The sequence below is a fragment of the Salvia splendens genome, chromosome 4 (assembly GCF_004379255.2).
Source record: "Salvia splendens isolate huo1 chromosome 4, SspV2, whole genome shotgun sequence".
NCBI classification, from domain to species: domain Eukaryota; kingdom Viridiplantae; phylum Streptophyta; class Magnoliopsida; order Lamiales; family Lamiaceae; genus Salvia; species Salvia splendens.
Genome location: NC_056035.1, coordinates 7,854,216 through 7,926,304, shown reverse-complemented (window position 1 = coordinate 7,926,304; position 72,089 = coordinate 7,854,216). Strand labels below are relative to the sequence as shown.

Below are 72,089 nucleotides of genomic sequence, written 5' to 3'. Positions count from 1 at the left end.
GGTTATATATTTTTGGCGCGGAGGAAAAACTCCAGCATTAGTTGGGATTCGCATGCGAAGACGAACACGGAACACCGCCCTTGTTTATATTATTATTATTATTATCAAGTTGTAAAAATATAAGTATTGTAGGAGTAGTATAAAATTTTAAAAATAATATAGTATATTATTTTAAATTTTTGATACTATATATATTTCAAGTATTATGTGCTACCGAATTTGAACGAACAATGAGTGGTCCGATTTGGGTCGACTTCCACTTATTTTAATTTTTTTTGTTTTACTCATATAAAGCTCGAGGTATAAACGAACTTTTTTTTATATGTAACACTATATGCTTTTTTAGTTTGTATTTCGTCAACCTAATTTACTTTATTGAGCATGCAGAATTAAATTATATGATTACATTCGATTATTCAATTTATACCGTGTGACACACATTAAGTTTCTGATGATAAGATATGACATACAGAATCAGTACACATCTATAGAGTTCTGAATTTTCCATGAGTTAATTTCTAAGACCAATATAGTATTGGACTATTGGGCCTTATCTCACATGGGTTGCTCAGAAAATTATCATGGCTTTTCACGGAATCTATTCTCATCCACTGTTTATCTTAATGTTTCTTGTTCTTAGTCATTTTTTCCTCTGCAACATGTCATCTTCTATTCCTATTGGAGTATTATTATTTGTGGCGGTAAAACAATTTATCAAATACTATTTATTTGGTTTGCATGATTATATAAAATTAAGTTCAGTTTCAAATAATTTATTTTGATAAAATTAATTAATTTATCTAAAATTATAATCCCAAAATTGAAAAGTGAAAAGTAGATCATTCACATTATTTCAAGCGAATAAAAAAATATAACCATTCTCTCTGTCCCAAAATAAGAGTCACATTTTGCTATTTCGGTTTGTCCCACAATTAAAGTCACATTTCACTTTATCATAAATGGTAAATATGTCTAACATGTCACTAACTCACTTCACTCACATTCTATTATAAAAATTATTAGTATAAAAAATGGACATCATATTCCATTAACTTTTTTAACTCACTATTATATTCATTTCTTAAAATTCGTACTTATACCAAATGTGACTCCTATTGTGTTACTTATACCAAATGTGACTCCTATTGTGTGCCGTAGAAAGTAGCACTACTCCATTTGAAGAAGAAGTAATGAAAAAAAAGTGAAAAAATATGCTAAGACTAAACTTGGGAGAGAGGGCCGAGAGGAGTAATTTAATCATTTACTATTGAAATGAGATTTTGGGTAATAATTACGGAATTAGAATCCAAATTCAATTTGAAATATTTTTGTTGTATTAAATATTGAATTTAGAATTCGAGACCGCATTTTTAAATTAAAAAAGCCTACAATTTCATTATACCAAGTACACCATCTTGATAATGAAAGCACTAAAAGATGTACTGTACTAAAAAGCAAATTCATACTACATCCCTATGGAAAGCATCTAAAAATAAATCATCGATCATTACCACAGAATTATACTTCACCCATGATTTCACAATCTTAATTCAGTATTAATGAACACCTCCAATAATAATATCGTAGATAAATAAAAAGGATCGATTTTACATACCTGCATAAAGATAGTTTTTTAAACTAAACAAGACAAATATTATACAACAAGTTTACAACAAAATGTTAAAATATATACTTATTTTTTCAGTAATTAAATGAAATAGACTCGTGCCTAACCTTGAAAGAGATTTGTGACCTGCCGAAGCCACATTCAAACAATGGAATAAGGTTAAAACTAAAAAGTTGATTAGCAAGTGTACTAAAACATAATTCTTGAAAGTGGTTAGAAACAAATACAAAGCATAAAAATATAAATGATTAAACTTTTTTGTTAATCCCAAAGATGTGAGTTTGATTATAATCATAGACGTGATGTTAGAGGACCTAGAACCATGCATCGACTGTGAAAATAACATGGAATACCTAATTTTCTGTCACATGCCCTGAAAAAGTTAAATGTCGGTCTCACATTTGAGAGAAATCAATTGAAAAGCAACCGCACAAATCAATCTGATTATTTGCACGAAATAGATCTTATTTTGTCCACGACTGTCTGTCTAATTCTTAACAATACCGTAATAATATACGTAATGGAGTATTAATATATAGATTCTCTTGACAAATCATCTAATTCTGGCTTGTCCTTGCAAAAAAGGTGCCAACTTTCACTTTTGGAAATGTTTGTACTTTTTGTCCGGTTCTAGTAGTATATGATTAACTATATATCAGCATACATTATACACGTATGTATTGGAATAACCATTTCAAAATAAAATGAAAGTACTTAATGATAAGTGTAGTCACATTAATCCGGACAAAGAAAATGTATATATAATCGGAACTGGAGCAGCAGTCAAGTGTTTGTTCGGAATCATGGCCAACGGGTTGGACTATAACCGCCGTAGCGACTTAATTAGGTGGTTGGGATACGATTAGGCATTTTTCGATTCGTGTAATTTATAACAAAAATATTACTATAGGATAACAAATCCAATACCCAAAAAATCGGACAATTTTGAATTGAAATTGTTGGGTTCAATTATCAAAGTTAGAACTGGTGAAAAACCCTTGTCAAGTCGGTTGCACTTCAAAACTAGAATAGGCTGTTTCCGATCTCCATTATTTTTAGGCTTAAAGCCACTTATTTTGGGGTGAGGATCCCCTGCTGTGCACAAATCACAGCAGGGCCTTGCTGCCCCGTACAATACAATTTTTTATTATTATTTTGTTTATTAAAAAAAAAATTATATTTGAAAAATGTTTGTGAGGGGCAGCAGGGCCCTGCTGTGATTTGTGCACTCCTCTCCCCTTATTTTGTGTGCAATAAAGGTAAAGGTTAGGCCATTGCTAGCTAGATGCTAGATGCACCTATATAAGCAATTAAACATGACTGGTCTTTGTTAAGCGCACGTCATTAATTAACTTTCTAGCTAGACCAGAACTTAGAGCATCTGTAACGCCATGGGCCGGGCCGCAAATCGTGAGTCCCGGCCCGTCCCATGCATTACACGGAAGGGCAGCACGGCTCAGGCCCGTCCCGGGGCCGCGTTCCCGGCCTGGGGAGCGTCCCGCGTCCCGGCCCGGGACGGGGTTGCACGGTGACGGGCCGCATGTCCCGCGTCCCGGCCCAGCGTTACACGCTCTTCGGGCCGGGCAGCAAATCCAAATTTTTTTTTAATTCGATGTCTATAAATACGAGCTTGCGTTCCATCCATTTCAATCCCGCGTTCCATTTCAATACTCTATTATACTCTTTGTTTCGGCGCCAATGGATTGGTTCAACAGCGATCAACGTGAGATGGAGGAGTTCGTTAACTCGAACAATTGGTACATACCGTCGTCGCAACCATCGCAGACACAACCTAGTCCGGGAGTCGGTAGCAACGTCGACATTACATCGCCGGTCAACACCGAAGAGTTCGAGCTCAGTGAGATGGAGCCCGCTCAAGAGCGGGGAAAGGAGAAGGTCGGGGAGGAGGATGGGCCGAAGAAGTACACTTCGCACGAGACATTGTGGCTTGCGAGGAACTACATCGATGTCGCCGAAGATCCTATCATCGGCAACCAGCAGACCGGCAAGGCTTTTTGGGAGCGGATTGCGCAGAAATATAACGTTGGCCGTCCGGAAACAGGTGCGGCGAAGAGAACCAAAGTTTCCGCCTCCGGAAACTACTCTTCGAGCGAAGGAGGTCCGGCGATCGACCTCAACGTGACGGACGACGATGTCTTCTGCTCCTCTCCTAGCATTCAGAGTCGCCCGATAGGAACAAAGGCGGCCATGAGGAAAGCAAAGGGGAAGACAGCTGCGAGCAACTCCGCTATGGTGCCACCGCCGACCAATCCGTCTCTGGATAAGATGGCCGACACTTTGTCGGAGATGAATATTACATGGCGGATGAGCCAGCTGACGGAGTTGACATCGAGGGATACATCGAAGATGTCGGACGAGGAGATCGAGTTGCACCGTGAGATGATCGCCTACCTTCGCGCCCAAATGAAGAAGTAGTAGTCGTGTCTCGGGTTTCTTGTATTTCAAATTTGCTTCGTCTAGTAATGTAATGTTAATTTCTAATGAACAATGCATTTTCCCGGTTTCAATTGTTCAACGAATTGCGTTTACGAGTTAAATAGGTTGGAGTTGTGAATAGTGTCATTTATTAGTTGCGGCCCGGGCCGCAACCTGCAGGGTTACAGCAGTTGGGGCCTGGGCCGCAACTGTAGAGGAATGATGACGTGGAGGGGACTTGGGGCCGGAAATGGGGACGGGGTTAATGATGCCCTTATATACTCCCAAAAATGAAAGAATACATCTTAGCTTTGAGTTGGTCAAGAAAGCGAGAAGTATCTGTATATGAAGTAAAATTTAAGACAAAGGATTTAGGTTGATGTGAAAAAAATAGAAAGAGTGAGGACGATATATTATGATTAGATTAATTAATGGGGTATGTTTTAATGGCGGGAGTATTTGTTTTGGAGTACTGTTTTCTCCCAAAACAAAGGATATTGGCTATTAAGTTTTGACCTACTTGGCTATGGATGGGTGTCACTCTAATTTGGTACTCCATATACATATATAATTAGTTCACATTATTAACATTAACATAAGTAAAAGACACAGCGTTGAAATGAAATGTTGAGTAGTTGTAGGTAGGGTGTGAAATTTACATTGGGCCAAACCAAAACAATCAAATTCAATAAGTTTCTAATTGTGGTTTGTTTTATTTGATTTGATGGAATTTCTGTTATTTGTGGATATTTTGAGGTAAAAAATTCTGGTTACAACTAAATAACATGAGACTGCACATACTCATACTTTGGTATCTTAACTTAGTTCCGAAGTCATATATGCATTCGATCCATTTGTTTAGTACTAGGTAAGTCAACGGATGGATGTGAAAGCTCGGAACACTACCCATAATCGATGTCTCTTAATTAAAACAAATGTTTTTTTTTTGTTGGTTAAACATCTAAATACGAAAATTCATGGAGACCATTTTGGCTATTAGTTGTTTGTCTTTATAAATCTATATTAGTAATAATTTTCTTGTGTCTGGACAAATATAGAAAGGCCAAATAATCAAGAATATTAAAGAAGATTATTTTCGACCTATATGAAACGAAACTTATCAATAAAGCCAATTTTTTGAGGGAGCAATGTATAGAGGTTTTACACACGGAAATACACGTAGACACACACATGACAATCCACAATAGATTGAAGGGCACATGCTGTATAAGATTCTAAATAAGCTCTCTCAACCATATATTTAGAAAGTGAGACAACAAGAGTCTTGCATTCCATGATTATTAAGTACTCCCTCCGTCCCGCACTACTCGCACTTATTTCCTTTTTGGGCGTCCCAAGTTACTTGCACTCTTTCCATTTTTAGTAAAAAATTTCACCTACAGCCGTCATTTTTGACTTTCCTATACACTCATTCCTTAATCTCCGTCCCGAAAAGGAAAGGGGCGAGTAGCCCGGGACGGAGGGAGTACTTTAATAATCTCATGGTTTTACATATCACTATTTGTTTGTATTTTATTTATTTTGGTTGGAGTTGAACTTTTGTTAAAATAAAGTACAACCGACATGTCACACACTTTAGTGGGGTTGATTGATATGCCATAAAGCAGCAACTAAACTTGTGGAGTTCTAATTTGGTGGAGGGTCCGGTTTATGTCAACTTCCTTCAAGATCATTGCCCATAAAATTTAAAATAAGATATTACGATTATAAAAAAAATTATAGTTACATGAAAAGGGACTCTTTTATAACCTCCTTTGTAAAAGATTTCACTTTTGAGTTTTAGTGTATTGTTCTACGTATGGCGTGACCTAATCATTGATACAATGGATGAAATGTTAGAGTATTAGTTTGATAGATGAATTTCCATGTATTTATAGGTATTTTAAAATAATAAAATTATTTTTAAATTATATGGATTCAAGTAGCCAAAAGAAATACTCTCCCTATTTACAAAATAAATCTTTACCCGCAAATTATTAAAGAAGTTTTGGACCAGAAAATGACTAAGAATTTTTGATTGCCAAACAAAAATGACTAAGAAATTTTCAAATAGAAGGCTAATTTATGTTTGTAAATATACCATCAATACTTATAAAACATGTTATTATTGGTGTCCCAACTAAATTAGGGAATGCAAATTGAAGCGTACTAGAAAGCAAACGATTAAGATAATTTGCATCTTAAATTATTTTTGAAAATCATCCAATACAAGTAATTGTGTCCTTGAGTATTTTTAGTGTGCGGAGGGTGCTGCTCTTGTCTCCATCGGTTCGGTTCGGTTCGGTTTGGTTCCATTGTAATGCAAATGGTGGTGAAGTTTGAGAAAGAGAGCTGCGTCAAATGCGTTCAAATCTCACTCTCAGGCATCGGCATCCTTTTCCAACAATGCAAAAGATGTTTATGCAAAATTGAGGTGCAGTAGAAGAGTTGTCTAATAAGGTGTTAGTTAATTGAGTCACTATCATCATGACAATTGACATGGCCAAATTCCTAAAGGAGTCTACATCTTTTTGTTTGCTTCTCTCTTTTACCTACCAAAAACTATGCTCTTTTCTCGAGTTTCGCACATGCCATTACTACCCCAAACAAACCTCTAACTACCTTTTTGTTCACTTCATTCATTCCATTTTTTGCAACTGTTTTTTCATGGAAAATGGTGGATCAATTTTTTTAAATATTGTTTCCAATACTATATGAATTTTCGTATCAATTGTTTATATTTTGCTATTGGACTCGCTTTATCTCTTTCTCTTGGAAATTGGAATGGAACTTCGGAAGGGAATGTAATGTGGGTTCACTTTTTTCTAAAACTAAAGATGTGAACCAATAATTGATCCAATTCCAAACTATATGCTTTTTATTAAAGTCTCGTAATTAGTCACAAATTATATATTGGAGGACCACTTTTCTTACCGAATTTTACCACTATGAACTTTTAGTCTTTTAGTCTCCCCCAAAGACTTATAAAAGTCGAATAAATATTTACTGAAGTACTAATAGTTTAAAGGTTTGATATTTTGTAAACTACTTGGAAAATACAATTAATAATTGAATAAAGCGTGTGCCACCCACTGAACTAAGATTGCACGCTAATTTCCTCTTTTCATTTTTCTATTTTCTATTTTCAGCTAATTATTAAAGTTTGTATATAACGAACTTTGTCGATATATGAATGCCTCCATATTTGCCATTATACAATATACGTGTCGATAATGTATTAGAGAAAAGCGTAACACGTGCGGCCACCCCTTTTTTGAGACTGTCTACATTTTAGAGCATCCACAACCGTGCTCTTGCCAGCGGCACGGTTGTGGGCCCGGGCGGTACTATTCATGCCTGCTCTCTGGCAAGAGCACAATACCCACAACTGTGCTCTTCCGCAAGGACGAGCACAATTAATATAAAATTCAATTAAACAAAAACATTTCCATAATATTAAAATTCATTTAAAAACCACAATAAATATTACAAATTACAAATAAAATTAAAAATTACATAATTAAAATCCTAAAAATTAAAAATTACATAATTAAAATCCTAAAAATTAAAAATTACATAATTAAAACTCCTAAAAATTAAAAATTACATAATTAAACTCATAAAAATTGAGATTTAGAGAGTTGTTTAGTATAGTGTCATTTTTTGTGTTTGAAATGAGAGTATTTATAGATGAAAGTATGAATTTTGGGGTAAAAATAATGAAAAAAAAATAAATTAAAAGTGTGGAAAAAATGGATATATATTATAAGGAAGTGAGAAAATATTTTTTTTTATTAATTTTGAATTTTTCAGATTTTTTGATTTTATTAAAAAAATAATAATAATAAAAAATGATAAATCAACGGGCCAATCAGAAGCTGCCACGTCGCCACCTCGTGCTCTTGCCGCTGGCACGGACGTGCTCTTAGCTAAGAGCACCACCCTGCCAGCGGCAGGGCGCATCAACGGACGAGCTCTGTCCTTGCCAGCGGCAAGGACGGCGGTGAGCATGCTGCTCACCGCTGCGGATGGTCTTATAACAAAAAATGTACTAGTTAGTAGTAATTAATTAGGGGTGAAGTAATTAATTATGATGTGAATGCATATTTTATTAGACACTGCTGTCCCCAGCTAGTTGCGATTATTGTAATGTATTTACCGAATTTGTTTAATTTTACTTTTTAAAAAATATAATCGTGGCCGACTTTTTTATTTTTCAATTTTTCTCCTCCCTTAAATCATGTTAGCTATTGTTAATTAATGGCAAAAAAAATGATGTCGGAATATTTTATCCTTGGACCTATTTTAGAAGGACCCGACGAATGCATGCCATAAAATTTGTCTGCAAATATTTGCTTTAAATAAAATAATATACTATGTCACATTTTTTCACGACAATAGGATCTCCAACAACAGTCAGAATGGTGTAGATGACAGCCAATAGAAATCTGCCAGGTGTATTTGAATGGCCAACTAATTGGTGGCGATAAAAGAGCCCGAAAAGAAGCATTGTATTCTCTGGTTTCATTAATATCTTTAATTCGTATTTTAAAAACAGTAAATAATTACTCGATAGTATGAAACTTTATTTATTTGTAATAAGGGAACATTTGCTGTTAGTCAACTTAAACGGGATTTCTGAAAACATGATTACATCAATAAAACTTTACATATTGTGATTAACATAGCTCTTGGATTAAGTAGATACCATCTTGATTCTTGCCCCTATTACTTGTTCAATTTTATCATCTTTTTCTAGTCTTTATTAATTGTTGTATTTACTTTTTTAATAAATAAACATCATATTCTAATAAATCATTTTATTCATAATTATTATAAAATTAATAAATAAAAGTAGTATGATTCACATTCTACAAACTTTTTCACATTGTTTTCTTAATAATCTCAAATAATTTCTGAGTACCCACACCAATTAACTACTACTATAAAACAATTAATCGATGCATAATGAAGTACTAACATTGTACTTATTCCAATACTATGATTCTTTATAGTAACCGATATCAACATTTGATTTGATCAAATTTCCTAGAAACCCCGCATTATATATCAGAATAGTAGTGTTCAGAAACATAAAAAAATACCTGAAATAACAATATCTTGTAGTCATCCCTATGAGAAATTTCTTAAATTAGAGAGATAAATATAAAGTCTGCTTATTCATACACTATACTTTCCGAATAAAACTCGAATTTTGAGCTGGAATTTTCTAAATGTAACAAAACACATTAACTCCTTTTTCTGACATTTTGGCAAATATATATGTCAAAAAAGGTAAAGTCGACCAAAATTTCGTTAGTTTTTCAATCTCTTCTCTCTCATAGCTGGCTATATATAGCATAGCGTCATCCTCACAATGTTATTTATTCACAAACACAAACCAAAGGAATTGACCAACGTCTCATTCGGAACCAAAAAATCTGCATTCCCCCTCCGTTATTCGGCCCATTTTCCTATACGTATATCCTTCTATGTACGTATAGGTATTGGTTGTTGGTTATGATGGAACAGAACCACTTATTGTTGTCGGCATTGGGCGTCGGCGTAGGAGTCGGCCTCGGTTTGGCCTCCAGCTCCACGTTCGGCCGATGGACCTCCTCCACCGCCGCCCAAGGCGTCACCCCCGAGGGGATACACCTCGAGCTTCTCAGATTGGTTGTTGATGGAAAGAGCTGTGGAGTTTCCTTTGAGGAGTTTCCATATTATCTCAGGTTAAATTTATAGAACTACATTAAAACAAGATTATCATTATATGGAAATAACTTTTTTTATATTCCTTGTGTGAATATATATTGTATAGTTTCCATGGAGAGGCTTGTTAGGAAAAGAATAAGCATTTTCTATTTCCTTTTATGTGCCTTACTTTATGTTTTCATGTTTAGTTTTGGTTTAGGGATAAAATTTGTTAGCATAGTTCAAGTCTTCATATCTAAAAGATGTATGACAATTATATTGTTACTAATAAATCTTAACCAAAATGTTTGTTGAGAGAATAAATGTGCTAACACCTTGCCTTGTTGAATCCGACAGTGAGCGAACGCGTCTCTTGTTAACAAATGCAGCTTTTTTTCATCTGAAACACTTGGATGTCTCTAAGCACACTCGAAATCTGTCCCCTGCAAGTCGGGCTATATTGCTCTCCGGACCTGCAGGTATCACATTGCTTCACAAATTCACATTTTCCTTTACATTTCTTATCCTGTTCTGGCTTTCCCTTCTTTTGCAGAACCATACCATCAAACGCTTGCTAAGGCGCTAGCTCATCAGTTCGATACCAAGTTGCTGCTCCTCGATATGGCCAACTTTTCGCTTAAGGTGCATTCATCTCCTAGAGATTTGTTCTTTCTTGCACGTTTTCTGATCTGTTACTTACTTGTTTTTGTCAATCAACCACAGATCCAAAGCAAGTTCGGTAGCAACAATAAAGAGACTGTGAGTAGTTGCTTTATTTACTAGATTAACTTTATGATAACTGATAGGTGTTGTTGATGAACCCTGGTCTTGTTGATCAAAAGAGTGGCCACATGAAGATGGTCGTAGTTTATCGAATATCCATGAACCAAATAAATCAACAAATGTTAATTAAATCCAGTTTTCCTTTTGTAGTCTCTGCAGAGGTCCATCTCTGAAGTAACATTTGAACGAGTGACCAGTTTTCTTGGTTCGTTCTCTGCACTTCCTTCAAGAGAGGACGGCAAAGGTACAAGATCATTCATGATGCTATTTTCTATTCATAGAACATGAATTCAGATTTTCTTTATACATCTATATATTTTAGCAACAAACAGTGTGTCACACTTTTCATTTTCTTGAAATGAAGAAATCAAAAAACCTCCACAGCATCGGAGAGCTTCTTCTGTCTCTTCAGATATGAGCAGCATCAGTTTACAGTCATACTCTTCAAGTGCAGGTTGAGTATACATTCTCCTAATCGCGTCTATTAATCTTTACATGCAAGTTTTTTTTCAAGCATGTTGTCCAAGATGAGCCTAATAGTTTCTCCTCGTCGTATCTTGCATAACATCTTGTACTTGGTCGTTTTCACTTTCTTAGCTCCTTCTAAACGCTTGAACAGCTGGAGTTTCGATGAGAAGGTTTTTGTGCAGTCACTTTATAAGGTATCCCTTTGATCCCATTGTATGTGATCAAATATTGGCTTGCTATATATATCATTAAGGGAAAGTCATTTGCAGGTGTTGGTTTCACTTTCTGAAACCGGTTCCATAGTTCTGTATATCCGGGATGTTGACAAGCTATTTCTCCAATCTTCTAGGCTATATAAGATGTTCAGTAGAATGTTGAAGAAAATATCAGGATCAATCTTGGTCCTCGGTTCCCAAATGTTGGGCCTTACTGAGGAATCAAGGATAGTTGATGATCGGATTAGTGTGTTATTCCCTTACAATATCGAGATCAGACCCCAGGAAGATGAATTTAATCTTCCGAGCTGGAAAGCTCAGCTCGAAGAGGATATAAAGAAGATCCAGTATCAGGATAACAAGAATCACATTGCTGAGGTACTTGCTGCAAATGATCTAGAGTGTGATGATTTAGGATCCATCTGTCATGCCGACACCATGCTCCTAAGTAACTACATCGAGGAAATCGTAGTTTCTGCCCTATCATACCATTTGATGTCTAGAAAGGATCCCGAGTATCGTAATGGGAAGCTTCTCATTTCATCAGTCAGGTTTGATATGAATAAAATAATTCATTTTATAATTTGTGTCCCTTATTTTCTTAACTTCACTGCATTTGGTGCAGTCTGGCACATGGATTAAGCCTTTTCCAAGGGAGGAGGAAGGGTGGCAAAGATACCCTTAAATTCGAGGTATATGCAAATGCTGACTTATTCAAGGCTTTTCCTATCTCAATCCTGCTTTTCTGTGTTCCTAACTTTTACCACTCGTTTAACGGATCATGTTTTAACAACAACAGAATGCTGCTGGATCGAAACCTGGAGCAAACCCGGGGAGCAAGAGTGCACCGGAGGAATCAGCCTCGTCAACAAAGACTGATGCTGAGAATGCATCAGCCATTAAGATCCCGGTAAGTTGTGAACCTTTCATTATGCATCACGACACTGATCCTTAACGGAATGATCGTTTAACTAGTATGTAATTTTGGTGCTTATGCCAGGAAGTACCTCCAGATAATGAATTCGAGAAGCGGATTAGGCCAGAAGTCATCCCTGCAAATGAGATCGGAGTGACATTTGCTGATATTGGAGCTCTGAATGACATCAAGGAATCACTTCAGGAGCTGGTGATGCTTCCTCTTCGGAGGCCAGACCTATTCACCGGTGGGCTTCTCAAGCCTTGCAGAGGCATACTGCTCTTTGGCCCTCCCGGGACTGGAAAAACAATGATGGCAAAGGCCATTGCCAATGAAGCTGGGGCTAGCTTCATAAATGTCTCAATGTCAACAATCACTTCAAAATGGTTTGGGGAAGATGAAAAGAACGTCCGAGCTCTCTTCACGCTTGCAGCCAAGGTTTCCCCTACCATAATCTTTGTAGATGAGGTAGACAGTATGCTCGGGCAGAGAACAAGAGCAGGAGAGCATGAGGCGATGCGGAAAATTAAGAACGAGTTCATGTCACATTGGGATGGGCTAATGACAAAAGCTGGGGAGCGGATACTTGTTCTTGCAGCAACTAATAGACCATTTGATCTCGATGAAGCCATTATTAGGCGGTTCGAGCGCAGAATTATGGTCGGCCTACCTTCAGTGGAGAACCGAGAAATGATATTGAGAACACTGCTATCCAAGGAAAAAGTGGAATTCCTAGACTTCAAAGATCTTGCAGTCATGACAGAAGGCTACAGTGGAAGTGATCTAAAGGTTTGTTTGGAAGTTGTCGAATTTGTTGTTTTTTTTTTTTGTATATCTTCCATTAACATGGCTATTGGAAACAGAATTTGTGTGTAACAGCAGCTTATAGGCCAGTCAGAGAACTCATAAAGCAGGAGAGAGAGAAGAAGGATAAGGTACTTCAATTTCTTTCAAAATGATCAACTTTTAACTCTCAATACATTAGTTTTCCACTAACAGCTTTGCTTGGTCAGGAAAAGAAGCAGATAGATGATCAGGAGAGCTCTGAATATGATTCTGCTTCCAAAGAAGAAACTATAGAGGAAAAAACAATATCATTGAGGCCCTTAAACATGGAAGACTTTAAGCAGGCCAGGAATCAGGTAATGTGACTCCGCTTACCATACGAATGTATATCTTGACAGCATGATCAATTTCTTGTTATTTGATCCGTTGCTCTGAACTTCATATTGACATGTCAAGCTTCATGACTCATCCATGATGGTGCAGGTTGCTGCTAGTTTTGCTTCCGGGGGCTCCATAATGGCCGAGCTTAAGCAATGGAATGATCTCTACGGAGAGGGAGGTTCGAGGAAGACAGAGCAGCTATCTTACTTCCTCTAGAGCATTGCAAGTTTGCGTGTCAAAACATTCAACGGTTCCTTGTTCTTGTCGAACGTTGGAATTGCTTGAGATAACCACGGGATTTGATCTGCATCAGCTTCGGGGGATTTTTAATGTTTTGGTTCGTGTTGGATTTTGCAGTTTTTACATGCTTATTTATGATAAAAGTAGGCTTGGATATAGTAGCTGTAAATAATGCCATGTGTTGAACATCCGTGCGGATTTAGCCCATTTGTTATTCATTTGTGTGAATTTCTTTAATAGTAGTATGAAATACTTATCAGATATTAAAATTCTATTTCCACTTTTTTAGTGTATTTGTAAACAAACATTAGCCAAGGACCTACTTCTCTGGGTAAATACTGAATCATCGAGTGATTTTTTTGAGACTCCTCCATATCTCACTTATTTTGTCGTCTTAATACATCAAGAACATAGAAACTTTAAAGCGTTTTTTGTTACTCAATATCCCTTTTAACACCTGTTTTCATCTCTTCATTGTACACAGCAATACAAAATCGTATGATGATAAATAAATAATGCAGAGGCAGAACTACATCGTAATATCAAATTCAATACAAAATCTGAATAATCTATACTACGTTTTATAAAGTTTAGACAGATAACTATTAATACCACATAGTCGATTACAAGTCGTATGATGATAAATTTTAAATAATGCAGAGGCAACAGTATAGAAAATGCCTAAGTAAGTAACGCACATGTTTTTCCATTAGGAACCCACAAAAAACAAACTGGTGAAAACATGGGTTCTATAAGACCAAGTAGTGAAACTAATCAAAGCAGCACAGCAACCCAACAGATTTACTTTCACATAGCAACACACCTCCAAACGGTTTACAGGAACTTTTTATCCTTCAACGGCCCTCTTGGAATTTTACTCAAGACCTTGGAACTGAACACGGCGTATTGTTTCTTCAGCTCTGCCTCAGCTTTCTCTGCAAAAGCATCAACCTGATCCTCATATTTTTCGTAAAGCAGAGGCACTGAGTGCAGCAAAAGGAAACCTGTTTTTGGAGGGAAAAAACATTGGTACTATAGGAGAAAACTCAATTTACGAAATGCAGTCAATTAATCATCCATGCACTTACCGACGTAGAACAGGGTGAGGAAGTTGAGGCAGCTTCCCAGTACAGAAAGAACCCATAGTCCAGCAATCACCTAAAAGCACATGACCCCCCGAAAACAATAAGTTCTTATATGTGAATCAATCTTCAGTGTTCACACATTTCATACGAATCAATACTCCAATCACTCAGAAATCGTAAATGATTAAGGGACTAATAAGATTAACATACTGCAAGGAAGCTCTTCACATCTTTCCCTGATGCAATATCTCGGAGGATGGCAAGAGCAAAATTGATTCACTCCGGAAGGCAGAAGCTACATCCCGTACAATATCTTCGGGAAAAACAACTTCAGGGATCCTAGGTGGAGATCTGAAAAGCATGAGAGAGTAAGTAAGTTGTCTTTTCTAGAGCACAAATAAAAAATTTCAAAACTTGAGTGCTATTAGGTTAGTCAGTAAGCATACTTTTTGATAAGAGAGGCTGTATTTGACCACAGAAAAACAATTGATAGACCAAGAATCAGGATATGGCACACTAGCGCTAGCAAATGGTATTCAAGCAATTCAAAAAGCACCCAAATCACTGTCGCAGCACCAAGAACGCCAGCAGATACTTTCTTGTCCCTCCATAAAAAAATATCAGCAGCTGCAAGAAAATTCAATCATGTCACTTGTAACAATACAGGTGCATATGAGGAAACAATATGTCGGATTGGCATCTTAACTTCATATCAGTCAAATACTGGTTTAGTTCATATGTTGCACAAATAATGCAAAAAAAAGGATATCCAACACACAATTCCAAATTCACTATCTACTAATACGACTTCATTTAAATTTTTACCCAAAAACGTACTAGGTAATACAAAGATGTAAGGCCCATCATGTTTTCCATATGAACAACCTAATGGCAGCAAGAAGAGCATGTTGTTGCTTTAATCCAACGTACAGTTTGATAGTAGCTCAAAAGTAGCGCACTACATATGCCACTTTAGCGTTATTCAACTATCGCGAAGCTAACATTCGGTACGAATATAAACAGAAAAATAATCAGATATCAAAGCCATTTGAGAATCTGGAAATAAATGGACGAGGAAATAGCACTTCCAACAACAATTAGCTAAACAGAAGAAACTACAGCAGACTCCTATCACTTCTTCATTTTAACTTCAAAGGATTACACTCAAAAATTTGCTTGTTATCAGGATCCTTTTTCGATAGAACATCCATTTCTCAAAACAGAAAACTACATCGGGCATATCAATTCATATGTAAACAAGTTAATCAATAGAGAAAACATAACATCCATCTTTTCTCACTGACTCAAAAACAAATATGCCAGTTCATACTAATATAAAAAAATCCAATCCTAAATTTATTCGTGTCCACAAGTAAATTAAGCATTAATTAACAGTAATGAAACCTAAACACTTCCCTGCAAAAACACGAACAAATTCACCAGTTTCAGTACTGACATATTTTATATATGTCAAACACATCGTTTTTAGAGTACCAAGAGTAATAAAAAACAGTCCAAAAACTCCAAATATAATGTCATACGTTTTCCACCGCCTAGAACCTTGTGAAGGGGCTTTTCGCGGCCGAACAGGCGATAGATCTTGGACTTGACGGCGGATGCAGCCGATTTGATGTCGTTATCGCCGTCCGAATCCGATGACGACGGATCAGCATCGTGCAATTTCTCGGTGATCTTATCAATCAGAGATTCAGATTCGTGCTTCTCATGCTCGACGGTGTGCTCAGCCATCGATTCCAAATTCCGATCTCAGTGGCCGCCTTACGTTGCTATCTATCAATATTTCAGACTTTTCCGAGATGTATTGTTTCCTTGAATGAGATTATACAGAATTTCGACAATGAAAGCCGGGTGAATTTAAAAAAGTGATAGTCGTTCGGAGTAACGGAAGTCCAGAAAAGAAGCAATCGACCTACGTTATGATTTAACGGACGTTAGGGTTAAGATTGCATAAATCGTAGATATCATCACTTAAATCTTAAAAGCTCTGATTCTGAAAATATACTTAAATCTTGCATAAAAGTTGAAAATAACAGCAATAACAATGGCAATAACAATGAATTGCACTTGATTTGTGATATAATCGAATATCAATTTATATTGAGTAATACTAAATGGTCGCCCTCCATAAACTTAAAATATTAATTAAAATTTATGTAATTAATGCTAATTCAACAAAATTGATACACCTAAAAAGAGTAAACATATTGTGACTATTGTGCCCTTTAGTTGAAATATACAACTCCTACTACTATTTTTTATGCAGATATAATTATAACCCATGTAGTTGTATATATTTTTTTATATTTTTAATTTATTATACTCAGTTCGTAAATACATAGGTTTCATTTTCTTTTTTTTTTTATTTTTAATTTTTAACCATATTATAGTTTGATTCCATATTGATTTATAAAATATGATGCTAATATATATAGTTCAACAAATATTTTTTTTATTATTGCATCATAGTAACTTTATTTAGGGAGTAATAATTAATTATAGGCATTATCTTAAAATTATTAATAATAAACTATTGCATTTTAATCCATTTTTTATATTTGAATGATTGTGAATATTAATAATAAGGTTCAATTGCTCTCCGATTCAGTTTAATACTATTTGAAAATTTAAACTGATCTTTTATCAAATAAAATATATTGGGGTTTCAGTCGTTCTTAAATTCAATATATCTTTTAAAGTATCCACTATAGGCGACCTTCCCCAATAGCCTGGCCCCCTTTTTTTGTCCACAGTCCCAATTTTTTCCTCCACTGCCCCACTATAGGCGGACACTTCCAATAGGCCCGAAATTTTAATAACCAATTTTAATTTTAATTTTAATTCAATTATAAGTACTAAAATTTATCAGACTATACGTAATTATAAAAAACCGGCTATAAGTGAAGAAATTAAAATTAAACACTACATTTTCGTTGTATTAAAGTGGAAGTAAAATTATACAATGAAATATTAATCTATTAAACATCATAATAGTATTCACACTGCATCGGCACCTCCCCTACGTGCCCAAACTTCTTCAACCAAATCGGCCTGGAGTGTGGTATGTGTTGTGCTCCTGCGCATATCACTGAAACGTTGGATCAAATATTCATTGCTCCGTGGTACGCCCATCTGGATCGGCGCGGAGGCGACTCCGTTACTTGTACTTGCGCCCTCTTCCTGTGCTCAGCGCTCTGCCCTAAATCCTTCATCTTCTATTATCATATTATGCAATATGATAGATGCTAACATAATATTTGCGACATCATCTTCGTGTCAAACTCGTGCTGGGCACCGTATATTTGGTGGGCTTTCGTAGGAACTCCCCACCAAATATTTCCCGAATCCCCTTACAAAACTGCCTAAGCACCATGAGGCAAGTTGTCTCACCCATCTGTAGGTATTCATCGAACATATCAGCTGGTCCGCCGTACGCAAGCTGCCGGATTGCAGCGGTGCACTTCTGAAGCGTAGACAGCCCGATCCGGCCAGTGCAATCACTCCGGAGGGTGAAGCACCGGTAACGTTCCGCCAATTTCGCCGCTATATGGTTGAAACGTGGTTGCGATATTCTGAATCGCAAGCGAAAAATCTCGGGTGGATAACGTGGGTTATCCACAAAGTAGTCAGCCATTAGACGTTGGTGCGCTCCGCTATGGTCTCGTGGGATGGTCCGCCGACGACTAATCGCACAAGGGATCGCGCCCTCCGCCACTTCAGCCGTGCGTTCCGCCGCTCGCGCCGCTTCCTCCTCCTCGGCCTCGTACTGCACCTCTTGGATCAGATAAGTCCACGCATCGTTCCATAAATCGTCCATTTCAATTTACAAATTCTAGTGAAAGAAAATATGTGTGTGAAGAGGTGGAATGGTATGAAAATAATGAGAGGTGGAATGGTATGAAAATAATGAGAGGTGGAGGAGTGGTATTTATAGGTGTAATTTTCGAAATAAAAAAAATAATAAAAAAAAGCAAATGGGGCGGACGTCCATCGCCCGTCGCCCGCAATCGCTCCGGACTCGCCCCGCCCCCTCCACCATCGCCCCGTCCTCGCCCCCTTGTCGCCGACCCCTCTACCGCCCCACCCTCGCCCCCTTTTTTCTGTCCGCCCCGGGGCGGACGTCCCCCCACTATAGACCGCCCCGTCGTCACCCCCTTTTTCCGTCCGCCCCCTTTCCCCCATAGTGGATGCTCTTATTTAGTTGAGTACTTGAAAATTTCAATTGATACTATTACCTTCAATTGAATGATTGAGTTATTTAATCTCTATCTCAAATTCAACTAATGGTTCAATTGATTTTAATTTCAAATTAAAAAATTGAATATTTCAATTCATCTTTAATTCAATTTTCAGAATTATAGATCTCAGTTAATCTCTAAACTAAGTTGAGTACTAAATTGATTAATTTGTAAAATAAATTAAAGTTCTACCTTTTTCTTATTGGTAATTATATTCCCAGTTGATACATCTAAACTAAATCGGTCGTATAATTACTTGAACATTGATTAAAATATTAATTTATTACATTATTTTCATAGTTGTTACTATTATTCATTAATAATTACATAAATACCATCATCCATGTAAGCTCAAGAATATAATAGTGGTTCAAAATACGGCCGTCTCTTCAAATAAAAATTCATGTTGATATTATGTTTTTACATTATTTTGAATAACGACTATTGTGGCTAATGTAATTTAAATTGAAAAACAACTATAGTATTCTCTCCGTTCTCTTATAAGTCATTTTTCTATTTTGGGAAGTTCTCTCATAGTTGAGTCATTTCTATATATAACATTTTTTTCTCACTCTTATTTTACTCTTTCTTACTTTGTTTTCTCTACTTTATTCACTTTCTACTATATTCTTTCTACATTTTTCTCTTTCTTACGTTTTAGTTTTTTACTCTATTTACTTAACACAATAACCATCTATTTTTTAAACTCAATTCCGAAAAGTTTCGCATCAACTATGAGGGAATTGAGGGAGTATTAAATTATAACTTTTATTTAAAATAAAATAGTTAAAAATAGAATAAAACCTTAAATGATAGAGTTAAGTATTTGTTTTGAAACAAAGTAAATTTAGTAGTAATTAATTTGATACAAGTACTATAATATAACGATCATATATGAAATTAATCTTAATAATCATAGGTTTATAGTCATCCATCATCGGCTAGCTCATTTTGAGTCTAGGTAATTAATTTATATTATCACTATTTATTTATAACATCATATGTACAAAGTAAAGTAATAAGTAAAAGTACTAAACTAGTACCTTATACTGGTAATAGTAACTGATTATTAAGTTATGAAGTAGTAGCAATAATATAAAGCAATAACAACTCTTAATATTATATAGCATATTGTAATATATATTAATAATAATAATAAAATTAATTACTATTATTATTAGATTATATCACACCTACAATTAGAAATTATGTTAATTAATAAATATTATGTATTACGTTATATTTTTTGTTATTATTCATTATTTTTAAATTCATTAGTATATTATAGGCTCATACATTAATATACTAGTGCAATGTGGGAATGATTTTGAGTTTTGTAAAAGAGTGAGAGATGATGGAGATTTACGGAGAATGGGAAATTTCTCATTTTTAGAAATTTTACTCTACTTTAAAGATTTTATAATTTCTAAAGTAAAGTTAGAAACTAAGTGTCATAACTGTGTTAAAATAAAATAAAAATATAATTATGTAAACACCACTATATCATAGTATATAAAATACTCCATAATTATTCATTTATGAAATTATATTATAATACTGAAAACAAAAAATGAATAAACCTAAATTAAAAAAATGTTAGAATTGGATTAGAGAAAACAGAATAAAAAAAACTACAATTAAATAAAAAGGGTAATAGTGTAAAGTTAGTAGAGCATTAAATGAGATATTTGAATAATTAATATCTATAATATCTTAATTTACTAAAATGTCATTTTATGGCTAGCCATACTAGCTTTTCCCATTTATATTATATCACGCCTCTCTATGCAATATTGCCCATATAAAGGCATGGTTTAATTTGTAGAGTGATGCTAAATGGTCATAATGTGGCTGGCCATAAAAAGTTAATTTAGTTCATTTACATGTATAAAAAAATTAGAATTATCGATATAAACTTATATGTGTGTGAATGGACTTGTGAGTTAATACTTATCTTTGAATTCCATTACGTAAAACACATTAATATCACGAATTAGTGTATACGTTGAGCAACAATAAAAAAATGACAGTAGTAATAAGTTGAGCAAAAACTACGAAAGAGCAACACTAACATATTGAGGAACATATAATGAAGATTATATAAAAGTAAAATCAAGTAGTATTAAACCAAAAATTTGAAAAAAAATCAAAGTTTTTTATTATTTAATTAATTTATGGCTGGCCATAATGTGGCCGCATAGCATTATTCTAATTTGTAAGATATTCTGTATAATGATCAAATTTTTAATAATATTACGCCTCTCTATTCAATATTGCTCACTAAGGCATGGTTAAGTGAAACCTCTCCTGTTATCATATTAATAAAATTCTGCTTCATTTTATGAAAATGATTCTGAAATGGGGTGAGACGTGAGAGGTGATGGGGATAAACTCATGCTACGTAAATGATCTAAACCCATCGTATCCAATAAATCCATCTAAACTTTATGGTAGTGCATTCAGAATTACTCCTTAGATACAATATAGAATAAACTAAAATGAGAATCGTTTAAGATTAAATTAATTAAATTGATAAAAGTGAGATGAATAATCATGATATACGTGATACTCCATAATTTGATAGTAATAGTGAAGAATCATGAATATTACCTATTCATAGGTCGAATTGCTGAAAAGAAATACCTAAACAAGATATAGAATTAGATATGGTATTTATTAACAAGTAGGCATGACAATCAAACCACCCCTATGTATCTACCAAGTAGTAATTCATGTTACAAACAATTGTGATCAAAATTCCACTGGTAAAGGTAAAGGCCCCATGAATGAATTAAACTGGTACTATTAAATTTCAACTAATCTTTAATAAACCGAATAAGTACAACAGCTGGAATACAAACCCAGATAAAGCCACTTATTCAGCAAAGCAACTCAATGGCCTAGTAAATGATAGATTAATCACAATCTCATTACGTATAAACCTTGTAAATGCGATCTATAATTAAATCGAAACCAAGAACTCCATTTCTCGGCAGATTCATCTCAGAATAATTCAACAAGTAATTAAATGGCATCTTAATATTATTTCCCTACACTACAGAAACCAGTTCAATTTGTTCTGGTTAAAAGATAGGGGAAGTAAAGTAGATGGTGACTTACCTTTGATTCCATGAGGTTTTTGTGAAAGAAAGAGATGAAAAATGGAGTTGGGTGGCAGCAGCCCTCTTCTCTCGATCTTAAATTTGATGTCACCTAACTAAAAAATAATTACATGTGTAATCAATAAATATTAACTAAAAACATTTCTAATAATCTCGAAACTATATTGTTAGGATAGTGCAAGGAGATCCTGGAAACGAAAAATGTGATTGTAGCTGATTAGAGATGTAGTTTTAATGTAGGGAAAGTATATCCGTGGGAATCCTAAAGAATATGTTTTATATACATTTATTTATTGTAGATGAATAATAATCCAAGAATGGATGACTCATAATTTGCTGTGCATCCCAGTTTCGTGATCTTTTTAATAAACTCAAATGTAGGTTAATTGTAGAGTTCAATTTTACAACTAAAATATGTATATTCAATTTTACAATACTAATAAATTAAGAGAATTAAAATTAACATAAAAATGATGCAATGAAAATGATGGTAAGAATTTACTGTAGTCTATAGATACATCCCTTGTTGGAATGAATGAAAATTCGAACTCCAAATGTTGGTTGGAGTTGTTAAATATGTCCCATCATAAACTATTAGTTTTCATTTTCTGGAAGTCCCACATAATTTGAATTATTAGTTTTTTAGTAAAAAAAATTATAACATAATTATTCTCTCTACTTAATTCTTTAAACGTCATTTTATTAAATTTCATGTCAAAAAAAAGTCTTTAGCGCGAAAGAGTGTTTTAGTACAGTACAATTTATTTTTACTAGAAAAGCTTATACTCCCTCCGCCCCCTAAAAGAGAAAGAGAATATTAATTGAAATAGTGTTAATAGATAGTGAGACAGTTTATTAGTTATGTAATATGCAATGAAAAAAATTTCAAAAATAGAAAAATGGATTAATTTTGTGGCACAGATTAAAATGACAAAATGAGACTAAAAATTTTAAGTGGTTGGATGAAGTACAATTCAATACTACTACATTTCACTATAACTATTTATTAGGGACGCAATTGTTACATCGTTTTGATGTTAATTTTAATAGGAATGTTGTAATTACATCCTCGTGCACGTGTATGGATTTGAATGTCTGCTGCATAAACTGTGCGGAGCCCAAATTCCACATGAAGAAGCCCGTTGGGGCTTAGAGTAGAAATTTGGAGTATTTTCTTGAACAAGGAATTTCATTCGCATAAAAGGAATGGAATCGTAAATAAAAAGATGAGTGTGATTAGTGAATAACATTATGATTAATATGATCTCTATTATCTAGAGTAGGAGGTTGTGGAAAACAAAATATGATTTGCTATATTTTACCTTCCCTACAATAAGTACTTACCCACTCCGTATTCGTACTATCTGAAATTATTCTATGAAACACATATTTGAAAATTTCCCCCTATTTTGTGATCAACGAATATCATGCAAAGACAATTAAAACTGGATATATCGACACTTACTTTACGGGTGTGTTTGGGAGAATGGAATTGGAGGTGTGAACAATTCCAAATCCAATGTTTGGCATCACAAAAATGTTTAGATTTGGAATTGAACTTCCAATTCCACAATTTGAATTCCATATCAAAAGTAGAAAATTTTAATTCCAAATAGTCATAAAATTAGATAATTCACTATATATCCACAACACACAATCCACACACTACACATACTTCACACACTACACACACTTCACACATTTCACATATTTCACACACTACACACATTTTACATATTTCACACGCTACACACATTTCACGCATTACACACACTACACACATTTCACACACTACACACACTACACGCATTTCAAACATTCGATTTTTAGATTTTTTATTTTTAGATTTTTTTTCGATCCGAACCGAACCAACTTGAAAAATTAAAATTTTCAAAAAGTTTAAACTGAACTAACCAAAAACCTAAAAAACTAACCCAAATTTGAAATTTCAGTTTGTGAATAGTGTGTGTATAGTGTGTTATTTTATGTATAATGTGTGTATTTTGTGTAAAATGTATGTAGTGTGTGTTGTGTGTAATGTGTGTAGTATGTATACTTTGTGTATAGTGCATGTAGTATGTTTATTTTATGCGTAGCATGTGTGTAGAGTGTGCAATGTGTGAAGTGTTTTTTTTGGTATAGTGCGTGAACTATGTGTATTTTGTTTATAGTGTATGCAATGTGTGTAGTGTGTATATTGTGTGCCGTGTGTGTATTTTGTGTAATGTGAGTATGAGTGTATTTTGTATATAGTATGTATGCATAAATTCTTCAAATTCAATTCCATATCAATTACTTCATTTTACCAAACATAAAATTTGAAATTAAATTAGAATATGTAGAATTTGAATTCCAATTCAATTCCAATTCTGTGTTCCAAACGCAACCTACAAATATAATTAGATACTAATGTACAACCGATGATATTGTGACATTAGAGTATCCTGCTTTTGTGATAAAACAAAGTATACAACAAAGAAATATAAAAAGTAGGGGGATTTTGGATGGCAAAAGGAAGTCTTTTCTTTATTCCCCGCCCTTTCCTTTTTCTTTTTGTTCTCTTTTATTTTTCAAAAACAAAAACATACGACAAAGAGTTCGAAAAGTATGAGTATTTGTCGAAAAGAAGCCTTTTCTTTATTACCCCTCACGTTTTCTTTTTCTCTCTCTTTTCTTTTACAAATATTCTTCACTATTATTAATGGTATCCCACTATCCAAATTTTGTCCATCTCATAATTTCCCCTTTTTATGATGCGCCAAAATAAATAAATAGGAGTAAGATGCAGGACTTACTTTACCTTACATTCATCATTACTAAATACAAATTCCCAAACTATGTTGTAAATGATAGTAATCATCAAATAAAATGAATTCAAAGAATAATTAATGTCATTCACCTTTTGCAGCAAATAGAAAACAAAAATTAAAGAGAGCCCACAGCTATCTTATGTTCGACCATAGAAGACTGTGCTACCAATTACAAACAATTTCAAGAAAGTTTTTTAACAAACATGGAGACACTATATATATATTTATATTTCATAAAATAAGTGTTCAATATTTTATACATATGTACCTAAATTGTGCCTCTTTCCTTTAATTGAACACGTAAATATTATTTAAAAACACGTACTATAATAAAATTACTACTATGTCGTTATGAAAAACTGAGGCTACCGTCAAATTCAATACGTACTCTCGCTTACTCTCGAGTACAGTAGACAGTAGTAGTGTTTTTTCTTCTAGAAGATAGCTCAAGCAGTGAAGTCCCAAAGAATAAAATAAAGGGAAACAAAGACACAGGAGGATTCGGAAACATTATATATCACCTGGATTAGAATCACAAGAATTTTATGGTAGGGCCGCTCCACGTAAGAGCATCCGTAGCGGTGCTCGCTAGGACGGACGCCGTCCGTCCCGCTGGCGCGGCAAAGCGCTGTCCGCGGCTGGCACGGCGCTGCTCGATGCATCGAGTTCGTCCGTGCTGCTGAGCAGGCGACGTGGCACGTTTCTATTCGCCAACTGATTATCCGTTGGATTTTCTTTTTTTTTTAATCGAAAATAATACCAATTTTTTTTTAAAAAAAAAAATCAGATTCCCAAAAATATTTTATTACCGTATTTTGATTTTTTTTTTTATTTTTTTTATATTTCAAAATCATCTATAAATACACACATTCATCATCCATTTTTCACATCAAAATATCTCTAATTCATATTTTTTCATACAACTCATCTACATCTTCCTCTCTCACTCAAACCCTCTCTAAAAAATTCAAAATTGGATTTCATTGATATCATTGCGGAAGCGGAGCACGAAAAACAAGAATACTATGAACAATATCGTGCCGCCTATGTCGCCGCCACTACCCCCGACCCTCCTCCTCGACCAACTAGATTAATTCGCCGCTACATTCCTCGTGACCGGAAGGGAGCCAACGAAAGGCTCGTTGCCGACTATTTTTCCGACCAGCCGCGGTTTTCAGAAGATTACTTTTGGCGCCGTTTTCGTATGTCAAAACGGTTGCTTATGCGTATTGGTAACACATTGTCCGCCCGTGTTGAATACTTTCAATCACGTAGAGACGCAACCGGTCGACAAAGTCTCTCGGCGTTGCAGAAGTGTACTTGTGCCATCCGACAACTTGCTACTGGGCAAACAGCTGACCTCTTCGACGAGTATTTGCATGTGGGTGAGTCAACTGGAATCCTATGCCTCAAAAAGTTTTACAACAGCGTTCATTCTGCTTTCGGTGAGGAATTCCTTCGGGCACCCACCACCGAAGATTGTCAACGGTTGCTTCATCTTCACGAAACAGTCCACGGTTTTCCCGGTATGCTTGGCAGCATTGACTGCATGTATTGGAAGTGGAAGAATTGCCCGACTGCTTGGAGGGGGCAACACTTAAGCGGCCACAAAGGCGGCGGCCCAACGCTTATCATTGAATCGGTCGCCGACTACCGCCTATGGATTTGACATGCATATTTCGGTGTTGCCGGATCCAACAACGACTTGAACGTGCTCTATTCTTCATTACTCTTGAATGATGTTTTGAATGGTGTAGCACCGGCGATCGACTTCACCGTCAACGGAAATGCATACCACATGGGTTACTATCTCGCCGATGGTATCTACCCAAGGTGATCGACTTTCGTGAAGACGTTGAGCAATCCGCAAGACCCGAGACGGGTTCTTTTTGCGCAGCGTCAAGAGTCTGCTCGGAAAGACGTAGAAAGAGCTTTTGGGGTCCTTCAAGCCCGATTCAACATTGTGAAGGCTTCGTCTCGGCTGTGGTACATTAAGAATATCGCCGACATCATGTACACATGTATTATCTTGCACAACATGATTATAGCTGACGAAGGACCGAGGGCGGCTAACTTTTACAACGAGGATGAAGCCGGAAGCTCAACCGCGAGGTCTCCCCCACGCCGAGGTGTGCATACGAAGGTGGGCAAGAGAATCGAAACAAGACACACAATGCGCGATACCAGAACCCACATTGAGCTACAAGAAGACCTAATCAAACACATTTTGGCGAAATTCGGCAACGAGTAGTGGGTTTTTTTTAATTTTATGAATTCAATTATGTAATTTTAAATTTTTAGGATTTTAATTATGTAATTTTTTTTTTTTGTAATTTGTAATAGTATTCCGGGTATTTTTAATGCGTTTTAATATTGAGGAAATGTTTTTATTTAAATTGAGTAACAGAATGGTGGGACCCTTGAGTATGTCTTTGTGGAAGAGCATGGATGTGTGTGTTGTGCTATTAGGGAAGAGCAGGGAGTAAAAAATTAATAAAAGTGGGTCCGGGTCCACATTCATGCTCTTGCCAAAAAGCATAGACGTGAATGTTCTAATGATATCATATCAAACCATGTTTTGCATGAATGCTGTCACATTTTCACTCCATTTTATATTTATTTGTGTAGTTAGAATATCAATCACTCAAAATCATAAATACTTTCTCCGTTTCTTTAAAATAGACCATATTTATCATTTTGGAATGCCTCCTAAAAATAGACCAGTTCTATTTATGAGGAAAAGAAAAATTCTCTAACGAGGTGAGCCTCATTCTCCACTCACTAACAATACTGATCCATTAACTTTTTCGTTCTACATACTTTTTACGTTACCAATCGTGCATTAAAATCCAAGTCATTTCAAATATTGTCTATTTTTTTTATAAACGGGAGTATAATACTATATGTGTCTACAATACTAACTGTAGTTGTAATGTTATTAGTTACAATAATTCATAAACACCCCATTCTCGCATGCATGTAGTTATAGGTTTTTTTTTTACTACTCCATAATTCATAAAACACTTCATTCACGTGTATTTAAATTTTAAAATATCGTGGACTCTCAATCTATTGAACTGAAAATATCTTACCTATTAAGTTGTGATTATTTTATTGATTGATATTAGCAATAAAATAATACTAATATGTTCACATCACACACATATATGATGTGTAAGAGTTAATTAACTTATACGTAAATTAGAGGGCCAGTCATACTACATTACTATCCAATATATATCCTCATCATCAAGACCTTTTGTCTATTCAAACCAATGGCGGATCCAGAAATAAAAAATCGTGGGGTCGAACGAGATAATAAATATAATATTTAAATATAATTTTTTTAAATAAAAATACATTATAAATGAAATATATTTTTTTAATAAAAATATATTATAAATGAAATATATTTATCTTAGGTTAAACGCGATATTTGGCTCTTATGAACAATTCAGAATATTTACATCAATAAACTTTCGTAATTTGAGATAACAATTAATTTCTTTTTCATCATTTCAATCTTGTTTGAATTATTATCAACTATCTCATGATCTTCTAGTCGCAATTCTTGTTCAACATTACCTAGAACAACTAACAATAATTTGACGTCTTTTCAAGAAAGTTTATCCATCAATCTAAATGGAAAGGTAATTTAAATCAAATAATAAAAAAATATAAATAATGATCATATTAATTAAAATCAGGGAAAAAATATTACCAAGTATAATTTGATATATTGTTATGTTCGGGTTTTATAATTCCAATTTCACAAAATAAAACAGTGGAACAAAATTTCAAAATTTTACTTTAATCTGAAATTTATAAGAAATTATTATAAATAATGCTCACATAAAATATAATCTCATACTGCATGTACTCCTTTTTAGTGCGTCGCATATCATTATATTTATAAGATATTCAAGATATTCAGGAGTAGTAATTTATTTTATCTCTTTTGATAAATGCTCCTCTTCCCCTATTTTTAACGGAAGTCTAATTATATTAAGTAGAACACAAGGCTCAAGCCCAACTGTAGTCTTCTTCCCCAATTATCCCCTTCTTATATGCGTATTACAAATTTACAGTCAATGGCAGAATTCCAGACACAGATTCACGAAATCAAGGGCAGAATGCCGATCACCGTGGGGTCGGGAACCAGTAAGAGGATTTTTCTGGCTATTCTCCGGGGACGGCGGTCGGGAACCCCACTCGACCCCACCTCCATCCGCCGTTGATTCAAACTCATCATCAAAATTGAAATTATTATTGATCATAGTGGTTTGATTTGGTATATGATATGACGTAGTAATTATACTCATGATCATCTTATGCATGCTTAAAAATGGCGTACTAATTACTTATAAAAACTGCTTCAATATATAATAGTAATAATAACTATTATTATTATTATTAGTAGTAGTAGTATGACGAGAACTGTATAATACTTATGGTTTTATTATTATACACATTTCTGTCAAACTCAATCTTCCCTCTTATATGAATGGTAAGTTTCTTCTCCAAACTACTTTGTGATTCCTTTGCCAACTGTTATTATTTCATCCATCATCATACAAATTCCTACAATCTACACTTTTTTCTACGTTATCCTTTTTACAAGAATCTCGTCCCCCAAGGTACTTTTATACAATCACCACAACTCTAATATGTAAATACATTGCAACAAATAAGGATAATAAAAACTTTACAAAAAATACACACACAATCTAATCAAAACACACCCCTCAAACATATATACACATTCATAAGTAAAATAGAAAAGTTTGCGAATTCACCATATGTATTTGCTTTCTTTGCAGCCCTTTTGTCACCTTTATTTCTTTTGTCTTTTGTTTGCCACGTTATTTTTCAACTTTATGTTGGGTAAGCAATTTTAATAGTAAATGATAAAGAGGTAGAATGTTTTAATTTTATACTATTATTATTAAAAATAATTAGCAAGTTGTGAATAATGATTATTAGTTGCTGAGTGTGAGGAAAATAGTAAAGTTACGAGCTGCCGAGAAGAGTCCCGAGCTGGCGAGAAGAGTCCCGAGCTGCCGAGAAGAGTCCCGAGCTGCCGAGAAGAAGGTCACAGCTCCCGAGCTTCAGGAGCCGTCCGATCAAGCGCGCCATCTGCAAGATTGAATGTCAACCGTAGATTCAACTAGCCGTTGGATTTGTAACAGTTTTTTGTGTTTGTTTCAGCTTTCTAGTTTGTTAGTTGTTAAGCTCTCTTATTCGGTTCTCATACATAAGAACGAGAGAGAGATGTTTTCAGTTTGTAACAAATAACATCCATTTTAGATTTTTCTCAAGAAAGCTTTCCAAATTTTTCCCAAAGTGTGTTCATCATTCTTGTTCATTGATTCTTGATTGTGTTTCTCGATACTATTCTAACAAGTGGCGCCGTCTGTGGGAACTATCCGGCAAGAGTATCGATCAAAATCAGATTGAATCGGTGTTGATGATGGCTTCAAGATTCGAAGCAGAAAGATTTACCGGGAAAAACGACTTCAGCCTTTGGAGAATGAAGATGAAGGCGATGTTGATCCAGCAGGGTTTGTCTGAGGCTCTGGCGCCGGCGAGCAAGGAAGGTGAAGGCCAAGTGCTCGATGAAAAGGCCAAGGCCAAGCGCGCAGAGGTTTTTGCAAAGGCACACAGCACGGTGGTGCTGTGCTTGGGCGACAAGGTGTTGCGGGAAGTTGCAAAAGAGACAACCGCCGCTGGGGTTCTTGAGAAACTTGAGGATCTATATATGACAAAGTCCCTCGCAAATCGCCTCTTCATGAAGCAGAGGCTATATTCATACCGGTTTTTCGCAGGAAAAGGGAATACTAGAGCAGCTGGAAGACTTTGATAAGGCAGTGGATGATTTGGAAAACATTGATGTTTCCATTGGTGATGAAGACAAGGCCATACTATTGTTAAATGCCTTGCCAAAGTCCTATGATCAATTGAGAGATGCCATACTCTTTGGAAGGGAAGGCACGGTTACTTTCCAAGAAGTTCAAAATGCTCTGAGGGCCAAAGAACTGCACAAGAAGGGATGCAAGGAGGCTGAAGTTGTTCCAGAGAGCCTCAATGTCAGAAAGTTCAAAGCCAAGAAGATGTTCAAGAAAATTGGTGAGAATAGCAAGGCACCCTCAATTGATCAAAAGGAGACTCGAGCTTGTTTTTGGTGCAAGAAGCCGGGTCACCTAAAGAAGGATTGCTTCGCTTGGAAAAAGAAACAAGCTGCTGAATCTGGAAAGGGGAAGAACACCACTGATTTTGTGGAAGAAGCTGAGGAGTCCCCTGAGGTATTGAATATTATGGCATATGAGGATGGGAGTTCATGGATTCTTGACTCCGGGTGCAGCTTCCACATATGTCCATGTGTGGAATTTTTCTCTGATTTGAGAGAGTCAACTGGGACAGTTATACTTGGGAACAATCAAGTATGTCATGTTGAAGCTATAGGGAATGTAAAACTCAGGCTGGATAATGGCTCTGAGAAAATCTTGAGCGATGTTAGGCTGATCCCCACAGTGAAGAGAAACCTTATATCACTAGGGATGCTTGAGAAGAAGGGGTGCACTTTTGAGTCCTCGGATGGAGTGATGAAAATCAAGAAGGGGGCCACTGTGATTATGCATGGAGAAAGGAAGGGAAGCCTCTATTACTTGTGTGGAGCTGCAGTCAGGATCAGGGGCAGTCAACTGAACAACATTGTGCCAGAATCTGTGAAAACTTGGCACATGAGACTCGGGCATCCAGCAGCTGGGAGCATTAAGGAGTTGATTAAAAAGGGAGTTATTCATGGGCTGGAAAGCAAGAATGGTGAGCCATGTGAAGAGTGTATTCTTGGCAAGTCAAAGAAGCTCCCTTATCCAAAAGGTAAACATCTATCACAAGCACCTCTTGATTATGCACATAGTGATTTGTGGGGACCCTCCCCTGTGAATTCAGTTGGAGGAGGGAGGTATTATATGACCATAATAGATGATTATTCCAGAAAAATATGGCTATATATCTTGAAGGAAAAATCTGAGGCCTTTACTAAGTTTAGAGATTGGTGCATTATGGTTGAAAGAGAGAAAGGCAGATCTCTGGGCTGTCTGAGGACAGACAATGGACTCGAATTTTTGTCAAAAGAATTTGATAGATTCTGCCAGGATAGAGGGATCAGACGCCACAAAACCGTTCCACTAAACCCCCAACAAAATGGGGTGGCAGAAAGGGCAAACCGCACCATATTAGAGAGAGTAAGGTGTATGTTGCTCAGTTCAGGAATGGAGAAGAAATTTTGGGCTGAAGCTGCTGCAACTGCTGTGAAATTATTGAATAAATGTCCCTCTTCAGCCATTGAGAGTGACACTCCAGACTTTAAATGGTATGGGACATATGGAAACTACTCAGATCTCAAGATATTTGGCTGCCAAGCCTATGCACACCTCAAGCAAAGTAAGCTGGATGCAAGGGCAGTGAAATGTGTGCTTCTGGGATACCAACCTGGTGTAAAGGGATACAGGCTTTGGAGCATTGAACCTGGAAATCACAAGATCATTGTGAGCCGAGATGTAGTCTTCAATGAGTTTGTGATGCCCTTCAATAAGTCACAAGGTTCTGCAAAGGCTGCTGCAGTATCTGATGAAGCTATGAGATCTGGAATACAGCCTGAGGTGGAGCCTGAAGTGGAGTCTGAAGAGGTGGTTCCAGGTGGAGCAAATGATGGAAATATTGATCAGCCACAAGAAGGGTCAGATGCAGAGACTGAGGATCTCAGCCAATATCAGTTAGCTCGAGATAGAGTCAGGAGAAAGAATGTCAAAATGCCAGCCAGATATGCTGACTCAGAGATGCTTTACTTTGCATTATGTGTAGCTGAGGAGGTGGAGTTTGGGGAACCAGCCACATATAAAGCTGCCATGGAATGCAAAGAAAGAAGTGAGTGGATGAAAGCCATGGTTGAGGAGATAGACTCCTTGCTGAAAAATGGGACATGGATATTGGTAGACAAAGTTGAAGGAAGAAGGATTGTGAGCTGCAAGTGGATATTCAAAAAGAAATTGGAGTCGGCTGATAATGTGAAAATCAGATACAAGGCTAGACTTGTAGCAAGGGGCTTCACACAAGAGTATGGAGTTGATTATAGTGAGGTCTTCTCTCCTGTGGTGAAGCACACATCCATAAGAACTCTCTTGGCAGTGGTTGCAAGGCTGGACTGGGAGCTGGAGCAGCTCGATGTGAAAACGGCTTTTTTGCATGGAGGTTTGGTGGAAACAATCTTTATGCAACAGCCAGAGGGCTTTGCCAAAGCTGGGGAGGAAAACAAAGTTTGTCTATTGAAAAAGAGTATATATGGCCTCAAGCAAGCTAGTAGGCAATGGCATATCAAGTTTGATAATCATATCTTGGCAAATGGCTTCACTAGATCGAAATATGATGAATGCGTTTATATCAAGAAGAAAGGGGGTCTGGTGGTGGCTTATTTGCTCTTGTACGTGGATGATATGCTAGTTGCTGGTTCAAGCAAGAAGGTGATTCAAGAGATCAAAGAGGATCTGAAGTCAGCATTTGATATGAAAGATCTTGGGAATGCTAGAAGGATCTTGGGCATGAACATTGTTAGAAATAGATCCAAGAAGGAGATTTGGTTGAACCAGTCTGATTACATTTCGAGATTGGTCAGAAAGTTCAAGATGCAAGACACAAAACCTACAGCAACTCCTCTGGCCCAACACTTCAGATTGTCTGTTGAGCAGAAGCCACAAACTGAGGAAGAGAGAGCTGAGATGCAGAAAGTCCCTTATGCCAATATTGTGGGGAGTATCATGTATGCAATGATCAGCTCGAGGCCAGATGTGGCTCATGCCATCAGTGTAACCAGCAGGTTCATGAGTGACCATGGCAAGGAGCATTGGTCAGCCTTGAAGTGGATATTAAAGTACTTGAATGGAGCAGGAAACCTTGGGATCCTGTTCAAGGGAAATAAGGAGGTAAAAGGGGATGCGTTGGTGGGTTATTGTGATAGTGATTATGCTGGGAATATTGACAGTAGAAAGTCCCAGTCAGGTTACATTTTCACCCTATATGGAAGTGCAGTGAGCTGGAAATCCAGCTTGCAAAGTGTGGTTGCATTGTCCACCACAGAGGCCGAATATATGGCCTTGGTAGCAGCTGTGAAAGAGTCATTTTGGTTGAAGGGGATAGCTGCAGATTTGGTGTTAGTCAGAAGGCAGTAGCCATTGGTTGTGACAACCAAAGTGCCATCAGCTTAGCTAAGAACAATGTGTTTCATGAGAGGAGCAAGCACATAGATGTGCGTCTGCATTTCATTCGTGAAGAGATAGAGAAGGGAAGGGTGAAGGTGTTTAAGGTAGACACCTTGGAAAATCCAGCCGACATGCTCACCAAAACCTTACCGAGGGAGAAGTTTGAGTTGTGTTTGAAGTTGGTTGGGATGTGTAAAAGAAGTTGATCACTCAGCAAATAATATTCAAGGTGGAGATTGTGAATAATGATTATTAGTTGCTGAGTGTGAGGAAAATAGTAAAGTTACGAGCTGCCGAGAAGAGTCCCGAGCTGGCGAGAAGAGTCCCGAGCTGCCGAGAAGAGTCCCGAGCTGCCGAGAAGAAGGTCACAGCTCCCGAGCTTCAGGAGCCGTCCGATCAAGCGCGCCATCTGCAAGATTGAATGTCAACCGTAGATTCAACTAGCCGTTGGATTTGTAACAGTTTTTTGTGTTTGTTTCAGCTTTCTAGTTTGTTAGTTGTTAAGCTCTCTTATTCGGTTCTCATACATAAGAACGAGAGAGAGATGTTTTCAGTTTGTAACAAATAACATCCATTTTAGATTTTTCTCAAGAAAGCTTTCCAAATTTTTCCCAAAGTGTGTTCATCATTCTTGTTCATTGATTCTTGATTGTGTTTCTCGATACTATTCTAACACAAGTCAAAGCGGTCTGACCGAGAGGCGTGCCCAAACTGCCCGGAGCCCACGCCTCAATGTCTGACCGTGACCGCCTCTGCAAAGAATGCCCCGCCTTTCTCCTTTTTTTGGAAGTTTCTCGTCACTATCTTGCTCCAGATTTAATTTCTTTTTGGCATCATCACATCTACGTCTCCCAACTTTGGATTAAGGAATGCCGTTACATTGCTCCAAATTTAGGTCTTCAAATATTCAATGATTGTGTGATATTTTGTCTTTCTAGCTAGGTTTGCCTAAGCGCACGTCTTAATTTCGACGTTTCAGGAAATTGCTAACACGCATCGAATTTTGCAATTTTGAGGAATTCCCAATGGTGGACTTCCGTGCTGAATTCCCACGGACGTCCCGCAATTCCGTCGCGGACGTCCGCCATTAGGCGTACCGGGCGCGGATACGGAATTGGGTTGAGGACGTCGCAGGTCTGCGGAATTTAGCGGAATTCCGTCCTGACGTCCGCCATTGCATGGACTGTCACGGTATTCCGAACGGACGTCCCATATTGTGCATTAAATATATTTTTATTTTCTATAAATGCCGAGGCCCAATCGGCAGCACCCACCCAAAACGATCCGAATCCAGAGAACCCCTCCTATGCCCGCATCGCCGCACATGACGCCTTGTTACGTGCGATGCAGGAATGTCGCCAAGCGACCGACCCCCACTACAAGCGGAAGCTTAAGACCCCTCCTTAACAGTATGCGCCGCGACTTGGGGTTCGACGCGATGTCGGATAGCGACAGCGAGGGGGTGGCGGGGGCGGTGAGGGGTGAGAAGCCGATTTTTATTTTAAAAATAATGTACTTAATTTAGTAATTATGTAATTTTTTTAATGAAGTATGTTTTTGTAATGTACTTATTTACTTCCGGAAATTGTTTAATTTGTGAATTTGTGGTTTTTTTTTAATGTGGGAATTCCTTCGGGAATTCCGCAGGGGAAGTCCACCACTATGCAGTGGGAATTCCGTATTACGTGGCAGAGCATTGGAAAGTCCTTATGATGTGGCAGAAGATGTTTTTAGGAAGTACACGGGGAATTCTGCCGGGACATCCGCACCAATGCGGATGCCCTTTGGTGCGGATGCCCTTAAGAATGATAGTAATAGGAATAGATGCGTCTCTTTCTTACACCCAACTTTAATTTGTTTATATGAAACTCTGTTACTCTATCGTGTCATATAGTAGTATAATGCTAGTAATAACCTTGATGATACCAAAATAATATGTGTGGGACATATATGAGATGAAGAAACTATAGATTTAGCTAGAATATATTGATGAATAAATCATACTCCTGTTTAAGATAATTCTGAATTGTGTAGAGATTACTAGGTTTTACATATTCAGTTATTAATATATATTCTTTAAAATATACCCTAAATAAATAAGTATAAATTGTCAAAAAACCATGAAGTTACATTATAGCATCCCCATCCGTGCTCTTGCCAACGAGCACGGATGTGGGCCAGGACCAACTTTTACTCCCTGCTCTTAGGCAAGAGCACAACACCCACATCCGTGCTCTTCCGCAAGGACAAGCTCAATGGTCCCACCATTCTATTATACAGTTTAAATAAAAACATTTCCACAAAATTAAAATGCATTAAACATATCCGGAATACTATTACAAATTACAAAAAAAAATTACATAATTAAAATCTTAAAAATTAAAAGTACATAATTAAAATCCTAAAAATTAAAAATTACATAATTAAATTCATTAAATTAAAAAAACCCACTACTCGTGACCGAATTTCGCCCAAATGTGTTTGATTAGGTCTTCTTGTAGCTCAATGTGGGCTCGGGTATCGCGCATTGTGTTCCCTGTTTTGATCCTCTCGCCCACCGTCGTATGCACACCTCGGCGAAGGGAGACCTCGCGGTTGAGCTTCCGGCTTCATCCTCATCGTAACAGCTAGCCGCCATCGGTCCTTTGTCAGCTATAATCATGTTGTGCAATATAATACACGTGTACATGATGTCAGTGATATTTTTCATGTATCACAGCCGAGGCGGGGCCTTCACAATGTTGAATCGGGCTTGAATGACCCCAAAAGCTCTTTCGACGTCTTTCCGAGCGGACTCTTGAAGCTGCGCAAAAAGAACCCGTCTCGGGTCTTGCTGGTTGCTGAGCGTCTTCACGAAAGTCGACCACCTTGGGTAGATACCATCGGCGAGATAGTAACACATGTGGTATGCATTTCCGTTGACGGTGAAGTCGATCGCCGGTGCTACACCATTCAAAACATCATTGAAGAGTGGTGAAGAATAGAGCACGTTCAAGTCGTTGTTGGATCCGACAATACCAAAATATGCATGCCAAATCCATATGCGGTAGTCGGCGACCGCTTCAAGGATAAGTGTTAGTCCGCCGCCTTTGTGGCCGCTTAAGTGTTGCCCCCTCCAAGTAGTCGGACAATTCTTCCACCTCCAATGTATGCAGTCAATGCTGCCAAGCATACCGGGAAAACCATGGGCTGTTTCGTGAAGACGAAGCAACCGTTGGCAACCATCGGTGGTGGGTGCCCGAAGGAATTCCTCACCGAAAGCTGAACGAACGCCGTCGAAAATTTTTTTAAAGCAAAGGATTCCAGTTGACTCACCGACATGCAAATACTCGTCGAAGAGGTCAGCCGTTTGCCCAGTAGCAAGTTGTCGGATGGCATACGTACATTTCTGCAACGCCGAGAGACTTTGCCGACCGGTTGCGTCTGTACTTGCTTGAAAGTATTCAACACGTGCGGATAATGTGTTGACAATACGCATAAGCAAGCATTTTGAGATGCGAAAACGGCGCCGAAAGTAATCTTCCGGAAACCGCGGCTGGTCGGAAAAATAGTCGGCAACGAGCCTTTCGTTGGCTCCCTCCCGGTCACGATGGATGTAGCGGCGAGTTGATCTAGTTGGTCGAGGAGGAGGGGCAGGGGTATTCGTGGTGACATAGGCTTCATAGGCGACACGATATTGTCATAGTATTCTTGTTCTTCACGCTCCGCTTCCGCAATGAGATTGGTGAAATCCATTTGAGAGGGTTTGAGTGAGAGAGGAAGATATAGATAAGTTGTATGAAAAAATATGAATGAGAGATGAATGAGAGATGATTTGATGTGAAAAATGGATGATAAATGTTTGTATTTATAGATGATTTTGGGAATAATTTTTTTTAAATCCAGAAACGGTAAAAAACGACCATATTTTTGGAAATCTGAAAATATTTGTTTTAAAATTTTTGGTATTATTTTTTATTTTTTAAAAAAATGAATTTCCAACGGAAATGCAATTGGCCAATCAGAACGTGTCACGTCAGCTGCTCCCTAGCACGGACGTGCTCGATGCATCTAGCAGCGGCGCGCCAGCGGCAAGAGTGCAGCGGCGAGCAAGCGGTGCCACGCCGCTGGCACGGACGAACGGGCGGACGCCTTCAACCGCTGCGGATGCCCTTAGAAGAAGAAACTATAATGTTTGGATATGTTATCATTTATTTTATTATTATGATTATTTACGTATAGTATATTATTCGTATTTTCAACCAAAGTGATGTTAGAGCATCCACAACTGTGCTCATGCCAGCGCCACGGTTGTGGGCCCGGCCCCACTTTTTCTGTCTGCTCTTTGGCAAGAGCACAACACCCACAGTTGTGCTCTTCCGCAAGGACGATCACAATTAATTTAAAATTCAATTAAACAAAAACATTTCCATAATACTAAAATTCATTAAAAAAACCTAAATAATATTACAAATGACAAATAAAATAAAAACGACATAATTAAAAATTACATAATTAAAATACTAAAAAGGAAAAAAACCACTACTCGTTGCCGAATTTTGCCTACATGTGTTTGATTAGGTCTTCTTGTAGTTGAATGTGGATTCGGGTATCGCGCATTGTGTGCCTTGTCTCGATCCTCTGGCCAACCGTCGTATGCTCACCTCGGCGTGGGGGAGACCCCCTTGTTGAGCTTCCGGCTTCATCCTCGTCGTAGAAGCTAGCCGCCCTCGGCCCTTCGTCGGCTATAATCATGTTGTGTAAGATAATACATGTGAACATGATGTCGGCGATATTATTCTGTACCACAACCGAGCCGGGGCCTTCACAATGTTGAATCGGGCTTGAAGGACCCCGAAGGCTCTTTCGACGTCTTTCCGCGCGGACTCTTGACGTTGCGCAAAAAGAACTCATCTCGGGTCGTGCGGGTTGCTGAGCGTCTTCACGAAAGTCGACCACCTTGGGTAGATACCATCGGCGAGATAGTAACCCATGTGGTATGTAGTTCCGTTGACGGTGAAGTCAATCGCCGACGCTACACCATTCATCACATCATTGAAGAGGGGTGACGAATAGAGCACGTTCAAGTCGTTGTTGGCTCCGGCAACGCCGAAATATGCATGCCAAATCCATAGGCGGTGGTCGACGACCGCCTCAAGGATAAGTGTTGGGCCGCCGCCTTTGTGATCGCTTAAGTGTTGCCCCCTCCAAGCAGTCGGGCAATTCTTCCACCTCCAATGCATGCAGTCAATGCTGCCAAGCATTCCGGGAAAGCCATGGACTGATTAGTGAAGACGAAGCAACCGTTGGCAATCATCGGTGGTGGGTACCCGACGGAATTCATCCCCGAAGGCTGAACGAACGCCCTCGCAAAAATTCTTTAGACAAAGGATTACAGTGGACTCAGCGATATGCAAATACTCGTCGAAGATGTCGGCCGTTTGCCCAGTAGCGAGTTGTCGGATGGCACACGTACACTTCTGCAACGGCGTGATACTTTGCCGGCCGGCTGCATCTGGACCTGTTTGGAAGAATTTAACACGTGCGGACAATGTGTTGACAATTCGCATAAACAAGCGCTTTGACATGCGAAAACGGCGCCTGAAGTAATCTGTCGGAAACCGCGGCTGGTCGGCAAAGTAGTCGGCAACGAGCCTTTCGTGGGCTCCCTCCCGGTCCCGATGGATGTAGTGGCGAGTTGATCTAGTTCGTTGAGGAGGAGGAGCGGGGGTATTCGCCGCGACATATGCTTCGTAAGCGGCACGATGTTGTTCGTAGTATTCTTGTTCTTCGCGCTCCGCTTCAGCCATGAGATGGGTGAAATCCATTTGAGGTTTTGAGTGAGGGATGAATGTGTTGATAGTTTGTATGAGAATTATGAATGAAAGATGAATGAGAGATGATTTGATGTGATAAATGGATGATGAATGTGTGTATTTATAGATGATTTTGGGGGTAAAAAATAAAAAAAATTCCAAAAAATTCAGAAAAACGGGCAAAAAACGGCAATATTTTTGGGATTTGGAAAATAATTTTTTTTATCATTATTTATAATTAAATAACGAATTTTTAAAAAAATATATTCAAAGGCAACGGCTATGCCGTTGCCCAATCGCGTGTCGCCACGTCACCTGCTCGCTGGCACGGTGCTGCTCGATGCATCGAGTAGCGCCGTGCCAGCGGCGCGAGCACAGCGGCGGCGAGACACGTCCGTGCCAGAAGCGCCGACGGACGCGGGTTACTGCGCCACCGTTGCGGATGCTCTTATTTTCTATATGAATAGATAAATGGAGTATTGTTTAACTTATCGGCGATAATGTGTATGTATGATTTCTCGGTAATCGTACCAGATAAAATTTCATCAAAAATTTTACCATAGGATAATCAAACTTTATTGTTTTTCTAGCTAATTTTCAAAATTACGCAACGTATTAGAATTTGACCAAATTCATAATTTTTTTAGTTCATCAACCTCCTTCGAAAGTTGCTAGGAAAAACAACAAATGTTTCACAACCGTTTTTTCTATATATACATAGGTTTGTATTAAAATGACAACACCTCTTAAAGTGAGACTGTAACACCACGTATCCAGCAATATTATAAACGCTAGACAGCTATCTGTCTAGCGTATTGTTGGCCGAGAAAAATTATTGTATAATGTATTGGATATTGCTGGCCGAGAAAATTTACCCTTGAGCATTTGGTGTTGTCATTTTATCAGACCCATATATATATATAGGGGTGCATTATAATGATAACCTCAATTTCTGTAATAACCCTATAACTAAATCTGGACCACACATTTTTAAAATCACGTGGTCTAGATTCAAACTTAGCTTTCCTTCATAAAAAAGGCGCAGAGTGTAAATATGTCATTTCGCTCATTTAATTTCTGAATTTCGCTCATGATAAAATTTACGTATCCAAATTTCGCTCATTTAAATACGTAAAATCTTATTTCCCATGATATACAGATGTATGAGGTTCAGTTACACGTATGTATGTATGTATGTATGTATGTATGTATGTATGTATGTATGTATGTATGTATGTATGTATATGGCGTCTGAGTCTTGTATATTGATGTGGATTGGTTGTGGACTAGATTCAACATGGATAGAGTAAATTGAATTGTGTTTTGACAGTCTGCATAATCGTGTGGATGCATAATAAATTCTTGTCAGTTATCATTTTATTATTTTATCAGTCAAAAGTATCATTTTATCAACTCAGAGTATCATTCTATCTGTCAAAACTATCATTCTATGCAATAAACCTAACATATATCATTTTATCAGTCAAAAGTATCATTTTATCAACTCAGAGTATCATTCTATCCGGCAAAACTATCATTCTATGCAATAAACCTAACATATATCATTTTATCAATCAAAAGTATCATTTTATCAGTCAAAAGTATCATTTTATCAGTCAAAAGTATCATTCTATCCGGCAAAACTATTATTCTATGCAATAAACCTAACATATATCATTTTAACAGTCAAAAGTATCATTCTGTGCAATAAACCTAACATATATCATTTTATCAGTCAAAAGTATCATTTTATCAGTCAAAAGTATCATTCTATCCGGCAAAACTATCATTCTATGCAATAAACCTAACATATATCATTTTATCATTTTATCAGTCAAAAGTATAATTTTATCAACTCAGAGTATCATTCTATCCGGCAAAACTATCATTATATGCAATAAACCTAACATATATCATTTTATCAGTCAAAAGTATCATTTTATCAGTCAAAAGTATTATTCTATCCGGCAAAACTATCTACTATGCAATAAACCTAACATATATCATTTTATCATTTTATCAGTCAAAAGTATCATTTTATCAACTCAGAGTATCATTCTATCCGACAAAACTATCATTCTATGCAATAAACCTAACATATATCATTTTATCATTTTATCAGTCAAAAGTATCATTTTATCAACTCAGAGTATCATTCTATCCGGCAAAACTATCATTCTATGCAATAAACCTAACATATCATTTTATCAGTCAAAGGTATCATTTTATCAGTCAAAAGTATCATTCTATCCGACAAAACTATCATTCTATGCAATAAACCTAACATATATCATTTTATCATTTTATCAGTCAAAATTATCATTTTATCAACTCAGAGTATCATTCTATCCGGCAAAACTATCATTCTATGCAATAAACCTAACATATATCATTTTATCATTTTATCAGTCAAAGGTATCATTTATCAGTCAAAAGTATCATTCTATCCGGCAAAAACTATCATTCTATGCAATAAACCTAACATATATCATTTTATCATTTTATCAGTCAAAAGTATCATTTTATCAACTCAGAGTACCATTCTATCCGGCAAAACTATCATTCTATGCAATAAACCTAACATATATCATTTTATCAGTCAAAAGTATCATTTTATCAACTCAGAGTATCATTCTATCCAGCAAAACTATCATTCTATGCAATAAACCTAACATATATAATTTTATCAGTCAAAAGTATCATTTTATCAACTCAGAGTATCATTCTATCCGGCAAAACTATCATTCTATGCAATAAACCTAACATATATCATTTATCAGTTAAAAGTATTATTTTATCAACTCAGAGTATCATTCTATCTGGCAAAACTATCATTCTATGCAAAAAACCTAACATATATCATTTTATCATTTTACGTGATATTTGGCGAAATTCAGAAATTAAATGAGGAAAATGACATATTTACCCCGCGCTTTTTTTTATGAAGTAAATCTAAGTTTGAATCTCAACCACAAGATTAGAAAATATCTGTGGTTCAGATTTGGTTATAGGGTTATTACGATATTTAGGGGTTATCATATGATCACAACTCTATATAAAATGATAAATGATAGGTTTATTTCATAGAATGATAGTTTTGCCGGATAGAATGATACTCTGAGTTGATAAAATGATACTTTTGACCGACTGATAAAATGATAGAATGATAGGTTTATTGCATAGAATGATAGTTTTGCCGGATAGAATGATACTCTGAGTTGATAAAATGATACTTTTGACTGACTAATAAAATGATAAAATGATAAATTGATAGGTTTATTGCATAGAATGATAGTTTTGCCTCATAGAATGATACTCTGAGTTGATAAAATGATACTTTTGACCGACTGATAAAATGATAAAATGATAGGTTTATTGCATAGAATGATAGTTTTGCCGGATAGAATGATACTCTGAGTTGATAAAATTATACTTTTAGCTTATAAAATGTTAGGTTTACTGCATAAAATGATAGTTTGCCGGGATAGAATGATACTTTCAGCCGATAGGAATGATAGTTTTGCCGGGTAGAATGATACTTCAGCCGATAGAATGATAGGTATTTTTGGTGTAATAAAATGAAATTTTGTTGTTAATAAAAATGATACTTTTAACCTGATAAAATGATAATCTAAGCGGATAAAATTACAGAAACCTTATAAAAATGATAGTTTTTCCGGATAGAATGATACTCTGAGTTGATAAAATGATACTTTTAGCTTATAAACGTTAGGTTTACTGCATAAAATGATAGTTTTGCCGGATAGAATGATATTTTCAGCCGCATAGAATGATAGTTTTGCCGGGTAGAATGATACTTCATCCGATAGAATGATAGGTATTTTTGGTGTATAAAATGACATTTTTGTTTAATAAAATGATACTTTTTACCTGATAAAATGATAATCTAAGCGGATAAAATGACAGTAACCTTATAAAAATGATAGTTTAGCTGAAGAAATTGCATATAAGCTGATAAAATGATAGTTTTTTCCGGATAGATGATACTTTCAGCCGATAGAATGATAGTTTTGTCGGATAGAATGATACTTTCAGCCGATAGAATGATAGGTATTTTTGGTGTATAAAAATGACATTTTTGTTTAATAAATGATACTTTACCTGATAAAATGATAATCTAAGCGGATAAAATGATAGTAACCTTATAAAAATGATAGTTTAGCTGAAGAAATTGCATATAAGCTGATACAATGATACTTTAACGTGACAAAATGACATAAAACTGATAAAATGATAGTTTTTGCCGGATATAATGATACTCTGAGTTGATAAAATGATACTTTTGACTGACCGATAAAATGATAAAATGATATATGTTAGGTTTATTGCATAGAATGATAGTTTTCCCGGATAGAATGATACTCTGAGTTGATAAAATGATACTTTTGACTGACCGAAATTCAGAAATTAAATGAGGCGAAATTTGGATACGTAAATTTATCATGAGCTAAATGACATATTTACCCCCCGCGCTTTTTTTTATGAAGTAAATCTAAGTTTGAATATCAACCGCGTGATTTTAAAAATGTGTGGTCCATATTTGGTTATAGGATTATTACGGAAATTGAGGTTATCATTATAATGCAACCCCTATATATATATATAAATATATAATCACTAATCGCTTCTTTCTAACTAATTTCCTATATATATAACAATGAAATTAATTTAGGTTTGACAATCAAAAGAATTCTTTTCAGAAAGGAATTCTATGTTAGGCCACAAGATAAAGTTTGTTTGGACCATTCCTGAAATAGTCCTGAATTCAAAGGCGTACATCACCTCTGCATAACTCTGCTAAAAATAGACTCTACCTTTGAATTCTGATTTCTGCTCATTTAATCTTCCTTCCTCCCTCACATGATACCCCTTTTCCCCGCACCAAACGCCTCCTTACTTATTCTCTCTAAATACACAACCAACCACGCTTCACTCTCATGTCTTCACCTTCCTCTCTCTCAACTCTCTCCAATACTCCAATGGAAGCCTTTTGCGTGCTCGAATTCCAATCGACGTCGCCTGAATCACCCCCGCCGCCGCCTGAGCAAACTGATGACGAGGACTCGTTTTTTGATCTGGTTCTCAAATCGCCTGATATCCGATCTACCGAATCTCCTGGAGATGTATTCCGGAGAGGAAACGGTTATGTGAATTCGAGGCCTCTGTGTAAGTCACTCTCGTGAGATCGACTCCTAAATTCAGAGTTTTCATGTTAGGTTTCGGGAAATCGGTGAAATGCGAGAGATCGGAGTCCAACGGGGAGACCAAACGGAGTCCGTTGATTCATTCTCCCAGATCTCCGAAGGTAACATGCAGAGACGAGAAAACGCTAGGCACGTGCCGTGTGGCCAGAGCCAACAGTTTGAGAAGCCAGCTTCTGAAAGAGACTTCCGATTACGAAAACTCGCCGGAAAAGTCGTCGAGAGGTTTGATTCCTAAGTATCTGAAGCTGATTAGACCTCTCTACTTGATGGTTTGGAGGAGGCAGCACGAGAAGAAGAAGCCAACGGAATCCTCGACGCCGTTTGCTTCTCCTGCCAACATTTCGCCGAAAAAGGATTTCCGACGGTAGCAGGATCGGCAGCTTTAAGATAGCGGCGAGGCGTTTGGGGAAAAGCCGATCGGCGTCAACGGCGGTAGGCATGTCGCCGCAACCAGCCCGCCGGCGAGACGATTCTCTTTTGGAACGACTCGACGGAATCCAAAACGCTGTTCTGTACTGCAAAAGATCCTACAGCAGCTCCTCATCCAAAGGTAGCAAAAGAGTGTGGTTTAATTACGAGTAACTTTTTAAAGTAAATACAATGCTCCATATTTATTTGTGAAGTTAACTGACAGTATTTATTCTTTATTTCAGAATTTTCAAACATATATCAATCTTCAGTTGATCACAGTAAAAGTTCATATGAAGAGTCAAAGAGATGCAGCATTTGAATCAGAAATCAAACAGAAAAAGATACAATGTGATGACGGTTGTGAATTGCAACTATGATTATAGAATTTGGAAGATTATTGTTTGATTACTTGATAGTACAAAGAAGCCGGTGTTTGTGTGCAGTGTGAAAATGTTAGTATTGATTAAAGTTTTCGGTTTTGTATATTCTAAATTACTACTCCCTATCCGTATCATTTTATTGCTTTTAAATTTTAAACCCGGTTTCACAGACTCTCCACTCGCAGTCATATTTTAAAAAGAGTAAAAACTGAGAGCAATGATTAATCATAGATTTTTTAGTGCTTTTTGTTTGAGGAGATAATAATCATTATTTTGAATAAATGGATAGGCGTGTGTCTCATCTAATTAAATATTAGTACTACAATTACTATAAATTATAAACATAATATCTATTTATATGTAACAGTAATATCAAACATTATCAATAAATATAATATCTATTTATATGTAACAGTAATATCAAACATTATCAATAAATATAATAGTAGTATAATAAAAGAAGAGTGATGGAATACACACAAAAAAAATTCACAGAAATGAAATGAATCGCAGAAAAAAGAAAAGCAATAAAATCATCTGCAAGAGAATGAGCGAAGCTGCCTGGACTGCACATCAATCTGCATAGTGCAATCCATGTTAGCCGACTTGTTCTTCTTCATAATTCTCATGATCTCCACCTTTCCCCTCACGGTACCTCTGCTCGTCAACGGAATCACGCCCGGCGTGCTTCCGAACTGCGATGTCAGCTCTCCAACGGGGACGCCGGCCGACGACAAATCGACGGTGACATTGAATTTCCTAGTGGATCTCGCCTTGGCGGTTGCGCGGGGGATGAAGGCCTCCCCGACCTTGGTGGCGCCGTAGTAGAACTCGACGGTGCCGTTTTGGTACTTGTATCGCCCGAAGTTGGCGTTCCTGACGCCGAGCTCCGCCACCATCCTCATCTCGAACGACGGCGTGGCGCCTGATTCGACGACGGTGAATGCGCCGTCGAAGGCGGCGGATCTGACACGGAGTCTGGGAGTGCGGAACTTCATGATTGTGAGGCCGAATATGAGGATTACGGCGGCCTGGAACACGACGAAGGCGGCGATGTAGGCGAAGCACTTGATCCGTTTCCTCCGCCGCGCGTCTCTTTGGGCCACCGCGGCCACTTCCTCGTCCACGCGCCCGTACGGGTTGATCTGCGGCGGCGCGTTGTGAGCCTTCTCTCCTTCTCCCGCCATTTTTATATATGCTGCGAATTGGATCAGATTTTTTTATTCGATGTGGAACTATATTACTGGATGAGTTTTCTGCTTATATATATATATATACACAAATAAGTTAACGTAGTAAAGAAAATTTGTTAGTTGGAATAGAAATGTAGGAACACCATTGTTGAAAATTTATGCGAGGAAATTATGACCCAAGGATGATTAGCTTCTCGATGGTCATCCATAATTAACGTGTAAGATTGATTAATTAATTACTCACAAATCCACTGCCCCTCCTATTTTTCTATTGTACTCCGTACTATTCCCTCCTAAATCTCACAATCCACCAAAATTATTTCAACAACATTTCCCCCCTCTCTCTTACATTTTTCTATCTCTTTCTCAATTTACGAATTGCACATTAAAACTCGTATCATATATAATTTTATCAATATTTTGGGAACAGAAAGAGTATATTAGAATTAAATTAAATGTATTGTTAAACTAAACGCCCATTAACATTCATGATGTTTAGAGGTGCCCACGGTTCCAGAACCGGCGGTTACGGTTCCTAATCACCGGTTCCGGTTTTGAAAATTGCCGAACCGGAACCGAACCGCAAGGGTATTTCGCGGTTCGGCACTTTTTTGACAGTTTTTCACTATTCCAAACGGCCGATTTTCGGCAATTTTTTGCGGTTTCGGCTCGGTTTCACAATTTTTCGGCAGTTCTGGCATGGTTTCAATTCGAAATTTTTTTAACCTGAACCGAACCACGGTTTTAAAATCGACGGTTTCGGTTCGAATAAATTTTCATAGTTACGGTTTCGCGGTTAACCGCCGGACCATAAACCTTGGACGATGTTTATAGATATTATTCACGTATACTAACATATTATTTCCCTTAACAATAGAACATGAACTGTAAATTATGGAATGTCATTGGAGTTTTGGTGGTTAACACTATAAGATTTCTTTATAATCTGTAATTTAAAATGTTGTGATTTGTGAATCAGGTCATCATCATAAGAAGAGGTTTCCACATGCCACCCCTCTTTTCATTTTCCCATTTATAATATTTACAAGTAGTATATACATTTGAAATTCGAAGTGTGAGCATTTTGAAAAAAATAATGTAGTGTTTAGTTTGAAATAATTTGGAGAGTAGTTAATTTCTCATCTTTCTTTCTAGGAAATTATCGTATCATGTCCTGATTTTCGTCGCTGCATTTGTTTTTTTTTTCATAGACTTTGAGGATTTGAGAAAAAGTCTTTTCTGAAAAATAAAACCAATTCCTATTTTGAGGCTTCATAAGCCAACATAGTCAAACCAATTTTTTCCCCAAACATAGTTTATCTTTCACACTTGTATGTATAGTAAATAGTAGAGGAATTTGAGCTTATGAAAGAGTCGACATATGGGGAAAAGAGACCCTTGTATCCAAATTTATTAAGTAAACTGACTAAATCTTAAGCGTGGAGTTATTTTGCTTTCTCTTTTTTTGGTAATTAAACTGCAACTTTAACGATTAACAATTAGAATAGTAAAAGATAATAGGTTATTACTTGTTACCCTACTATTTCAGCAAAAAAAGTACTAGAAACATGGTACTACTAAATACTACGTCCTTCGTTCTAAAGTAGTAAGTCATTTTGTCATCTTGGTAAATAATATAATAGTGGAGTCATTTACTTTTTTATTCTACGTCAATACATTTGTTTTAACTTACTTTACTCTCTTATTTTATTTCCTCTGCATCTTTCTTCCTTTACCTATCATATTTTAACATAATTTTTCTTCACGTACGAAAAGAAATGCATCCAGTACAGCAGAACACAGGGAGGAGTACTAGTCTAGGGCTGACAAAATATACAGAAATACCGCACATACCGTACTGAAAAAATACCGAAAATACCAAATTTTCAGTATGGTATGATACCTTACCAATAGATTTAGGTAGGGCAAAAGTATGAATTTTATATATACCGCATCATACCGCAATTACGATATGTACCACAATTTTGAAGTATATACCGTTAATAATTATATATATATATATATATATATATATATATAGGGTTTTGATCTATGCAAAACTAGATTTAAATACAGAAACGCAGAACAATATCATAATTAGGGCACTTTTAGGTCATAATTAGGTAATTTTTAGGTCATGCTAACAAAGCATGACCTAAAACGATCTTAGCATGACATTAAACCCAAATATTATAATATGACCTAAAATTACTTAATTATGACCTTCCGTGTTTTTGGTTAATTATTGACCATTAGATCATCTAATTCTAGGGCCAAGATTTGGTCTGCATTTCTGGATTTAAACACATACTTATTTTGATCATCCCCCTATATATATATATATATATATATATATATATATATATATATATATATACAGAGTAATGATCTATGACAAATACCCCTTAACCAAATAACTAGAGAACAAATCATAGCCACAAGATCAAAAAAATCAAGGGCTAGTATTAATTTTTGAATTTAAGGAGAAATTAGTTCCCTCAATCATAAATTTACTCCATAATAACAAGGCGGGGGTATAATGGTCATTGCATAGCCATAATAACAATCTCGAAGGCATGTTTCAGCTCCAGGTGAAGGTCGGAGGAGATCTTCGGCCACTCGCCGGAGGAGGTGGAGGGGAGCACGCTATTGGGCAACGTGGCGACGGTGGTGTCGGTGCTTGAGGAGAGTTACGGGATCAGCGCGATGATGAAGAGGATTGCTCGTCTTCGTCATCGACGGCGTCGTCCTCGTTCAGTTTGAGCGGTCTGCATGAGCTGCAGTTTCTCCGGCGGAGCAGCAGCGCCGCGGAGATTGAGGTTTCCATTAAAGTAGCTATCGCTCATTGCAAGAAATCGATGATTCATTCCTCTTTTTCATCTTCTTAATATGTGTGATATAGATGTCGAATTCGATGTTGTAGCATTCAAATTTCCTTGATTTTGTTAAGAAGGTGATGCTGCAGTTTCTTGGATGAATTCGTGTTTTCTAATTAAAATTTTAATTAATTTTGGTATCCTTTGTTTATCATAAAGAAATCTTTTTTGTGTATTTTAAATTGTTGATAAGATTGTAGATTCAAATCCAGGCTTTTTGAGTAGACTAAAATATAAAGTCGAGGGGGTCATCATGTTGATGGAGTTCCGCATAAGCGAGTTCCAGTTGCGCGGCGCTGCTCGGTAATAAGAGGGATGTGTTTTATAAACAACAATAAAGTAAAATCATAATAAGAGTGATGTGTTTTGTAAACATGAGTGAAGTAAAATCAGAATAAGAGTGATGTGTTTTGTAAACAAGAGTGAAGTAAAATCAGAATAAGAGTGATGTGTTTTGTAAACAAGAGTGAAGTAAAATCAGAATAAGAGTGATGTGTTTTGTAAACAAGAGTGAAGTAAAATCAGAATAAGAGTGATATGTTTTGTTAACAAGAGTGAAGTAAAATCAGAAAAAGAGTGATGTGTTTTGTTAACAAGAGTGAAGTAAAATCACATTAAGAGTGATATGTTTTGTAAACAAGAGTAAAGTAAAATTAGAATAAGAGTGATGTGTTTTGTAAACAAGAGTGAAGTAAAATCAGAATAAGGGTGATGTGTTTTGTTAACAAGAGTGAAGTAAAATCAGAATAAGAGTGATGTGTTTTGTAAACAAGAGTGAAGTAAAATCAGAATAAGAGTGATGTGTTTTGTTAACAAGAGTGAAGTAAAATCAGAATAAGAGTGATGTGTTTTGTTAACAAGAGTGAAGTAAAATCACATTAAGAGTGATATGTTTTGTAAACAAGAGTAAAGTAAAATTAGAATAAGAGTGATGTGTTTTGTAAACAAGAGTGAAGTAAAATCAGAATAAGGGTGATGTGTTTTGTTAACAAGAGTGAAGTAAAATCAGAATAAGAGTAATGTGTTTTGTTAACAAGAGTGAAGTAAAATCAGAATAAGAGTGATGTGTTTTGTAAACAAGAGTGATGTGTTTTGTAAACAAGAGTGAAGTAAAATTAGAATAAGAGTGATGTGTTTTGTTAACAAGAATGAAGTAAAATTAGAATAAGAGTGATGTGTTTTGTAAACAAGAGTGAAGTAAAATCAGAATAAGAGTGATGTGTTTTGTTAACAAGAGTGAAGTAAAATCAGAAAAAGAGTGATGTGTTTTGTTAACAAGAGTGAAGTAAAATCACATTAAGAGTGATGTGTTTTGTAAACAAGAGTGAAGTAAAATTAGAATAAGAGTGATGTGTTTTGTAAACAAGAGTGAAGTAAAATCAGAATAAGAGTGATGTGTTTTGTTAACAAGAGTGATGTGTTTTGTTAACAAGAGTGAAGTAAAATCAGAAAAAGAGTGATGTGTTTTGTTAAAAAAGACTGAAGTAAAATCACATTAAGAGTGATGCGTTTTGTAAACAAGAGTGAAGTAAAATCAGAATAAGAGTGATGTGTTTTGTAAACAAGAGTGAAGTAAAATCAGAATAAAAGTGATGTGTTTTGTTAACAAGAGTGAAGTAAAATCAGAAAAAGAGTGATGTGTTTTGTTAACAAGAGTGAAGTAAAATCACATTAAGAGTGATGTGTTTTGTAAACAAGAGTGAAGTAAAATTAGAATAAGAGTGATGTGTTTTGTAAACAAGAGTGAAGTAAAATCAGAATAAGAGTGATGTGTTTTGTTAACAAGAGTGAAGTAAAATCAGAATAAGAGTGATGTGTTTTGTTAACAAGAGTGAAGTAAAATCAGAAAAAGAGTGATGTGTTTTGTTAAAAAAGATTGAAGTAAAATCACATTAAGAGTGATGTGTTTTGTAACTAAGAGTGAAGTAAAATCAGAATAAGAGTGATGTGTTTTATTAACAAGAGTGAAGTAAAATCAGAAAAAGAGTAATGTGTTTTGTTAAAAAAGAGTGAAGTAAAATCACATTAAGAGTGATGTGTTTTGTAAACAAGAGTGAAGTAAAATCAGAATAAGAGTGATGTGTTTTGTAAACAAGAGTGAAGTAAAATCAGAATAAGAGTGATGTGTTATGTTAACAAGAGTGAAGTAAAATCAGAATAAGAGTGATGTGTTTTGTTAACAAGAGTGAAGTAAATAAAATCATCGAATGAATTGGGAGTTGCTTTGACAAAGAATGAAATGAGACTTACTAACACAGTCAAGCAAACACTTATTTAATACTCTTGTTTATTTTAACCGAGAATAAAATGTCCTCCGATCACCATCTAAGCAGTAACTCCTTATTTGGTTACACTAATGTGTATTGTCAAATTTATAATTATTCAACACTAAAGCTATTGCCACTGAAATTCATCCACAACATCTTGAAAACAAAAAAAAATAATGGCAACTCCGGTGGGCAAAGAGCGCGTGGAAGCAATTCAAACAGTGGTTCCAACAAAGCCAACAGATCCACGACAATCGCGCAGAATCACGGTTTCACAGAATGCGGGATCGGCGGCGGTGCTGCAGCGGCGCTTCCACCTGCTCCTCTGCTACAACAAGGGCTCCTCCGAGGACTCTGGATGGCAGGTTGCCGGGCAGATTAAAGAGTCTCTCGGAAGAGTCCTGCATGACTACCCCTTGCTCGCCGGCAAGCTGCGCTGGTGCGACGCTGATTTGGAGAACGTGTGCACTGATTCCGGCACTTGAATGGTGGAGACCAAGGCGGAGATGGCATTGGCTGGTTTCGTCAAAATGGAGGAAAAGGGAGAGGATGAAGCTGAGCTCGTTTTCTGGGGGATGTTCTTCAACATACCTCTCAATTCCGAAAATGCCCTTGAGCTATTATTTTTAACAAAAATCTGAAAATTTGTTTAACTTATAAGATTAAATTAGACTAACAAAATGTGTGGCTGAGATTTGTTCTCTAGTTATACACTTAATATTAGTTATACTTTGATCACTACCCTATATATACATATATATATATATATATATGATTGTGATCAAGATATAACCATTCTTAAACGTAGAACCATTCTTAAACGTAGAACAAATGCCAACCGGAGGTCGTTAGATCTTTTAATCCAATGGTGTTGATTTGCACAGCAACTTCCCATTACAACCAAAACTATTATTAATGGGTGAATGCAGAGAAGTGAAAAAATAAAGCATGCATGGACTCTTCTTCGTTTCATTCATTCTTCCATCAACATGTGAGTTTTTTCACATGTTGAGTCCGGAATGTCGTGAAAACATAGTCTAATATGTATGATTTTTAATCTTGACCGTCATTTTTTCCTCATCCAATGAATAAAATATGTAGAGTTCTAGGTTCTACACTTAAGAATGGTTCTATCTTTAACGCAACTCTATATATATATATATATATATATATATATATATATATAGATATTATATATATATATATATATATATATATATATATATATATATATATATATATATATTAATATATTTATTATTTATAATATTATATATTTTTATATTTCAAAACTAAAGCATAACCCTAATTCTAAATCTCAACTCAATCAATTTCACACCACCCACCGCAACACTCCACCACCACTCCACCGCCTTCCGCCGTAGCAGATTCGCAGCAGACTCCACCACCATTTCTAAATCTCTCTTTCTCGTGTGAACGTGGTCGTGCTCCTAAACCTCAACTCACAGTCAATTTCACACCACCCCGCTGCAGCACTCCACCACCGCCGTCCGCCGCAGCAAATTCACAACTCGTGGTTTCCAAATCTCTCTCTTTCTCATATAATACTTGTAAGTATTATACATAATTGGTAGTGAATTTATTAATTTTTATCCTTTTTTGCAATTTTGTCTAATTCATTTTTGTTCGGATTTAGGAATGAATTAATGGATGTGAAGTGGGTATGTGTTGTTGGCCGTTGCTGCTATAAACTTGAACAAAAGTTCTCCTTTTGTAATTGATTTAATGATTCTTCAGTTTTGTAGACAATGCTTATTTAATGGTTGGAGCAAAAAGCTTTTTTTTTTGTACTTGATTTAATGATTCTGCAATTTTGTGTATCCACACTTCGAGTACTATGCACGCTAGTTTTTAATTCTATTTTGCTTATTTTAGGATTTGATGATGAGAAAGCTTTTTTGAATGTCATGAACTATGTTTGATTGTGATGGAATTTTATCATTTTGGATATTTTCTAAATAGATAAAATGTCATTTTCATTATTTTATATATCAAAGAGGTATGACTTGCGGTATACCGCGGTATACTGCAACACGGTACAGTATACCGAAATGTCGGTAAGGTAAATGTTTTCATATTTTGATATACTGACTTTTCGGTATACTGAAATGCGGTATACTGAAAAAATCGGCACGGTACGATATCGTGTTTTCTCATACCGTACTTTTCGGTACGGTATGCAGTATGCTCATTTCGATACGGTATACCTTACCGTGCTAATCCTATACTAGTCTACTACTAATTGGTAACCGGTCGAGGGAATTGCTTTTGAAGTCGAAGCTTTGTAAATGGACTAGGCCCATATCATAAAGTTAAATCTATGGGCATTCCACGAAGAATTTTATTGATTCTATAGGTTGTGCTAAATATAAGATTAGCCATTTTTTAGTTGTTTATTTGTAACAAGTGACACAAAGATCAAATGTTATAATGAGTTGCAAATTATGTAGCATGTCTTTAGAGTAGATATTAATCCGACATTAAAATTCGCAATTTATGGAGTACTTTTTAAAACCTATAATGTTAATTTAAGTAACTTATTACTAAAATTAGATACAAAATTAATGCATGTAGATCTAGGCATTATGCAATATGCATGAAATGTATGTTATAGTTGTGTTGATTGTATTATATTGATATATTGATTGATTTCTATAGGTATGTGTATTGTAACATTAGATGTAATATAATCAATGCAAATTATAACATGCTAATACTTAACATATTCATAAAAATAAAATTAACATAGTAAATACAATTAAAATATGGATTCGTTATAATTCTAAAAACACCTCTATTTGATATGTACTTTTGTAAAAAATCATTTAAATCAAGAGAATTGTGTAAAATTTTATTCTTTTTAAAAAATTAGAGAGAAAGTGGTAATCTTCAAATCTAAATGGGTGAATTATTTGATTCGTTTTAAGGATAAATAATAAATTCCACTATCTGCAATAGGGCTGACAATTTTTAATCTGACACGTTAATCCGACACGAATCCGCACAAAAATAATGGGTTTGGGTAAAGCCTTATTTGGTTCGTGTCCTTAATGGGTTGACCTGTTAAGAACCCAAAAAATTCGCGCTGAGTTTGGGTTGAATGCGGGTTGGATACATATAACCCATTAAGAAATAATATTATTATTTTCATTATTTTTATTATTTATAAAAAAAATAATGCTTTACAAATTTCTTGTAAATCAAGATTAAATCGTAGAAAATGACTTTTTATCATATAAATAAGTTTAAAATTAGGTTTAATCGTGTAATATCAGCTTTAAATCGTGTAATATCAGGTTCGGGTCGTTATCGTGTCGTGTCAACCCATATTATATTGTGTCGTTAACGGTTTCGTTTCGGCTTCGGATCGTGTTCGGGTTTGAGGGTAGCAGGTCGGGTTCGTGTTCGGATTGACAGTTTCTTTAACAGGTCGGGTTCGGGTTAGGCATTATTGGGTTGGGTCGTTATCAGATTGACCGGATAACGACCCAATCCGCACGATTTGCCACCCCTAGTTCGCAACATACCCATTGGCGGACACAGTAGGGGGGAATGAGGGGCTTAAGCCTCCCCAACAATGTTTTTTAGTATTTTTCTACTAATATATTTTTTAATATTATTAAAAATAGTTTTTAGCCCTTCCCAAATCAATATAATTAAAATAAATCGCTGGAGCTGAATGATATAGAGGGTCTGAATAAAATTTGAGAATAGAAAACTTGCAGAAGATTTGAAAGGAAAAAATGGCTGCCGTATTTAGGAAGAAGAAGAAGACTTGTTTGTATAAAAAATTGCTTTTAAAATGTGATATAGAGTATTTTAATGCTATCAGATAAGCAGTTTTGAGCTCCCAAGTAGACTTTTTTCTTATAAAATCAAATTGATTATATAATTTACGGAATTTATAATTTTTGAGCAATGCAAACTTCTTTAATTTCTTTAACTATTTGCATAAATTGAGCATAAATTAAAATTTACCTTAAATTAAAATTTAAATTCCTTTAGCTTAAGTTTCACACTCCCTCCATCCCCAGATAATTGAGTCGTATTCCTTTTTATTTTGTTCAATAATAGTTGAGTCATTTTTTAAAAAAAACTTTATTCTTTCTGTTACTTTACTCTCTCTTCATATCTCTTAATTTATTTCATCTCTGCACTTTAACATTTAACAAATCAATTTCTTAAATTTCGTGCCCAAAAGAAATGCTCCAACTAAGTAGTATATACTATAGAAATATATTTCCTCTTGTTTGATCAGTTGATCAATGGTAAAATAATAAAATAGAAATAATGACATTTCAATTTTAAGAAATGTAGTATCAATTAAAGTTAGATATCATAAAAAGAAAAATGTATCACTTAGAGTGACAAAAACATACACCTCTCATCTCATAAGAATATGCACTCTTTCTTTTTTTTGTCCATTCCACAAGAATATACACTTTCTAATTTTAAAAACGTTTTTCTATTTAATGAAGTGCGACCCATTCTCGACTAACAATACCTTAATTACTTTTTCTCTCTACCTCTCTCTTACTTTACTAATTTTTGCATAAAACTCGCACCACACCCAAAATGCATATTCTTTTGGGATGGAAGAAGTATTATGGGTTTATAGTTAAGCCCTTGGCCCCCTGCCATTAATAATTTCCGCGTCTGCCACTGAACATACCCTTGTAATACTCGTAACTCATCCCATTTTTTTTTATTATTTAGATTGAATTTTCCGACAAATCTTGGTAAATCCAATTCTGAATATAAAGAGAGAAGTAACTTTTTAGTTAACATTCATATTAAAACCACATTAAACATGCTAAGACGTATATTTAGTGAGAGCAGAGTGTAGCCGAATTTAGCATATTTAGCGAGAGCGCATTGCACTAAGACGAATATTTAGTGAGAGCGCATTCCGAATAGTTGTTGGTGAGACTTGAGTCATTGCAGTAACGCTGTGTGCCGCAATTTCGTATTACACCTTCTGTCGCCATCTAGTGACATATTTTTATTCGGCACGAGTTTTAAAAAATTGTTTGACTTTATAAATAAAATGAGTAAAAAAGTTAGTGTAATGTGGACCCTTATTAATTTTATAGTAGAATGTGAATGTAATGAATTAGTGAAATATGTGTTAAAATATTAAAAGTGAAAAAAGGTAAACGTGGCGAACACCCCAAAATGAAGGTTTCCGGTTTTGGTTTGCGGTGGGAGTAAAATTTTAGTAATACTTTATTCTTTTTTCTTGTACATATTTGTAGCATGACCTTTAAATTGAGAATGGGTGGAGTATCTTTTATCAATTCAATCAATTACCATCAATTTACCGATGGCTTCCTTAATAGTGTGCTGCATAAGATATCTGATCCAGAAAGAAATAGATATAGAAATACATAAGACGATGAATTAAGAAAAAATACGCATCCTAAACCCGAGTTACCGCCATCATAAACTTGTCTAAAGCCACCACCGCCGATCCACCCTCCCTCACCGCAGCCCCCGCCGCAACTTTGAAATCCGCCACCCTGCGCCTTATCTCCTTCCCCCTCCTCGACTCCATCAGCTCCCGAACTCTCTCTTCCAGCTCCGCTGCCGTCACAAACCCCTCCGGCCCCAGTTCCACTGCCAGCGCCACCTTCATCTCCTCCACCATGAAAATCCTGTTCATCTTCTGCTCCGCATACAGCGGCCAGCAGATCATCGGCACTCCGAACCACACCGCCTCCAGCATCGAGCTCTGCCCGCAGTGCGTCACAAATCCCCCCACGGACCTGTGCCTTAGCACCTCCATCTGCGGCGCCCATGACTTCAACACAAGCCCTCTCCCTTTATATTATCGTAAATATTGGTCAATAACTTTCCATCTAGTTAACGAAAAAAAAAACAAATAAATATTTAAAGAAATGCATTACCTCCTGTCCTCTCAAGGAAACCCTCCGGCAGCACCGCCTCCAGATCCGGATTCCGCACCGCCCAAATAAATCCGTACCCGGAATTCTCCAATCCAACCGCCATTTCCCTCAATTGCTCCGCCGAAAACTCGCCTCTCCGCCCGAAACAGAGTAGAATCACGCTCTTACTCGGCTGCGAATCGAGCCATCGCAGGCATTCGACGGCCGCGTTTTTCTCAACATAATCCACATCGATCAATGGCCCCATCGTGTAAACAGGAGGAGTCTGCAGATTTGGAGTGCACAGATTGTTCTCCAATGCTTCTAGCGCTCTCAGCTCGAGCGCGTATACTGTGTTGATGATCACTCCAGCTGATTTCTGAATGTTGATCGCCGTGTCTATCATGTGTTTGTAACTAAGACTCTGAGGAAAACGTATCACATCGGGGAGATTCGTCGTCGGAATCACTGGGCAGCCGGGGATCTCAACGGCGTCGCCAAATTCCCCGCCTGTAATCTCGTGAACGGTCGGCCAGTAGAGCAGAGCGCAGAGGCCGAACGCGCTGGTGGTGTTGCAGAAGTAGGTCGGAATACTGAGGCGCTCACCGACTTCGAATGCGTAGGAGCAGAAAAAGTCGAGGACGATCGCTCTGATGTTTGATTTTCCCGCGATTTCTGCCAGGGCTTGCCGAAAATTAGGGTTGTTGAGGCGAGGGGCTTCGAAGAAGAGCTCGAGGGGGTTGTAAGTGGCGCTGGGCGGGAGAGAGGGGGTGGGGAGGTGTCGGAAGGTGAGGGAAGGCGCGGCGGGGAGAGGAGGTGGAGAGGCGGTGCAGAGGAGGACGACGGAGATGGAAGGGTAGCGTTTGGCGATGAAGAGAGCGAGGCATGTGAGGGAATTGAGGTGTTCCGGCGTGGAATAGAGCACGATCGCTTCTTCCATCTTCGTTTGCATTCTACCTTCGTTTTCTGTATATTTATTGAATGCAATTTGTGTCACTCTGCTTTCATGAACACAAAATCATAAAGTATCACGTTGCACATTTCCAGAATAGTAATGTATCAATTGCACGATTTTTCATTTTTCTTGCAATTTTATAACTTCATATTATACTCTATCAATTAAAAGTGGAAAATTACAAGCTCTTATATACCTTAATCAGTTCCAATTAATAAACATTAATATGCAACTACCCCAAAACTTTTGAGAAAAAAATTCCAAAATGAATCTGGTAAGATATGTGTTGGTGGGAATTCATTTGTAGTAACTTCTTCAACCATCAAGCTAGCTAGCTCATGTGTTGTCTATGTTACATTTAAAACACACTGGTATAATATAAGTGAAACATTCTTGTGAAGGTCAATAAGTTTCCTTACCATATCTCTTTTGTTGCTGCAGTCTTTGAAAATGACTTATTTCTAACTGAAAAAAAAAACTTTTCTTTCTATTTATAATTTTTTATCTTTTCGAATAAGTCTTTTGATAGAAAATATATCCAATTTAGTTATCTTTGTAGGAACATACGTAATTCATCCCAACATTTGTTTCAAGTGGAAAAAATTACTTTAACAAGATATAGTACTATTTATTTTTACTTTTTGCACTCACAACTTCGACTGTTCTATATTTTCTTGCATTTTCTATCTTAACAAAATAATCAAACATAACTAATAAAAAAAATTTAATCTTGAAATCCGATTGGAGCAAAGAACCAGACCATAATTGGTTGGGATGACTTATGAGAATGATTGATTGTTGGTACAGAATAATGAAGAGTGATCAATTGCCAACTCACTCTCTAGTTGCTAACTACAACTAATATAAGACCCTATGATTTTAGAAATTTAGTGGTCTAAAATTTACTACGTGCAAATTTTCTTTTTATTAATTAAATTGAAAAAGATAAAAAAAAACTACTAAATTAGGATTTTGGATGAAAATGTCAATATAGTGTTTTGAAAATATCAACACAATGTTTTGAGAATGTCAACACATTGTTTATGTCAACACATTGCTTTAAGAATGACATTATAAATGTATTATATTGATATATTTTATATACTATGATGACATGTGTTGCTGTACGAAAAAATTAAAAATTTTCAAACTTTTTTCAAATTTTGACATTGGAACATATGCAAGTGAGATCTCGTTAGAATTCTTATGAAATTATCTTTAATTTGATATATGTTGTGCGAAAAAATAATTTAAATCGAGAAAGTTATATGTGTTTTAAAGTTATATGATATTTTTCAAAAGTTAGTTACAACTAATTTATTATAAATTAACCTTAATACCCTTATTGACATTTTGTGGTTCAATAAATTAACCTTAATACCCTTATTGACATTTTGTGGTTATCGTATTGACAGTTCGAGGCTCATGATCTAGGCCCTTAATTTAAATATCTAAGAGCTATTATTTAATTGTAGTTAGCAATTAAGTATTGAATTAGTAATATAACACTCCCCACAAAATAAATATACGTGGTCAGAATAATAAAAATGCATGGTCGATGTATCCATGATGAACAATGTACTAATATAATTTTATTAGCCATTTTTGCATAAAAAATAATTGAACCGTTAATAGAACCATCAGTTTCGGTGGCTCTATTGTCCACCTAAACTCATTTGGACAACATTAATACACTCTTTTCTTTTCACTGTCTTTTTTTCACCGTAAATTCTACAGAATACAAGACACGTTCCCAAAAAATTTCAATCACTCCTCGTAGATGTTTTGCACAAAATGGAAACTGATTTCCCATAAAAAAAAAAAAGCAAAAGCATAGGAGCAGCATTTTAGAACATAATCAGAAGCAAATGGCTGATTCACAGGGAACAATATACTATATGAATAGATGAATCTAGGACCAACCCTAGAATTAAATCTGCCAACAAAGAAATATAATATCACGATTTCTTGCACAGCATAGCATCAAGTTCAGTTCCCGCAAGCACATAGCAACAGAATCAAACTTATCAGCTATCGAGAGTTGAGGCGATAAGCTACTACCACATCAACCGAGGCCTCGCACATACTGATCAACAGTTTTGTTGAATAGCTCACTTCTGCACAAACAAGACAATGCATATCAAATTAGTACTATCAACTAGTAATTAACAGCAGCTTGCAAATTATAACAAGCCAAAGAAGCATGGAAACCAGGTGTAAAATCTCTCGACTGAGCTCAAGTATAGATGTTAGAAAGCTTAACAGTTCTTTTCACCATTTTCAAGACAAACTATAAAACATACTTATAACACATAATTCTGTAATTATGAGACTAAGAATGTAAACGATGAGAATTCTAATGATTCCAAATGCTTCTAATAGTTATTCATGCCAAATTGATAGTTGTAAAACATATACTACATACTAGTACCTTTTTTATAACATAAGCTATGGTTAGTAACACAATATGACATGAATATAATATGATAATTAATGTTATAAGCTTGAAAATCCATCATTATTTCCTAAGCCAAAGTAAGCCTCGAATGAAAGTAGAAACAAATTAGACAAAGCTTAATAATTAATATCCTCTCTATAGAGATCAAGTTTGAACTGAAATTTGAAAATTATACTCAAGGAGAACTCGCTACATTTTGGAAAGCTGTAAGATGCTAAATAGCTGTGGGAACAGTTTCATATCAGCTCAAGTTGAAAACTGAAGCAGGTGCAGCCCAAAAAAATTGATAGCAGAATTTCTTTCTTGGCATTACCATCAAGTAAAGAATTAAAGAAAAGACAGCAGGAAGTACAGTGACTACTTATAAACTAGAGAAATTTTCCATACATGATTTATTCACATTTTCATGTTGTTGTGAAGAAGGCTGCTTAATTCATACAATTACAATTTTCTTCAACTTTCATCACAAAATACAAACAAACTCTCATTGGTTCAGAATTATTTGTGACATATAGAATTCTTTTAAAATGAATCATGAATTATAACAGCATGAAGACAAGAAAACACCATATTTTCCTTATTCAAACTCTACGATTACAGATTGACTTGACTGAGAACTTTTGTATTCAGAAGAAGCATAATTTACTGCTCAATGATGTCTAGAAACATCCTGCAGTTTTTGGATCACTACCAGAGTGCATTTAAAGAGTAACCACCAAACCAAAATGGTGAAGTGGTAATTCGATATAGGTATAATTAGAAAGTTAGTACTACACAATTCACCGTCAAGTTTTATGAGATATCGCACGCTGAAAATAAACACTCGCCTTATGGGAGTTCCTGGAGAATATAATGGATTCTTGACAACATACAAATTATAAATGTACTTCAAGGAGTCCCTCAGATCACCTGTTCTTGGGTGAGTGACTAGAATTATCTGCATAAAAACCAGATTATTTCAATAACACCATGACAATTTACAATTGTGGATTTTAAGGCAAGAGTAATTATGAAAAAATGGCAAACAAACTTGTAAAAATCTGTATCCACGAAAACCTGTTTCATTTTTTCAAAGCATAGAAGGAGTTCCATGTTTAGATTATGGAGTGAAATATCAAAGTTCACTAGCATGCAGTCTGAGTATTACTTTTAACAAACCACAGACAATCTAATACCCAAAACCAACTACTCTCCGGGCAGATCAAACTCATAGTTATAGTCTCTTTCGTTGATTAGATTTAGATGTTATTGCCATGTATACCAACATATTTTTATAGTACTCCCCATATTTGTCTATCCAAACGCAGATACTAGTCCGGCCTAGTGATGATCGCTCGAATTTTACTGAAACCTACCGGTAAGCGGATTAGGAACTTACTATCATTCATTGAACCTTCCACTTTCCCTCGCTCAGAAAATAAATAGGATTACAAAACCCTTGTGCCATGTTTGGTTGCCAGGATTCTGTCTGGGAAAGTAATCTGATTCCTTAAATTTTAAATTCCTGTGTTTGTTTCCGTTTTTAATCAAACTGGGAAAGTAATCAAAATCCTGAAACAAAGAAAGTTAGTACAACTTTCCAGTATTCTGAATTCTAACTTTTCTTAGGTATTCTTTTTCCCAATTTTAGGATTCTTACATATTTAATGCAATATAGACTTCCCAACAAACAAATTCACATTTTATATACGTAATTAAAATTTCGACACAAATACGGAGAAAACGCGAACATTTTATAAATAAAAAACATACATAATTAAAAAAAAATTACATAGTGAAATTAAAAAATACATAGTTTAAAGAGAGAAAAAAACCATCACAAAGCTTCGACATACGCCCCCCCTCTCACTCCTCGTCGTCCCCTAGGTCAGTCGCGGCGTCATCGGATTCCCCAGATGCTCCCCCACCGCCGATGGGTGGGAGCCCCACATCACGCCTCATCAAGTCGATGACCCCCTGCAACATCTCCTTGTGTATGGGGTCATCGGTCGCTCTCCACTCCTATATGGTTTCTATCATATTCGTATGATGTTGGATATTCGCTATACGGGAGAACTCGGGCGTCGGCTGGACTGCTGTAGGGGCTGCCGATTAGACCTCCTAGGACCCGCTGCTGGCGCCTCCCCTAGACATCCGAATTGCCGTCTTTTGCCCAATCGGGCGACGGCGGCGGTTAAACGAGGTAGGGGTCGGGATATCTTCGGCATCGTCGGTGAGGTCGGTGGAACTGGCACTGCTGCTGTAGTCGTCGTTGATGTTGATCTTCTGCCGCTTCAGCCAGCCAGCGCCAACACCCGCCCGAAACTTTGCCGACTCCATCAGCACCACATAGGAGTCCCAGTGGTTAAACGTGCCGTGTTTGCCACGCTCGGGAAACTCTTGCATCGTCATCCTCTTCGCATCCTCCATGGTCTGGCCGAGGGTAAGCATGCGGTCGTTGTTCTCGTATAGGCCGACAAATCGGGAGACAGCGGTCTTCAGTCGGTCCCATGTCTTCCGGCACTCTTCAGTCGTGTGAAATCTTCCACCCGCCGGTTTAAACGCACAGTAGGCTTGGGAGATGCGGTTCCACATGTTGTCGATTCTCTGGTTGCTCGAGCAAATGGGATCATCGCAGACATTAATCCAAGCTTTCGACAAAGCCACACACTCTTCCTCACTTCAGACGGTCCGCCGTCTCTCCTCCTCATCGTCATCCACCTCCTCCGCCCCAGCCCTCGCCTGCGAGGACTCACCCGCAACCCCCTTGCCCTTGCTGCGGCCCCTGCCCTTCTTCTTCGAACCACCCCGACGTCCTGCAGCCGATGGACTCTGAGTGGGAGGCACCCTAACCGGAGATAGACCCAACTTCTCCAGTGAGAAAGTCTTAGCAGAAGTGTACTGAGACTCCAGTGGAGTACAGGTCTAGGAAGCCCCCGTAAAAAAATCCATAGTGGAGCGATAGACATTGTCCTCGGGCGACCCCTGCATCATCCCGTTCATCTGGGTCATCATTCAGGGCATCATCTGGGGTATCTTCCCACTCATCTGGGTCGTGCCGGTACTCATGCCCACCATTTGGGGCAGTGGCGGATCCAGGATTTTTATTCCGGGGGTGCGAATAGTAAGGTAGATAATTACGTAACAAAGTAAAAAAAATATTGCTAATGTATTATACATTAAAACATTGTTTAATTTTAAATTAATACTCCATCCGTCCCACTCTAAGTGAATCATTTTTCTTTTTGGGATGTCCAACTCTAAATGACACATTTTTAAAAACAAAAACACCACTCTCTCTATTTTTTTCCGTCTCCACTTACTTTATTCTCTCCAAATAACACAAACAATAATATAAACTATTACTAGAATAGAAAATATACTCATGTGTTATAAATTATCTAACATAACAACAAATAAGGCACAAATTTTTATGACTATAACAAGAATTAAAAAAATAAAGTGTGAATATTAATTAAATGTTGTATCATATTCATAATTAGATAATAAATCTAAAATGAGGCGCCATGTATCATATACTCCATATCATTACCATATCACTATTTTCTAGCGGATTAATTTAGGTTAAATATCTTCTTTAAATCAGACGTGAGATTGCTTTATAATTTTTAATTAGAGATATATTAAATTATAAACAATAATATAGGTATGATAGCAGTAAAAAGGAAAAAAAATGGGGGTACAACCGTACCCCCTAGTTCTACATTCCGTCCGCCACTGATTTGGGGCATCATCCCTGCCATCTGGGGCCAAGAGTACATGTTGTAGTACTGTGGCATCATCTGGGGCATCATCTCCGGCATCTGGGGCATCACGCCCGTTCCACTTCCAACCGGGAACGTGGTGGTTTGCGTTTCACTAGTGACTGGGGAGTCGCTGTCGTAGTGCTCCATTTATCTTGAATAGAAATGAGAGTAGAGAGAGAAACTCGTTAATACAAGTGGTGCAAATGAACTGAAACGAACTGTATATATAGAGTTTTTTAAAAATAAAAATAAATAAATAATAAAAAAGCCACTCGTCCGTCGCGGTGTCTGTCGGGAGCCCATTATAGCGGAACCACGACGGGCGAGCGCATTATACGACGGACGGCCACTCGTCCGTGAGCAGGACGCCGATCGCAATAGTGGACGAGCGCGACGGACGAGCGGCTCTCCGGTCGCTCGTCCGCCAGCTCGTCCACTATTGGATGCTCTTACTTTCTCCTCATTTTAATTATTATTATTTTAAAAGTAATGTCCAATCTTTTATATAACGGGGAATACTATAGATTATTAAAAGATTATAACACATTCAAAATAATACTTATTCTTCGTTAACAACATTTCAATACATTTTTTTTCTAACTTTTTCTTATTTCACCAATTGTACATTAAACTCATATTATTTCAAAAGTTTCTATTTTTAAAGGACAGAGATAGTAATATTATTTATATTTCTTATACTAATATTATTTCAAAAGTTTCTATTTTTAAAGGACGGAGATAATAATATTATTTATATTTCTTATACTATACTAATATTAAACACTATCTCCTTCACAATTTGTCATAATATTATTATAGGTTCATCCAAAATAAATATTGATCACTCTCTGTATTACTACAAAGTAAGATCAAATTATAATACTCCTATGTCTTTTATTTTCAATTGATGACAAATCACAAACTTTCAATAACTTTTAATAATTTCGTGATTATTTTTTCCCAGGCTAATATGATGCTAATATGGTATACAGTATACACGTGTTTCTTTCTTTTTTCTTAATTTTCTTCTTTCTTTTTGGTATTTTATCTTCCTTTCTTCTTTCTCTTTTCTCCTTAGTTTATATTTCCTCTTTTTTCTTTTCTCTTCTTTTTTATTCTTTCTTTTTAGTATTTTATACATACATCTAATTGCATTCATAATATCAAGCATAAAACACCTAATTAAATTAATTATTTAAACTAATTATATCAATTGAATATTTTTAATTCAAATATTTTATACTCATTTAGGGTTGAAACACCTAACTAAAAATATTCAATTGTTTATATCATTATGAATACAATTCATAATTTTAAATTTTTATTAAAACTATATTGATTAGTTATTAATTTAATATAAAATAATAATAATAATAATAACAACAACAATAATCGTTATTATTATATAATATTATATGACTCATAATTTAAATAATTATAATATAGTAATTATTTATTAATTAATACTCCCTCCGTCCCGCACTACTCGCACTTATTTTCTTTTTGGGCATCCCAAGTTACTTGCACTCTTTCCATTTTTAGTAAAAAATTTCACCTACAGCCGTCATTTTTTACTTTCCTATACACTCATTCCTTAATCTACGAGCCGAAAAGGAAATGAGCGAGTAGCCCGGGACGGAGGGAGTACTAGTTTTTAGTATTATAATAATATTATTATAATAATAATTAAATATAATTAAAACTATAATTTTAATTAAGTATATTTGAATGATATTAAAAAATAAATAAATTATTAATTTATAATATCACAATAATAATATTAATATTGATTAATAATAATAGTATAAAGAGTAAGGAGAATGAGAGAAGATATTATAGTATCTCTTTTGGTACTAGTTTTGTGTATGGCCAAAATATCCTCAATTACATAAATGGAAAAATGTATTTGTAAGTATAAAAAATGATATAAAATAAAGATAATGTACCATTTATGTGCGAAAGTAAAAGATCAGGTACCATTTATATAGTTCACTCTAAATAGTTCCATGAATGAGTATTATTGTTACAACGTGAATGAGTAAAAAAATTTATTTTGAGACTAATAAACTAAGAATGAAAAAATAAAACAACACAAATTTGGTCAAGTAGGATAGTTATTTTTTAAGACTTAGTTTACCATTTAATTTTAAAAGATAGGTACTTCTTAATTTTAAAGACAATCCCACTCTTATTTACTCTCACAATCTAAAGCTCACATTCTTGAATGTCGCGGGATTTAGGTGGAGTAGTTGAATATTTTAATGAGGAGAGACGACCAAATATGATAAATGGACATCTTGAGTGGGACAAACTAAAAATGAAAGAGGAACGTTTATATTAAAATAAAGCTTTCTGGAGCTTTCGTTTTATAAAGCTGCATGTTTCATTCAAGTTATAATATTTGATGACATTTACATTAAAATAAACAACCTAGATGAACTAATAATCCAAATATGCACCTAAACATTTTAATATTCAGATATAAAATTATTAATTTCAAACGGTATATACATTCAACTACAACCCCATATCTCGTCATTATGTTACTCAAAACTAAAATGCCTGGTTCTGTAGTTTATAAAGAAAAATGTGAGCGAATGAAAGAGGAACAAAATCGATTTATTAACCATAAATACAGGCATACAGCAAACGGCTCAACTGAACCCAGCCAATAGTCTAAACAGATAGTCCAAAAAAAGAGCAGCTAAATTTAGTGAAAGGAGTCAAGTTAAAAACAGCTACAACTAATGAAAGTGTCAAAGTTCTGGACAGAGCAAAGAGAATATATGGACTACTTCACAACAAATGCAACTTCGGCAAATAATCAAAAATATTGCGTGGGAGGGGGGGCAACCAACGCCATACTTTAGTGTTCCCATTTCTTCAGCTCCATGCCATCAGGAGCACTTCCTTCAACCTTTTTCGCGCCAACTTCTTTCCAGTTTGTTGATAGGACCGTTCCATTAGACTCTACCTGTTGACGAGACCAGACAGAAAACGTCACTAGTGATCCATCCGCATGCTATGCCATGTCATATTATACTCTTTAGAAAGTTAAAATTTGAGTTCTTACGAATGATTTCATCATTGCTCTTCTTGTGTCTTCATCTGCATCCTTGTATATATCTTTGAAAAACTTGTTCAATGCTGCATCACCATCGAGCTTTTCATCTTTTTCCTGATGCAGAAAATTAGTAAGTTATGGGACTCAGACTCTCGTTATTTCATGCCTAAAAAGGAATGCCAATAAACACACCTCCTTTTTTACTTGAGCTTCGAGTTTATCCCAATCTACTCGTTTCGGTTTGGAGGAGGGATATGTGGGTTTCTCATTGCCTGTTATACCAAAAAAGTCGGTGTGTATCATGCCAGTAGTTACGCACATCGTGTAATGAAGAAATTGGAATGCAGCACTTCCACAAAAATACATACCTGTCGGTACATTCACTTTCTGGACTACAGCAACGTCCCTCCTAAATTCAAGGGATGTCCAGTGTACAGCATCTGCCTTGGCAAGTCTGATCTCGATTTTCGTAGACATGACTTCATATTTACTCTTTGAAGGAACTATCTGTTTATCAAAGGGTATGGTGATTTCAACACAGTAGTATTAGCGAAGCAAACATAGAAAAGTACAAAATTTCAATAACTTTCTGCTTTTCATTGAGAGATAATCATAGAACTGAAGTAAAAAAGGGCAAAGAAAAGCATTATGTATTGACCTACGTAATTAGGAAGTACAGAAAAGAATCAGACTAAAAGAATTTGCACCCCTGATTCAATGGGGAACAGTAATATAGAAAGAAAAAAATTAACCATTGCAGAATGTTCTAATTAGAAGAATTTATTAGCAAACAGCAATCAAACACCATGACAGGAGATTTTGTTCACAACTAAGATTTGTCGTACTCACACATATACCATATGTAAAAACAATTAAATGTGTACATTTCATCCTTGTTAGAAGGAAGTGAGGATCCAAGATACTATACCAACAGAGTTACAGAAGTGAGCAACGGGTATAGATTTAGTAAATTACCTTTCCAAATAACCGAGGTTGAAAATGATATGCCTCTTCACCGGGAACCTCAATGGTAATACTAAGCTGAACATTAACAAATGATAAAGAAATATTGGTACTTGTGCAGAAGTTAGTACTATCATTTACAGTAAGGAACAAGAAAGCAAAAATAACAGCTTACTATTTGTTCTCCAAAGTCAACCACAACATAGTTTGCTGGTATGCCCTTTGCAAATATTGTTACGACAACTTCCTCTGGTTTTTGATAGAATTCATGCCTACGAAACAAGAAAACCCAGAAAATGGGTACACTAATAAATCATAGAAGCTCGGCAAAATCTTTCCATACCCAATGAAAGAGAAGTAAGAATATGACTAACGCATTTGATGGCTCTCAAGGAATCTAACAGGGCAAATGATTCATATATATTTTTATCAGATTTCCACGCAAAGAAATTAACCAATTCAAATAAAATTCTGTGAACTTCATCAAATCACAGTCAAATTAGCAAAAATCTACCATTCATACTGACCTGTATTTCGGCCTAGTATAAGATGCTGCCTTTTCTTGGCTGGACAATTCAACTACTGGTGGCAAATTATTTGGAGTAGTAGCCACACCTGTTGAAGGTTTTCCAGCCAGTGGTGTAGGCAGTTCTTGAGCTTCCTCTAATATGAAAAGAAAATTACATCTACATAAAGAACAAAATAAATTCTACCAAAAAACGAATGCTGATGCATTTCACATACATGGCACATAAAGAACCATTCAATCACAACCTCTGACACCAACATATTGCATAACTATATATAAGGCACATGCAAATAGTTATACGAACATATGCACTCACATAGAGCCAAACATTCTAGAAATTAAATTCAAATTTCATCCAAAGTAAAAAAATTCTGAATCAGAAAAACAAACAAACACGTAAAAAAATACACTAACAAGACAAGTCTGAAGCATAGTTTTGCTATCAACTAACCTGCGATACGCTTATCACATTCTTCGATCAATTTAGTAAACCTGGAATCTCCAGGTGCCAAAGTTGCACCATTTTCCAATGCTGTCTTAGCAGTCTGGTACTCCTCAAGCTGGATGCATGCGGCGCTTTAAACAAGACATACACAAAATATGGCGTAAGAAACTAAATGCCGTACTACTGCATATAAAAATAGAGTAAGTCTGTTTTCGGTTTATGACATATATTTAAAAAGGACAATGGTTAATCCAACAGAGAATAGTCAAGAAGCAATGTCAAATAATTAAGGTGGACATCATAACAATTTTATTTTGGTCATTGTGTGATCAGGCATTTAGCCTGTTATTCCAAGCAAACCAGCACTATATTTAGTTAGTTAAAACTTGCCACATAACCCAGACAGCTGTTCACAGTTTATTGTGAATAACAAACAAAAAATTATGTCATGCATGGCCATATATTACATTGTTACTAAGAATTTTAGAACCGTACCCCTTGCGCAGATATGCTTTCGCAATTGAAGGATCCAACTCGATTGCTTTGTTTGCGTCAGCAACAGCCTCTGCTCATCAAACATATAGAGACTACAATGATAAGTATTAAAACATTCATCTAAAATCCACAAGCAAATGAAAGTAATTATGAGAGAGCAGATATTAGAATCGAGCTTTTAAAAATCTAATTTTCAAAACTTAAAACAGATTCCCACAGGTTGCCATTCATGAAGTCAAACCTATGGATCTCCCCTAACAGCTAGTATTCCAATCTGCAAGACCATACAGAAAAAAAAGGAGTGGCTTGAACAAACAACTAGGTCAAAATTTACCACAGAACGGTAACCCGACGATTTCGAACTGCAGGTAGCCCAACAATTGTTCAATAATCAATTAATTTGGATCAAAAATTCAAATTAATGCATGAAAGAAAATCAATGAATTTGGAAAGCAAGTTAAGCCATGACTCACGAGCACCACAACAAGTTATATCTATTTCGCGAACGGTGTGCAGTAAAACTTACGAAAAACGGAAACCTTCAGCATTACAAGCTTACCGGTGAAGTTGTGGAGTTTGATATTAGCCTGAGCACGGTCGATGAAGAGGTCAGCGCTGCTAGGGGTCAAAGCAATCGCCTGAGAGTAGAGGTCAACGGCCAGCTCAAAATGATCATCAATGAACGCTTCTTTGGCCTTCGCCTCCAGATCCGCAGACGCCATTGATGCTCCGATTCGAGAAGTCGATCACAGCGAGGGAATAAGAAGGAATGGTGAAGACTTGAAATTGAAGTGGAGACTCAAGGAAGGGGGAAGGAAAGATAGAACGAGATTTAGATGCAGTGTGAGTGAATCTATGATTAATGATAGATTTGTTTATACTTATATGAGGGGCGACTTACTTGTATATTGGAATTTTAAGGTAATACCAAGCTTCTAGATATAGTTGCCTTCCTTCTCCAATCATAAATCTAAGATTCCTCATACTTTACTACTATTAGATCAAAATAGGGCAAATATATATATAATTGAATATATATTAAAATTTCCAGCTAAACCAAAACGAATATTATGGGTCTAAAATTAACTATACTTATGAAATCATTTTGATTTAATATGCGCTTTATTTGTGAGTAAGAAGTACAATAATTATCTTTCGGAAGAGGAATAGTGTATATAGTGCGTGTGGCAAATTTTACGTTTTATCTTTACTGGTTACTGTATTTTTTTAAAATTTTTGAACATTATTTATAAAATGTTTTAGTACTAGTATTTTCTAAATTTTTATTAATGGCTAAACAAATAC

The 72,089-nt window shown here is 36.1% G+C and overlaps 4 protein-coding genes and 2 pseudogenes across 5 annotated transcripts; 2 read left to right on the top strand and 4 right to left on the bottom strand.

Annotated features, from left to right (window-relative positions):
- The first annotated feature begins 9,472 nt into the window (after window positions 1-9,472).
- On the top strand, window positions 9,473-13,783 carry LOC121798307. Its single transcript, XM_042197237.1, has 14 exons — window positions 9,473-9,795; window positions 10,115-10,236; window positions 10,311-10,399; window positions 10,481-10,516; window positions 10,691-10,784; window positions 10,905-10,994; window positions 11,138-11,202; window positions 11,278-11,774; window positions 11,849-11,915; window positions 12,023-12,133; window positions 12,224-12,928; window positions 13,003-13,074; window positions 13,153-13,281; window positions 13,409-13,783. Exons 1-14 carry the CDS (start codon window positions 9,584-9,586, stop codon window positions 13,520-13,522), a joined length of 2,403 nt encoding a protein of 800 aa, XP_042053171.1. The 5' UTR covers window positions 9,473-9,583; the 3' UTR covers window positions 13,523-13,783.
- A 303-nt stretch (window positions 13,784-14,086) lies between these two features.
- On the bottom strand, window positions 14,087-16,577 carry LOC121798308 (annotated as a pseudogene).
- A 28,081-nt stretch (window positions 16,578-44,658) lies between these two features.
- On the top strand, window positions 44,659-46,044 carry LOC121799657 (annotated as a pseudogene).
- Window positions 46,045-46,320: 276 nt separating this feature from the next.
- Window positions 46,321-47,103, bottom strand: LOC121800351. The gene has a single exon (XM_042199924.1). It carries the CDS (start codon window positions 47,072-47,074, stop codon window positions 46,421-46,423), a length of 654 nt encoding a protein of 217 aa, XP_042055858.1. The 5' UTR covers window positions 47,075-47,103; the 3' UTR covers window positions 46,321-46,420.
- A 10,492-nt stretch (window positions 47,104-57,595) lies between these two features.
- LOC121799591 (chalcone 4'-O-glucosyltransferase-like) lies at window positions 57,596-59,200 on the bottom strand. Its single transcript, XM_042198997.1, has 2 exons — window positions 58,151-59,200; window positions 57,596-58,064 (listed from the first exon to the last, which is right to left on the bottom strand). The coding sequence occupies exons 1-2, from the start codon at window positions 59,079-59,081 to the stop codon at window positions 57,664-57,666; spliced, it is 1,332 nt and encodes a 443-aa protein (XP_042054931.1). The 5' UTR covers window positions 59,082-59,200; the 3' UTR covers window positions 57,596-57,663.
- Window positions 59,201-67,886: 8,686 nt separating this feature from the next.
- On the bottom strand, window positions 67,887-71,717 carry LOC121798301 (protein SGT1 homolog). 2 transcript variants are annotated; one of them, XM_042197231.1, is made up of 10 exons: window positions 71,344-71,717; window positions 70,785-70,854; window positions 70,296-70,420; window positions 69,843-69,930; window positions 69,491-69,587; window positions 69,328-69,393; window positions 68,721-68,859; window positions 68,545-68,624; window positions 68,362-68,466; window positions 67,887-68,262 (listed from the first exon to the last, which is right to left on the bottom strand). In XM_042197231.1, exons 1-10 carry the CDS (start codon window positions 71,504-71,506, stop codon window positions 68,155-68,157), a joined length of 1,041 nt encoding a protein of 346 aa, XP_042053165.1. In that variant the 5' UTR covers window positions 71,507-71,717; the 3' UTR covers window positions 67,887-68,154. The 2 variants fall into 2 exon arrangements, with proteins under 2 accessions (XP_042053165.1, XP_042053164.1); XM_042197230.1 differs by having other exon boundaries at window positions 69,843-69,978; window positions 71,344-71,710.
- Window positions 71,718-72,089: the final 372 nt, after the last annotated feature.

Bases quoted from the DNA above. Each gene is read 5' to 3' on its own strand.
- LOC121798307 (XM_042197237.1), top strand. From the start codon at position 9,584: ATGATGGAACAGAACCACTTATTGTTGTCGGCATTGGGCGTCGGCGTA. The intron at 10,400-10,480 runs GTGCATTCATCT...AATCAACCACAG, and splicing joins TGGCCAACTTTTCGCTTAAG to ATCCAAAGCAAGTTCGGTAG. The intron at 10,995-11,137 runs GTTGAGTATACA...TCACTTTCTTAG, and splicing joins GTCATACTCTTCAAGTGCAG to CTCCTTCTAAACGCTTGAAC.
- LOC121800351 (XM_042199924.1), bottom strand. From the start codon at position 47,074: ATGGCGGGAGAAGGAGAGAAGGCTCACAACGCGCCGCCGCAGATCAAC.
- LOC121799591 (XM_042198997.1), bottom strand. From the start codon at position 59,081: ATGCAAACGAAGATGGAAGAAGCGATCGTGCTCTATTCCACGCCGGAA. The intron at 58,065-58,150 runs GTAATGCATTTC...GATAATATAAAG, and splicing joins TTTCCTTGAGAGGACAGGAG to GGAGAGGGCTTGTGTTGAAG.
- LOC121798301 (XM_042197230.1), bottom strand. From the start codon at position 71,506: ATGGCGTCTGCGGATCTGGAGGCGAAGGCCAAAGAAGCGTTCATTGAT. The intron at 69,979-70,295 runs GTTAGTTGATAG...TTTTCATATTAG, and splicing joins ATGTGATAAGCGTATCGCAG to AGGAAGCTCAAGAACTGCCT. The intron at 69,394-69,490 runs GTAAGCTGTTAT...GTTAATGTTCAG, and splicing joins TTGACTTTGGAGAACAAATA to CTTAGTATTACCATTGAGGT.